The sequence below is a fragment of the Triticum aestivum genome, chromosome 7D (genome assembly GCF_018294505.1).
Source record: "Triticum aestivum cultivar Chinese Spring chromosome 7D, IWGSC CS RefSeq v2.1, whole genome shotgun sequence".
Lineage (NCBI taxonomy): Eukaryota > Viridiplantae > Streptophyta > Magnoliopsida > Poales > Poaceae > Triticum > Triticum aestivum.
The window spans coordinates 148,979,939-149,052,027 of NC_057814.1; the positions used below are offsets into that span (position 1 = coordinate 148,979,939).

General features: G+C 47.6%; 1 protein-coding gene across 2 annotated transcripts; it reads right to left on the bottom strand.

Moving 5' to 3' along the window:
- Positions 1-39,902: 39,902 nt before the first annotated feature.
- LOC123164852 (probable glutathione S-transferase DHAR2, chloroplastic) lies at positions 39,903-53,539 on the bottom strand. 2 transcript variants are annotated; one of them, XM_044582460.1, is made up of 7 exons: positions 53,151-53,539; positions 51,842-51,932; positions 51,592-51,735; positions 50,592-50,709; positions 49,306-49,446; positions 48,505-48,625; positions 39,903-40,149 (listed from the first exon to the last, which is right to left on the bottom strand). In XM_044582460.1, exons 1-6 carry the CDS (start codon positions 53,359-53,361, stop codon positions 48,539-48,541), a joined length of 792 nt encoding a protein of 263 aa, XP_044438395.1. In that variant the 5' UTR covers positions 53,362-53,539; the 3' UTR covers positions 39,903-40,149; positions 48,505-48,538. The 2 variants fall into 2 exon arrangements, with proteins under 2 accessions (XP_044438395.1, XP_044438394.1); XM_044582459.1 differs by having other exon boundaries at positions 48,525-48,625; positions 53,151-53,538.
- Positions 53,540-72,089: the final 18,550 nt, after the last annotated feature.

The following is a 72,089-nucleotide window of genomic DNA, read 5'->3' on the forward strand; positions in this document are numbered from 1 at the left end:
AAGGAGAGTCCAATCCGGACACGGGTATAGTCTTCGGCCTTCATATCTTCACAGCCCATCAGTCCGGCCCAATGAATAACAGGCCGGACGCCCAAGGACCCCTTAGTCAAGGACTCCCTCAGTAGCCCCTGAACCTGGCTTCAATGACGAGGAGTCCGGTGCGCAGATTGTCTTCGGCGTTGCAAGGCGGGTTCCCCTTTTTCCGAGCTCCAAGATAGACTTCGGACGCGATGATAGTATCCGGACCTGTCACACACCATACACAACCGCAGAGAGAATATATATATTTTTACATGAGTTCCATCTGCCGACATTTTTTGTAACACGACATTACATCTGACCGGTCATAATTCCCAACCGTTATTGTGTTCGACGCCCCACGCCTTGAGACGCGGTTGCCATTGGCATGTCTTGTCAAAGCAGAGATCGTGTCCCCTTATCGTGGGATTCCCATCAATGCGGGCATGGGTAACCCAACCGTGTCGTTTATACAGCCCTTGGGAATAGGCGAATATTAGGGCGAGTGAGGAGGCGTTTAATATTTGCTGCCTTTATAAGGGGATAAGGTTTCCCTCTTCCTCTTCCCACACTCTCTCTCTGTCTCCGCCTTTCCAATCTCGAGCTCCAGCGCCCAAGTTCTCATCTCCTTTCCACTCAAGCAACCATGTCGGGATCCGGTGGTCAGGGCAAGTGGATGGTCTCCTCCATCAAGGAGGAGGACATTACTGAGCTTCGGGCGGCCAGATATTTGGCGAAGGAGATCGCCCACCGTCTGCCGGCCGAGGGACAAATCGTCCCCACGCCGAAGCCCACCGAGAGGGTAGTATTCATCCCCCATTTCTTCCGCTGGCTAGGGTTTCCACTCCACCCTTTCGTCCGCGGGCTGATGTATTATTACGGGATAGATTTCCATGATCTGTCCCCGAATTCCTTCCTCAACATCTTGGCATTTATCGTCATGTGTGAGGCCTTCCTCCACATCCAACCCCACTTTGGGCTGTGGCTCAAAGTCTTCAACGTGAAGCCGAAGGTGGTGGATGGCCAGCATGCGGAATGCGGAGGAGCCATGGTGAGTAAGTTGTCCAACGTCTCCTGGCCCAAGGGCACTTTTGTGGACACAGTAAAGGAGTGGCAGAAGCAATGGTTCTATATCACTGAACCTCGCGGCACCACCTGGGCCGTAGCTGCCGAATTCCGCTCCGGCGCTCCCATGCAACTCACCTCCTGGGTCGAGAAGAGTCCGGACTGGTGTTCACCTGACGAGCTGATAGCGCTGCAGACGCGCATTCAAAGCATGGTGACCAAGAATGTCAAGCTCGTCGGTGTAATCCAGGTGATGCTAGTTCACCGGATTCTTCCGTGCCAGCGCCGAAGCTGCCCTCTGTGGGAGTTCAATTCGAAGAAGCACCAGACCTTGGTAAGGCTCTTCGAGACTACTCACGAAGGCGCCTGGAAGTTGCTTTTTAAGGGCAACAAGAAGCCACCAGCCACGGATTCAGACCGTGGTCACGATCGTAAACACCCCGCCAGCGAGGTATGTTATTTTTGATGTACCCCCAACCTAATTGTTTCGAGGATGATGTGTGAGATTTTATCATTGCTTTTTCAGGACTGGATGGAGAGGGCAAAGCGGAGCCAGTGTCCGGCTCCGCTGCCTGAAGAACCAGTCATCCCGCGTCTAGCGAAGATGCTGGTGCCGACGCCATATAAGGCGTCGGAGAAGAAGGCAAAGGGGGCCAAGAGTGGCCCCCGTCGCAAGGGCACTTCGGACGTGACGTCCGAAGATGACGAAGCTCGTTCCTCTGTCCCTGAGGACAATGACGAGGAAGAGGAGGAGGAGGAAGAAAACAACCCTGCCCCTAAGGAGAGGAAGAAGAAGAGGGCGGCTTCGGCGCATCCGGAGGCGGAAACGCCCAAGAAGGGGAAGGGCGTCCCAGCGGTCAACACCGCGTGGGACGTTGACAGCAGTCCGGAACGACACCCCCGCACTAAGACCCAGGCCGCATCGTAAGTGACGTGGCTCGCTCGTGCGCACATCCGGCCCTTTCTCTCCATTATCTTGACATAGTTAACTGTACTATTGCAGTCCGGCCCACGACCTAATCCAACGATCCTCGTCTGGAGGTTCGTTGGCTCCGTCGGAGATGGCGAGCATGTCGCCACTGCCTGCTTATTCCCCCGGGGCCAGGGATGACACCGAAGTGTTGTCCCGGAGGGCCGCTCCGAACAGGGGAGGAGCCCAGGACGCTGCCTGGGAGGCGCTACGAGGCAAAGCCTCCACTGCTGGACACATGGGGGAACCGAGCCCCATGGAGACTGGCGAAGAGGGCCGCATCCAGTTCGGCTCTCAACCGAATATGATTTTGGAGGCTCATATAGCTCCGGAGTCAGGCGAGCAGCCCCCTTTGAAGGAGGGGGTGCGCCGCTTCCACCGGTGGCCCCCGTCTATCCAGGGGCGCCGGATAACCTGATGGAGGTGCTACGAGGCGCCTCCGTCATGGACGAGCACCGTGTCCTTATGGGTGCGGTGATCGAGAAGGTTCAGTCTGCCAAGAGCGGACTGAATGAAGCCTGCAGCAGCCTGTTGACAGATTTTGAGGTAAGAAAGAGAAAAACCCCGTGTAGACCGTAGGCCCTGAGACACTATCCGGTGTTCGGAAAGAAGAACCGGGCAGAGGATCAATCCTTAGTTATAGGAGACTAACTGAATATGTATCGATAAGCAGGCGTCACTGCTGGCCGCAACCTCGCATGCTGCTGACGTCTCTGAACTGAAGCAGAGGCTGGAGCGGACCGAGAATGAGCTCGGCGAGGTTAAAATTCGGCTCCAGGAGAAGCAAGGTGAATGACAACTTACTATGTGTTCGGAAACGACTAAGCGCTGTATATAGACCGCGGTGTCATGATATGTGCAGGAGCCACGACCGAAGTCGAGGCCCTGAGGAAGGCCCTGGGCGAGGCCGAGGGGAAGGCTGTCTAGCAGCAAGCCGCCCGTAAGAAGCTCAAGGCTCGGGTCAAAGAAATCCAGCAGGAGCTCCAAGATGCGGTGAAAAAATGTGAGACCTTGGAGCATGATGCGTCGGCTCAAGGGGCCGAACTCACCAAGGCTCGTCAGAGCGCAGAGACCGCACGGAATGAGGCCCAGGCCGCCCTCGAGGAGATCCAGGAGACCAAGAAGATCACGGCGGGTAAGGCTTTTAAGATGCAAAGCAAGTATGCGGAGAAGCAGTACCTTTTACTAACCCGGGTTCGGAGTTCCCCAGGGGCTTTTGCTGATTTACCACGCAGTGTATCGGACGCCGTGGAGTTCTATCGAGCCAAAGGAGGGGGTTCTACAGAGAAGCTATTCTGGTTGCAATATGCGGTGTCAGAGCCTCCCGTGTCCTTCACCGATCAGCTGAAACAGCTGGTGGAGCTGCATAGGGTGGCCGAATTAGCCATGAAGGATTTGATAATCCGGCTATGGCCGGCCGAAGCTATGCCTGGAAGCTACTTCGGACTCGTTAGGCGGATGGTGAACGCCTGTCCTCGGCTGGACGTCGTCAAGCGCTCTGCCTGTATTGAAGGTGCCCGTATGGCCTTCGCTCGTTGCAAGATGTGGTGGGCGAAGATGAACGTCGTTGAAGTTGCCAGCGGGCCGCCGGAGGGCAAGGAGCACCGCACACCCGAGCAATATTTTGCTGATGTCATAGAAGGTTCTCGACTTGCAGCAGCTCAATGTTCGCAGGACATTGTATTTGAATAAATGTATTCATGGTGCCTTTGCCTTGTATTTGTGAAAACAAAGCCTGTTTTTGTAATGTAATTTTATTATGCTTTTAATTGTTTCCTCCTGTGCGGCCGTGTTGCATGTAATCTGAGGGTTGGCCAGTCGTCGGCTTCTGCCCTCACGTAGGTAGTACGGAGGTGTTCGGGATGGAATCTAAACAATCTTGATCCAATTATATGGTCCTTGACGGAGTTGTTTAGCGCAACGAACAAGGCAATCAGACTATACGGCTTAAACGCCCTCACTTAGCCATAGGAGTTTTATAATAAAGCATGGGTGCAGCCCCTGGTTTAAACCAGAGTGTTGTCGGCATCTGATCGGGAAGTGCCGATCTCTCGCATAACGCGGAAAAAATCTCCAACGATTTGTAACCCTCGAACAAGTGACCGGCTCTCGCCGTATCATGACAATCAGTTTTTGGCTTTCTCTACTGAGGTGCTCATCTGGTCAAGGCCAGGGCACAATCGCAGTAGTTCTCCCTTTACTACCCTAGCCGATATAGCGGAACGTAGGGTAGCAAGCACAGGAGCCGGGCAACCCAACTATTGACCAAAGACATGATTCGGAGCCGATGCATATAATGCTAAATTCAGGGTGCCGAACTTATATATATATATATATATATATATATATATATATATATATATATATATATAAAGTGTTCGGACTTTGTTGCCATATTATTGGGCGATGGGGAGCCCCTGGCGAATATGAAACGTACCAAAGTGTACGGATGTAGTCGATAAGAAGATCGAAATAAAATGAAGTAAGAAGCGAAAACCACAGAAACTAGGCCGCAAACCATTTTCATTATAACTGGATGGATATGTCAAGGCATATCTTGTACAAATAGTGCGATAAGCATCCGGGCTATTTAACATGTCGGAATCAACAGGGCGCAGCGTGCTGGTCCTGAGAAATAAGTATAAATACCGTCAAGAAGAACGTGTAAAGGTTACCCTACACACATGTGTTGCTTGCCTCCGTTGTATGCCAATCCTTTGAAAGGACTGGTGATCAGGCCCGCGGGAAAAGGAACCTGAAACAAAAAGAAAAAGTGAAAGTATGAGTGTCCGGGATCAGTCTGGCCGAACTGTAGATCCCGGATTGGCTTGTGCCTCCGTCGATGTCCATGGAATTTTGAGTGCGTAATTATGTACGCGTGGTACGAATGCCACTACCTCATTGGGACTGGGACGGAGGCCGAATTGCTAATCGAGCTCTTGACGAGCCGCGCCGTCCTGTTACAGTGTAGTCCGGAACCTCTTAATGATGTCCGAGGGCTCGACAGCCGTACTATGGTGCTGCTTGAGAAGGCCGCTCTGTACCTCTGCTGCTAGGGCGGCGGTGTGCTCCTCTGTTCGGAGGGAGCGTTCCGTATTACCATTGACTATTATGACGCCGCATGGACCAGGCATTTTGAGCTTGAGATAAGCATAGTGTGGCACTGCATTGAATCTAACAAACGTTGTTCGTCCGAGCAGTGCGTGGTAGCCGCTGCGGAAGGGGACGATATCGAAGATTAACTCCTCGCTTCGGAAGTTGTCCGGAGAATCGAAGACCACCTCCAGCATGATTGAGCCCGTACAGCGGGCCACTATGCCTGGTATGACTCCTTTAAAGGTAGTCTTTGTTGGTTTGATTCATGAGGGGTTAATTCCCATCTTCCGCACTGTGTCCTGATAGAGCAAGTTGAGGCTACTACCACCGTCCATCAGGACTCGTGTTAGGTGAAACCCGTCAATGATTGGGTCAAGGACTAGTGCAGCTGAACTGCCGTGGCGGATACTAGTTGGGTGATCTCGACGATCGAAGGTGATCGGGAACGACGACCACGGATTGAATTTTGGGGCGACTGGCTCTACCGCGTAGACGTCCCTAAGTGCTCGATTACGTTCCCTTTTGGGGATGTGTGTAGCGTATATCATGTTCACCGTTTTGACTTGGGGGGGATTTCTTCTGCCCCCCAGTGTTCGGCTGCCGGGGCTCTTCGTCCTCGTCCTCACTTTGTGATCCCTTTTCTTTGTTTTCGGCATTTAACTTGCCAACCTGCTTGAAAACCCAACAATCCATGTTGGTATGATTGGCTTGCTTATCCAGGGTGCCGTGTATCTGGCACGGACGGTCGAGTATGCGGTCCAGGCTGGAAGGTCCTTCGTTGTTTCTTTTGTAGGGCTTCTTCCGTTGGCCAGACTTGGAGCCACTGAATCCGGCGTTGATTGTGGTGTCATCGGTGTTGTCGCCATTGCTTCGGCGTTTGTGTCTATTGCGCCGGAGCTTGTCGGTGTTGTTCTTGGCCTCAGTGGGGCCTGCCTCCCTGGCTGTGTTTTTGCTACGAGCCAGCCAGCTATCCTCACCCGCTGTCGGTGTCAAAACCGGCGGATCTCGGGTAGGGGGTCCCGAACTGTGCGTCTAGGATCGATGGTAACAGGAGACAGGGGACACGATGTTTACCCAGGTTCGGGCCCTCTCTATGGAGGTAATACCCTACTTCTTGCTTGATTGATCTTGATGAATATGAGTATTACAAGAGTTGATCTACCACGAGATCGTAATGGCTAAACCCTAGAAGTCTAGCCTATGAGTATATGGTAATGAATCTCCCTATCCGGACTATGCTCTCCGGTTTATATAGACACCGGAGAGATCTAGGGTTACATGGGGTCGGTTACATAAGAGGGAATCTTCATAGTCGGTCGCCAAGCTTGCCTTCCACGCCAAGTAGAGTCCAATCCGGACACGGGTATAGTCTTCGGCCTTCATGTCTTCACAACCCATCAGTCCGGCCCAATGAATAACAGGCCGCATGCTCGAGGACCCCTTAGTCCAGGACTCCCTCAGTAACCCCTGAACCTGGCTTCAATGACGAGGAGTTCGGCGCGCAGATTGTCTTCTGCATTGCAAGGCGGGTTCCCCTTCTTCCGAACTCCAAGATAGTCTTCGGATGTAGTAATGTGTCCGGACCTGTGTATGTAATTGCAGAAAACACAATACTCCACGAGCCCAATCTGCTGAAAACTGTTTATGACATTGTATCACGCCTGCCCGGTTATTATTTCCAACCGTTGGCTAGCCCGTCGCCCCACATCTCGGGGCGCGGTTTTATTGGCACGTCTTGTCAAAGCAGAGATCGTGTCCCCTTATTCACGGGATTTTCAATAATTTAAGTGTGGGTAACCCAACCGTCCCCTAGGTACAACTCTTTGAGGATAGGTAAGTTTTGAGACCCAGGAGGGGACGCTCGATATTCTGGGCCTTTATATAGGGACCCAGACTCGTCTTTCTCTTCTGCGCTTGCTTCTTCCTCAACCCCAGCCACCTCGAGTTCTAGGCCTTGGGTTTCCATCATCACCGGTCCCAATCATGTCCGGGTCCAACCGTTCAGGCCGGTGGGTCGCCTCTTCTGTCACGGAGGAGGATATCGCGAAGCTTCGCGTGGCGAGGTATCTGACCCCAGAAATCCTTCATCGGCTCCCTGCCAAGGGGCAGGTTATTCCCACCCCCAAATCCGGCGAGAGGGTAGTATTTGTGTCCCACTTCCTCCATGGGTTAGGGTTCACGCTTAACCCCTTCGTCCAGGGGCTCATGTTCTACTATGGGCTAGATTTTCACGATCTGGCCCTGGACTCTGTTCTTCTCATCTCGACATTCATCGTCACATGTGAGGCCTTCCTCCGGACTCCCCGCACTTTGGTTTGTGGCACAAGACCTTCGGCGTGAGGCCGCGGGTGACAGAGGAGGAGCAAGCAGAGTGCGGCAGCGTTATAATAAGCAAGCTTGCCAGCGCCGTTTGGTTTGAAGGGTCTTTCACCGAGTCTTCCGACCTATGGCAGCAGGGGTGGTTTTATGTCAATGAGCCGCGGGGCTCCAAGTGGGTGGCTATGCCTGCGTTCTGACCCGGCCCTCCAATTCATCTCGCTTCATGGATCAACAGGGATTGGACTGGGGATCCGTCAATGAGGTGCAGACTCTGCAAAGTCGCATCCGAAGCCTCACCGAGGAGGGCATCGATCTTGTGAACATTGTTCACGTAATGTTAGTCCGCCGGACCCTACCATGTCAGCGGCGGCCTCTCTGTATGTGGGAGTTCCATCCAGAAGGGCGGCGGACTCTTCAGCACTTCTTCGGCGCTACGCACGAAGGGATGTGGAGATTATATTTCGGGGAGCGAGAGCAATGGCCGGACACCACCGAAGACGTTGGCCTTGACTGCAACCATCCGGACACTTCGGTAAGTATTCAATCTTCGAACACCTTTCATTCAAGCATCTCTTGACAAGATACTGAACAACCCATCCTTATACAGGACTGGGTAAAGAAAGTGGTGTTAATCTGGTGTCCGGCGCCCCTTCCTGAAGACCTTGCGTCCGCCCTGCTGACGTGGATGTTGACTCCGAGACCGTACCAGGCGCCTGCAGAGGGGGGCGAGAGCGGGGAGCCCAGAGGAGATGTCCGTCCTGAGGGCAATTTAGACGCTGTGTTTGGGGAAACCGAAGCCCTTTTGCCCAGGGGCGAAGGTGTAGAGGGGGCCTTCCATAGCAAGAAGAGGGCCGCTTCCGGAGGTCAGGAGGGAAAACCTTCCAAGAAAGGGAAAACGCATCGTCGGGCGGCTTGGGCCGGGCAAGCGATGTCGATGTAGAGCTTGATGATGAGGATGAACCTCCGGCCAGACCGTAAGTGAAGCAGGGTACTTTAACCATACCTCATTATTTTCTTATTACTGAAGTATTCCTCCGACATATGTACGTCCTCGCAGGTTAACGCCTCGTGTTTCTCAATCGTCCTCCTCCTCGGGAGACCTTCTTCCGAAGATGATGGAGAGTGACACGCCTTCTCCGGCCTCCTCGCCCAATAGGGCAGATGATCTTGAGGTGTTGTCCCGGAGGGCTCCTCCCGACTGGCAAGTAGCGCAGGAAACGAGGAAGGAGTTACCCGAAGGTGGTGCTTCTGCCACTCAGGGTTCGGGGATCAAGAATGACGGCCCCGAACTGTCCGGTTTACAGCCGAAGACGATTTTGGAGGCGGTTAAGTGGATTCCTTCAAAGGAATGTCGTGCTCCGGTGGCGGTGCCTGAAGACCGAGTGTGCCGGAGACGCTGACGGACATGCTGCAACAAGCGTCCGTTTCAGAGGAGCACCGTGCCTTAATGGTTACAGTGGTCGAAAAGGTTCTCTCTGCAAAGAGCGGTTTGAACAAGGCCTTTACGAGCCTTCTAAGAGGTTTTGAGGTTTGTGATGTAATGTTGTCAATTAAATAATATTGACAGAATGCACCTGTTGTGTATGCAGTAGCCCCTGAGACTTGGATTGCTTTCCGAAGGAAGCAATCGGAGGATCAAAAAGACATGCTCAGGTACTAACCTTGAATTAATTTGGAATACAGGCTACCGCCCCTCCTGCCGCTATCCGAAATACGGAAGTGACCGAACTGCAGCGAAAGTTGGATATTGCGGAGGATGACATTGCTTTGATCAACAGGTGTCTTGACGACTCACAAGGTATATATTTCGAGCATTCCTTACACCAATGTGCTCGTAATTTAAGCCTGACTCTGAAAAGAGTTTTATATGAAATGTGCATAAATGCAGATGGTGCTGCCGCCGTGGAAGCCCTTCGGGCGGAGCTAGCCCGGACCAAGGAGCAGGCCCGGTATAGTAATGCGGCTGCCGAAAAGGCGTCAGCTGAGTTGAAAGTCGAACAAGCTGCGCGGCGCCAAGACAAGGAGACGATGTCCACCATGGCGCGCGAGTTAGAGAATGCGTCTAGCCGCTGTAAACTTCTTGAGAAGGAAAATGAAGCCAAAACGGATGAACTTGACAAGGCCTTACAAGAGGCGAGAGAAGCGCGGTCTGAATGCAGAGCAGCCTTTGAGGAGATTCGCCAAGCTGGGGAGATTGTGGCTGGCAAGCCCTTTTTGCTACAGGCCAAGTTCGGCGATCCGAACTATGCTCAGCTTAACCAAGTATGGAGTTCTCCGGACAATTTTTTAGACTTGCCGAAGAGTTCTTCCGATGTGGCGCAGTTTTATCATGCGCAAGAGGGGTATGCAACAAAGAAGCTTTTCTGGTCGCAATTTGGCGCGTCGAAGCGCCCTCTGTTGCTGAATGAATAGATGTCCCAGTGGGCCGAGCTGCATAGGATATCCGGCGCTGCCATGAAGAACGTCATAGCCCGGTTGTGGCCGACTGAACCTATTCCGAGTAGTTACTTCAGCCTGGTGCAGCGGCTTGTTGACGCGGTGTCGCGTATCAACGCTGTGAAGCGGTCGGCGTGCATTGAGGGTGCACGAATGACCTTTGCCCGAGTCAAGACATTCTGGGGGAAGATGAAGGCCATCGATGTTGCGGCGAAGAGTCCACCCAAAGGCAAGGACCGTCCGGAACCGGAGCATTATTTTGAAGACGTCCTAGAGGCCGCCCGCTTGATAGAGGGTCAGTGCTCGAAAAACATGATGTTCGAGTGATGTGTATAAGGGTTGCAACAGACAACTTTATAGTTAATCTATTTTCATGTTTTGCTCGAAAGCTTGTATTCCTCCTGTGCGGCCGTTTTAATGTAATCTGAAAGTTTTCCACTCGTCGGCTTCAGCCCCCTCGTAGGAAACACAGGGGTGTTCGGAAAAGCATTGAATCACTCTTTATCCAACGTCTTGGTCCATAAAGGAGGTGATAATGCGGCGAACCAGGCAATCGGACTATAGGGCGTTAACACTTTCACTTAGCCATAGGAGTTTTATGGCGGGGCTACGACATAGCCCCTGGTATGTATGCGGCGTATTATAATTTTTGTGCCTTACATGTTCTAATCTAAGAAAGATCCTCCGTGTGACACGGAGAATCGCTAAGGATTCAAATAAGTCGTCAAGTGGTTGACCAGCTCTCGCCGCATCATGACAGTCAGTTTTCGGCTTTCTCTACTGAGGTGCTCATCCGGTCAAAGCCAGGGCACAATCGCAGTAGTTCTCCCTTTACTACCCTAGCCGATAGAGCGGAACGTAGGGTAGCAAGCACAGGAGCCGGGCAACCCAACTATTGGCCAAAGACAATGATTCGGAGCTGATGCATATAAGGCCAAACTTGCGACGCTGAAGTACGCTATAGAGCTGTTTGGACTTTTATTGGTGACTCATTTGTTCCCATACCGAGCCCCTGGCAGGTTATGCCGAGGTGCGCCTTGCAACATAGCCGTTACGGCCGTACTCATTGCAGAAAGAGTATGGAAGATTAGTTCGGATAAAGTTTTACTGGGAGTGGAGCAATAAGCCAATGATAAATTCATATAAAAAAGAAAAACCACAACCCGGCTATTTGACATGCTCGGGGTCGGGAACGGAGGAAAAAGGCATAGTATACATGCTCGAAATAAAGAGTGCTGTCTACAAAAAAGCTGTTTTGGACCTCCTATCGCACGTCTGCGCCGCCCGTCCTCGGGGAGGGGAGTCCTTAACGGAAATAGCCCCTTAGGTGAGTGTACGGATCCGAACACTGATAGAGTCCGTTGTAGATGTTGTCCTGTTGGTCACCTGTTTTTAAGTTAATAAAGAAAAGTAAGGAAAACAGATAAAAAACGTTACGAGAATGCTTGCAGGGTTGTCCGTATTGTGCTTCCGCCGATGCCCATGGTATCTTGAGCGCGTAGTGATGTACACGTGGTGCAAATCTTGCCAGCATAGTGGGTGCGTGGCGGAAGCCGAAATGCTATTTCCATCCCGGGAGTGGTCGAACTTCGGAGGGAAACTGTTTCTGGCCCCTGGTGTTCGGCTGACGAGCCGCTCCGTCGTCTTTATCGCTTGGTGGCCTCCTCCCCTTGTGTTCGGCGTTGAGATTGCCTGCCTGCTTGAAGACCCAACAGTTTCGATTGGTATGATTAGCTGGCTTATCAGGGTGGCCGTGAATCTGACAAGGTCGGTCCAATATCCTATCAAGGGTGGATGGTCCGTCTTGGTTTGCCTTCATTGGCTTCTTCCGTTGACCGGGTTTTGGATTGCTGAATCCGGCGTTGACCGCAGTGTCGCACAATCTTTCATTATTGTTGCGACTGTTGTGTTCGATTCGTCGTGGCTTACCGTTGCCGTCTCGGATTTCGGAAGTACCCGGGTCGCTGGCGTTGTTGCTTTTACGAGCGAGCCAGTTGTCTTCTCCCGCACAAAAGCGAGTCATTAGAGCGGTAAGGGCTGTCATGGATTTGGGTCCTTCCTGGCCGAGGTGACGTGCTAGCCATTCATCCCGGACGCTATGTTTGAAGGCCGCAAGGGCTTTCACGTCCGGACAGTCGACGATTTGGTTCTTTTTGACTAAGAACCTAGTCCAGAGCTCCCTGGCTGACTCGCCGGGCTGCTGGACAATATGACTTAAGTCGTCGGCATCTGGTGGCCGGACGTATGTTCCTTGGAAGTAGTCACAAAAGGCGTCTTCCTAATCTTCCCAGCTGCCAATAGAGTTTTCTGGCAAACTGTTTAGCCAGTACCGTGCTAGCCCCTTAAGCTTGAGAGGCAGGTATTTAATGGCATGAAGGTCATCTCCGCGAGCCAAGTGGATATGGAGGAGGAAATCCTCAATCCATACTGCGGGGTCTGTTGTGCCATCGTATGATTCGATGTTGATGGGTTTAAACTTGTCTGGAAATTCATGCTCCATTACCTCGACCGTGAAGCAAATAGGGTGTGCGGCTCCTCTATGTTGGGCCACACTGTGAAGCACCTCCATTGGATGCCGTTTCCGGCTTTGGGACCGGGCGTGGTCGTCTCTGTTATGTCCGGCTAAGTGACCATCATCGCCGGTCGGGGCGTATCCCCGCGATCTGTACATTGATCTTGTGTGTCCTCCTCTACCCACTAAGTTGTGGATATCGCGAGTGCTTTCCCGAACTGTCTTTTTCTTGTTTTTACGGCCGGGTTGGTTGGTATGGTTTTTTGCTCCGGCTGCTGCTTTATCCGGACCGAACTGTGGTCGACCTACCGCATTATTCGATGGTGGTATGGGCTCCAGCGCCGCGCCATCATGTGGAGGGAGCCACCTGCACTTGGGGTGGCTTTTGTCCAGGCCACTAAGGCCGTACTCTTCGGCGGCTAGGACCTCGGCCCATTTATCATTGAGTAGATCTTGGCTTGCTTGAAGCTGCAGCTGGTTTATCCTTAGATTCCTTGCCGTGGCAATTAGCCGACGTTTAAAGCGCTCCTGCTCGAGAGGTTCCTCAGGCACGATGAATTCTTTGTTGCCGAGGCTCTCCTCTTTCTCAGAGAGTGGGAGATAATTGTTATCCTCCGAGTCTCCGTATATGACCTATTCATCAGGGCTATCTTGCCCGCCTTCCTGGTCCTCCTGTTCGGATCCTGTCTCAACAGGATCTTCGTTGTCCGGAGTACTATCACCTCCAGTGCTAGTATTGTTTTCCCTTGAGTGACGTGACTGAGAGTGGCGCCGGGGGCGCCGGTGTTCGGACTGTGTACCAGGAGGTTTATCCTCAACTGGGTCTACCTTGTCGTCGTCGAGATCGTCGTTGGGTGTGTCTACCATACACACATCATACCAGGAAGTGGTCGTCCCGCGTCTAGCGTATAGCGGGCTCTGACCTTGCCCCTCATCGTCGTCCATACCATCGATGTCTTCGAAGCAGGGGTCAGGCGTGTTGGTCGGGTCTTCTACAGTGGCTATGAAGTGGGCGGCGGGTGGGAAGCAAAATTCTCCATCGTCCGCCGTAAGGTCGAATCGAACATAGTTCGGCGACGAGCCATCTGCCAGGGATAGGTTTGTCAGTGAGTTCAGTAGGTCGCCCATGGGCGAGTGTTGGAAGACATCTGCGGCGCTGACTTAAAGATCGATAGCCGATCGAGTTCAGTATCTGCGGGCTCGCAGGGTTCGGAACTCGATACCGGAGACGAGTCCGGGGTTCCATTGATACAAGTATCGTACGAGGTGGAATCTGCGTGCGGCTCCAACGCCGCAGAATCGGTAGCCCCCATAATGGGGTTGAGTTTCCCATCTTCGGACGACTTGATCTGCTCTGGATCTAAGGCCAGAGTTGCTGCAGGAGCTATCTCCTGGATGCGGCCCGATGACAGGTTTAAGCCATGTTCATCGAGGCGAAGGGGAGCGGTTGCCGTGGTCTCGAATCCGTCGAAGATCAAGTCTCCACGGATGTCCGTGACGTAGTTCAGGCTTTCGAATCTGACCTGGTGGCCAGGGGCGTAGCTATCGATCTGCTCCAGATGGCCGAGCGAGTTGGCCCGCAGTACGAAGCCGCCGAATACGAAGATCTGTCCGGGGAGGAAGGTTTCTCCCTGGACCACGCCATTACTGACGATCGAAGGGGCCATCAAGCCCTTTGCCGACGGCACAGTGGAACTCTCAATGAAAGCACCAATGTCGGTGTCAAAACCGGCGGATCTCGGGTAGGGGGTCCCGAACTGTGCGTCTAGGATCGATGGTAACATGAGACAGGGGACACGATGTTTACCCAGGTTCGGGCCCTCTCTATGGAGGTAATACCCTACTTCCTGCTTGATTGATCTTGATGAATATGAGTATTACAGGAGTTGATCTACCACGAGATCGTGATGGCTAAACCCTAGAAGTCTAGCCTATGTGAATATGGTAATGAATCTCCCCTATCTGGACTATGCTCTCCGGTTTATATAGGCACCGGAGAGATCTAGGGTTACATGGGGTCGGTTACATAAGAGGGAATCTTCATAGTCGGTCGCCAAGCTTGCCTTCCACGCCAAGTAGAGTCCAATCCGGACACGGGTATAGTCTTCGGCCTTCATGTCTTCACAGCCAATTAGTCCGGCCCAATGAATAACAGGCCGGACGCCCGAGGACCCCTTAGTCTAGGACTCCCTCACCCGCGCAAAAGCGGGTCATGAGTGCCGTAAGGGCTGCCATAGACTTCGGCTTTTCTTGGCCGAGGTGGCGTGCTAGCCATTCGTCACGGATGCTGTGTTTGAAGGCTGCTAGATCCTCGGCATCCGGACAGTCAACGATCTGGTTCTTTTTGGTTAGGAACCTAGTCCAGAATTTTCTGGCTGATTCTCCAGGTTGTTGAACTATGTGGCTTAAGTCATCGGCGTCTGGTGGCCAGACATAAGTTCCTTGGAAGTTGTCCAGGAAGGCTTCTTCCAAGTCCTCCCAGCTGCCGATAGAATTTTCAGGCAGGCTGTTAAGCCAGTGCCGAGCTGGCCCTTTGAGTTTTAGCGGGAGGTATTTAATGGCATGGACGTTATCTCCTCGAGCCATATGGATATGGAGAATAAAATCCTCGATCCATACTACAGGATCGGTTGTGCCGTCGTATGATTCGATATTGACGGGCTTGAACCCCTCGGGGAATTCGTGATCCAGTACTTCATCTGTGAAGTAGAGAGGGTGTGCGGCACCTCTGTATCGGGCCGCATCGCGGCGTAGGTCTGATGGAGTCCGTCTGCGGCATTCGGCCCGAGCGTGGTTAGGTTTGTCACGTCCGAATAGGTAGCCGTCATCGTGCCTCGAGGCACGTCCACGTGATCCGTAGATCGATCTTGTATGTCCTGCTCTACTGTCGAGGGTCTGCCGGAGGTCGTACGTGTGACCCCGAACTCTTCCATCTCTATTTTTACAAGGCGGTGGGGCAGGCTGCTGTTCGGCCTAAGTTGCCGCTTTATCCCGACCGCGGGGTGGCTGGTCGGCCGCCCTGTCTCAACCACGTGGTGGTCGTTCCGTATTAGGCGAGGGAGATATGTGCTCCGGTGCCTCCTCATCGAATTGAGGTAGCAGTCTGCATTTTGGGTAGCTTTTGGCTGGGTGCTTGAGGCCGTATTCTTTGGCTGTCAGGACATCAGTCCATCTGTCGATGAGCAGATCTTGTTTAGCTTGAAGCTGCTGATGTTTCTTTTTCAGGCTCCTTGCAGTGGATATGAGCTGAAGCTTAAAACGCTCCTGCTCCAGAGGATCCTCAGGCACGATGAAGTCTTCGTTGCCGAGGCTTGTCTCCTCCTCGGAGGGTGGACGGTAACTATCGTCCTCCGAGTTACCTTCTATGGCCTGTTCATCAGGGTTGCCTTGCATGTTGTCATGTTCCTCCTGTTCGGATGCAGCTCCGACAGGGTCTTCATTGTTTTCGGCGTCGCCCGGAGTACTATTTTCTCTGGTGCCAGTGTTGCCATCTTTTGAGCGACGAGGTTTAGAACGACGTTTAGGGCGGCAGCGCTTGGACTGTGTCTCAGAGCGTTTATTCGCATCTGGCTCTTCTTTGTCGTCGCTAGATCCTTTAGGTGTATCAACCATGTACACGTCGTACGAAGAGGTGGCCGTCCAACGTCCAGTGAATGGCGGGTTTTGGCCTTGCTCCTTGTCGGCATCGTCGTCCATACCGTCGATGTCTTCGGAGCCATAGTCAAGCACGTCGGTTAAGTCATCGACAGTGGCTATGAAGTGGGTGGCGGGTGGGAAGCAAAATTCCTCGTCGTCCGCCTCTAGCTTGAACCGAACATAGTTCGGCTGTGAATCCTCCTCCAAGGACAAGTTCTTTAAAGAGTTTAGCACGTCACCCAAAGGTGAATGCTGGAAGATGTCTGCGGCGCTAAATTCGAAAATCGATAACCGATCCAGCTCGGTGTCCGCAGGCGTACCTGGTCCGGAACGTATAGCCGAAGACGAGTCCGGAGTTCCATTGACGCAAACATTGCAGGATGTCGAGTCCGTGTGTGGCTCCAACGCCGCGGACCTTGTGGCCTCGGAGGGCACAATTTACTTCGGTTCTACGGCCGTTGCAGCAACATGATCCATCTCCTGGATGTGATCCGATGACCGATTTAAGTCATGTTCATCGGGGCAAGGGGGAGCGATCGCTGCGGTCTCAAACCCATTGAAGATCGAGTCTCCACGGGTATCCGCGACGTAGTTCAAGCTTCCAAATTTGACCTGGTGGCCAGGGGCGTAGCTGTTGATCTGCTCCAGACGGCCAAGGGAGTTGGCCCGCAGTACGAAGCCGCCGAACACAAAAATCTGTCCGGGGAGGAAGGTTCTTCCTTGGACAGCGTCACTATCGGCGATTGAAGGGGCCACCGAACCTCTTGTCGACGGCACAGTGGAACTCTCAATGAAAGCACCAATGTCGCTGTCAAAACCGGCGGATATCGGGTAGGGGGTCCCGAACTGTGTGTCTAGGATCGATGGTAACAGGAGACAGGGGACACGATGTTTAGCCAGGTCCGGGCCCTCTCTATGGAGGTAATACCCTACTTCCTGCTTGATTGATCTTGAAGAATATGAGTGTTACAAGAGTTGATCTACCACGAGATCGTAATGGCTAAACCCTAGAGGTCTAGCCTGTATGACTATGGTAATGTCTATCCGTCTACCCGGACTACGCTCTCCTGTTTATATAGACACCGGAGAGATCTAGGGTTACATGGGGTCGGTTACATAAGAAGGAATCTTCATAGTTGGTCGCCTAGCTTGCCTTCCACGCCAAGGAGAGTCCAATCCGAACACGGGTATAGTCTTCGGCCTTCATATCTTCACAGCCCATCAGTCCAGCCCAATGAATAACAGGTCGGACGCCCGAGGACCCCTTAGTCCAGGACTCCCTCAATGCGCGCACATGTTTATATTGTATAGTACCTCCATACCAAAATATAAGACGTTTTGGTGAGTCATTTTGGCCTACCAAAACGTTGTATATTTTGATAAGGAGGGAGTATATACTCGGTGTTTCAAAAAGACATTAGTGAGTTGTCATTTCATTAAAAAAACAGCTACTTCACTTTTTTAATGTAGTTCTGAAGTCATAAAAAACAATGAGATGCCTATGCCTTCACTCACATTAATGAGTTAGTATCAGTACCGATTATGCAAACCTTGGTCCAAATTATTAGGTTAACAATCAAATCATTGAGCTGCATACCATAAGTTTCCTTTTTGACATTCCATAGGCTCCTTCCATTTCTACGACAAACTAAAAATTAAAAAAAAGCCCCTTCCATTAAGTGCAAACCGTTCACACAAGCCTAAAGTACACATTTGCAGACATGATTAAATTTGTGAATCCAAAGAATGTACGTAACCCCAAGTCAAATACGAATACGTCTTGGCAACCAGTCGTACGACTACTAAGTTTTGTGATCCAGGCGAGATGCGGCAAAATTTCGTGTTTTGACCCTTTTGACAAACAAAATCAAGATCTGACCCCGGTATGAAAGATTTTCGGGATTTGACCTTTTTCCTACCGCCAGGGGATCTGGCGGTAGGGTTAGACAGCCTACCACCAGTGCCCCTGGCGGTAGGGCACTTATCCACGTCAGCACGCGGAAACGGCCGCCGTCCCCCTCCGTTGCACCCTACCGCCAGGGCACCTGGCGGTAGGCTGTCTAACCCTACCGCCAGTTCCTGGCGGTAGGCTGTCTAACCCTACCGCCAGATCCCCTGGCGGTAGGGTCCGCGCAGTTATTTCCGCCGAAACCCCCTCGCCCATGCCCATCTCCCCACCCCTCCCCCTCCCCCCCCCCGTCGGCAGTTCTTCTTTTTCTCCCCCAAGTCGCCCCTCTCTCCCTCTCTCATCTCCTCCACTCCCCCCCTCGGATCTTCACCGTTTGTTGATCTTTTTTGCGGATCGAGATGGCCCCAAAGAGAGAACCGTAAGCTCCTCCAATCCCTCCAATTAGTTTTTGCAAACTTGCTTCTGATTCGACGCATTATTTGCTTGAAATCCCTCATATTTTTGAACTTAGATTGGATTTTTTTCACCTAAGATTGATTGTAGTTGTAGTTCTTAGTTCTTTAGTAACTAGTGGTATTGGATATGAACTCTAATCAATAGTTCATATGTTAGTGTGAAGATGAACCCTAGTTCATAATTTTTTTTGTTAAAAAAATTATGATGTAATGTTGATATGAGGATGAACCCTAGTTTGATGATGCATGTTGATATGATGATATGATCTAGTGTGAAGATGAACCCTAGTTTGATGATGCATGTTGATATGATGATATGAAGATGTTTTTTGGAAAAATTATTTAAAAATATGATGATATGATGTATGTTGGAGGTTTTTTTATATGATGCATGTTGATATGATTTGATCCATCATGTGTAGTAGATGTTGTTGGAGGAATATGCTTAAGATTTTTTGTTCATATGATGCATGTTGATATGATTTGATTTCATTGTTTGTTCATGTATGCTTATGCTTATGCTGCTTTTGTTTATGAAATTCTATTAAGGCGGCCACCTCTTGCGGACAACATCAGCCAACGGTACTCCATGCTGGACTGGGCATTCGACAAGGGTCATCGTGCCCGTTTCATAGAGAACGGAGAGGTAAGTGATATGAATGAAATTTTGATCAAAGTTTTCGGATTGATGAAAATGATTGCCTAACTTTTGGCGTTCACTTTTTGACAGATGCTCCAGCCACTGCGCATGAGGGGTCACGGGGTTCATGGGCATATGGACTACGACGAGCGCTACGCGCTGTTCTTCAAGAAAGCCCGGCTGTTGGGTTTCGTGTTGCAGTTCAAGCGTCAGCCGCCGACGCTTGTCCACGCAGCTCTCACAGCTCTGATTGACCGGTGGCAACCGGAGACCCATTCTTTCCATCTGTCATGCGGGGAGATGACGGTGACCCTCAAGGACTGGGGGATGATTAATGCCATGCCGATCGAGGGTCATGCACTCACCGGTCGAGTGGAGAGGACCAACTGGCAGCAGAGGGTTACCACCCTCATCGGCGACTGCCCCGGTGCCAAGAGTAACCGTACATCCGGTGTGCCGTTGAGCTGGCTCTCGGAGCACCGGAAGACATGCCCCCAAGGTGCAGATGAGGCGACTATGGAGTTGTACGCGAGGGCCTATCTGTGGTATATTCTCTCGGAGGTCGTGTTTCCAGACAGCTCCGGGAACTCTGCCAACTGGGCGTATCTGTTCTTCCTAGCGGACTGGGATGCAGGGTATAGTTGGGGGACCGCATCTCTCGCCTGCCTATACCGTTCGGTAAGAGAGTGTCTAATTGCCTACCTACCTACGAAAGTGTGTCCATGACATTTTCTTATATCTGATCCTCATTTGATGTTTTGCAGCTTGACGACGCAACGCAGAGGACGGGAGACAAGTCCAATATGGGTGGCTTTGTCTGGGCCTTCTCCATTTGGATGTGGGAGCGGCTGCCGGTGGGGCGTCCGGAGAAGTTGCGAAGACGCCCATGGGAAGACTATAGCGAAGACGGCGACGAGACTCGAAACCCCACCATAGCTTACCTGGGCCGACACATGAGGTGGTACGATGATGGCCAGAAGCACCGTCTTCGTCTCAAGCCTCGGTGGACGGCGGAAGACATCACGGAGCTGGAGAGGGATGACCCCGAGGAACAGGCCTACCAGACCGGCATCAGAGACATGCACAGTGGATTTAGGGAGTTTGCACCCCTCATCAACAGAGTGGTAAGTTTGAACCGACGGTTGTATTTAAACTATTTTATTCGTCATCGTGACTGACTTATGCCGTTGCAGTCCGGTGAGCTGAACAGATGCATCTTTGAAGCCTCAGATGCACTAGGTGATCTCCCTGGGAGCGTACAATCTGAGAACAAAGTGAGGGGGATGATGAAGGTAGAATTTCAGCCTCCTCGGAACAGATGCATTTTGTTCACTTGCAATCTGTCGATCTAATACTTATTATGACCTCGTTTCATTGTGAGTGCAGAAGTTCGTGCAGCGTTGTCGCAAGCTGGTAGGGCTGCTTGGGTGTGCTGGAGCTGGGTCAGTTGAAGCTTATCAGCCTGTAGCCACACAGGGTCTCATCGGCTCATCGAGCCATGCTCCCTCGTCGTCTAGGTTGGTTGGGGAGGAGGAGGAGGAGTAGGAAGAGGATGAGGAGGAGGAGGCCCCACATGAAGAAGGGGAGGAGGAGGAGGATGAGAGCAACGGGGAGGAGGAGTACGATGAAGATTATGGACCTCCACCAACTCAAACATCTCAAGCATCTCAGCTGCCGAAGAGGAATCCGAAGAAGAAGGATTGCTGAGTCCGGACCCTTTCCAGAGACCGGTTCCTCGACGGCCCAAGAAGAAGACTGAAGAGACTCGTTCAAAGAGTAACGAGGACCGTACCTCCAAGTGGGGAAGGAGCAACTGATTATGTTCTTTGCTACTTGCCTCTTTTAGTTTGGTTGAACTTGTCTAGTGGTTGTGAAACTACGTGCAACTATGTGTTTGGTATTTGTGGATCTATGTGTTGTTATTATGTGGAACTCCGTTTACTGATTAGTTGAAGTTCGTTTGAAGTGTTATATGCATTTCAAGTTATCTAATATGGATCTATGTGATGCCCAGGTTTATTTGTTTAAAATATGTGATATTGCTGTCATATTTGTGAAATTTGCTGTGATATTGTTGTCATATAGAATTTGAAAACAAGCAACCAAATGAACTAGAAACAACAAAACAGATGACCCTACCGCCAGGGTGCCTGGCGGTAGGGTCAGACAGCTTACCGCCAGCCCCAGTGGCGGTAGGGTGAACCTATCGCCAAGGCCCTTACATATTTCGTTACAGAACCTTCATGCAGCAGAACACAGGACCCTACCGCCAGGGGCCCTGGCGGTAGGGTCAGACAGTCTACCGCCATGGGGCCTGGCGCCAGGGCCATTGCATCTTTCGTTACAGAATGTGTGTACCGCAAAACCCTGCCACATCCTACCGCCAGGGACCCTGGCGGTAGGGTTAGACAGCCTACCGCCAGGGTCCCTGGCGGTAAGGTACTTATCCACGTCAGCACGCGGTGATGGCCGACGTCCCCCTCCGTCACACCCTACCGTCAGGGGCGCTGGCGGTAGGCTGTCTAACCCTACCGCCGGAGCCCCAGGCGGTAGCAAAAAGATCAAATTCCAAAAATCTTTTAAACCGAGGTCAGATCTTGATTTTGTTTGTCAAAACGGTCAAAACACGAAATTTAGCCGCGAGATGCACAGCAGAAGATCGAAGTATATTCATCACCCCGAAAAAATGGTCTATTCACCAGCTGTGTGTGCGCGCGCGCGCGCCTACGAGGACTCTTCGGCCGAAATCGTAGTGGATGCGTGCGGGGCCCCACATTCGGTCCCGGGCCCCTAGGCTGTAATGTGGGATTTGATGTGGACCTGTCGGGCATATCCGGCGACAAGCCGGGCCCTCCAAAGCGTCTCCTTCACAACCTCCTTGTTGGGCTTCCCTCATGCGCAGCCGCCCTCTCTCCAGTCGCCTACTCCTCCCCCTAATTCATTTCCGGCAGGATTCCCCCTCCTAATCCTGCTCCTAAACAACTCATATTACCATAAGCCTCGATTGTTTAACGCCAGAAATGCAACGTGTCTCTTAGGGTTGGTATGTTGTCACACGGACATGAGTCAAACAATCCCCAAGTATAACAATGCTCCCTGTCCGGCCCTACGGTCACCTGTACATGCATGTATAGTACTCCAAATATGATAATATATCAGGGCATGCAGCGCCAATAATTCTCAAAATAATTCTTCTTGGTACCCTTTTTTCTTTTCTTTTTTTGCGAAATTGGTACCGTTGGTACTATAACAGACCGTTGTACCAACCAATAGTGTATGTCTTTGTCGGATTCAAAATGCATATTTTTCACGTATCATAGCCGTCGCATTTGGTGTTTATTAAGCGCAACTTCAATGGGGCGATCCATTTCGTCCGCGGCCGTCCGTTTGGATCGGTGCGGATAAAAAAGCCGGCCCAACGCACCGACTCAAACGGACGTGCGTCCGTTTTCGTCCGCCTGCCGACCCATTTCCGGTCCATTTTTTAGACTGATTTGCGTCAGCACGGACACAAGACGGGCGCGCGCGCTCGCCCTCTTTCCTCACCGGGCCCGCTAGTCGGTGGCACAGTGGATTCACCCCCTCGCCCGCCTGCTACGTCGCCGACGCCGCCGGCCATTTTTTCAGTACATAGATAGTTCTAGCGTACACAGATAAAAGAAAAGGACCACTAGTCGTCGCTTTCTGACTCCGACTCGGTAATGTCCTCCTCCGACGTTTGAAGGTAGGCGTCAGCAAGCTGCTCGTCTTCAAAGTCCCAACCGGACGTTTCTCGTAGCTTCAGTTTCAATTGAGCTGCCTGCTTCCGCGAACGCTTGTCCTTCCGATAGGCGGCTCGCTCCCTCCTCCTCGCATCCCTCTCCGATCTCAATTGCTTGTAGAACTGGCGCTCGTCGACGATGTCCTGCGGGTAGCCTCCGCGCCACACCACCAAGGCTTCCACGTCCTTCTCTGCGATGGCGAGGCGACGCTGCCGCCTCCGGTGGACACGACGATCCTCGTCGGTGAAAAGCCGCGGGAGAGGCGCCAGATCCTGCGCCCGCTGGCTCGACGCGTTGGGAAAATTCATATCCCGACGAGGCCTCAGGAGGCGCCACGCCGCCGTCGTGTGCGCGGGCCGCCTCCTCTGCGGTGTCGAAGGTGCCGAGGACGAGACGTTTCTCGCGAAACTAGATCTCGGCGGAGAAGGCGCCAAAGCGGCGCTCGCGGACTCCGCGAAAATCCGAAGCGCCCAGGTGGCGGATCGACATGGTGAAGCAGAGGCGGCGAGAGTGGGCGGGCGACAGAGTGTGGAGGGAGCGCCTTCTTTATAGCGAGCGCCGGCCGCGGCGCGCGCGCGAACCTTTCCCGCGCGCTGGAGCACCAAAACCAGCGCGCGCTAAGCCGCTTTCCCCGCGCGCTGGAGCGCCAAAACCAGGGAACGGCATGATGTTAAACGCGCGGGGTCATGAAATGGGTCGGCCCGTTGGGTGCACTGCCGACCCAAAATTAAAAGAGGACGAACGGCTGCCGGGCGGCCGACCCAAACAGACGGCTCTAAGGTCGATGCACCAATTAGCATAACTGGATCGCAGCAACTCTGCCGGCACGAGGAGACATGTATAATGCCTGAATGCCGCACCAACGGACCGGCCTAATCATGCTCACGAATACTCCATCCATTCAAAGGAGAGAAGGGAAAGCACGCGGACGCAATGATTTATCATGAGAAGGGCAAAAGTTCAGCACTCGCAAAGTCGTCAGTAGCGAAAGCGCGCGCGGTCAGCAGAAACGCCGGTTTTTTCCACGGAGATGTCAAAAGGTTTCGTTGATCGATCCGTGTACGCAAAAAGGTCTCGGTTTGGCGCGGGCGACGCGACATGGGAGATATCTATCTGCCTGCCTCTCCTTGCGCTCGCTAGCCGGGAATGTTTGGTAGTGTAGTGGTAGTGATAGTATCTATATCTTCTACTAGTATACCACGCGCGTGGAGGGAGCGAGATTTCCAGAAAGTCGAGGCGTGTAATTCAACTGACACAGTAGTAGAGCACACAAAGAGAGACACTGGCATTTTTTCGGTCAGAGGTGTGATTGTGAACAGTAGCAAATCAAGCTGGCAACCCGTGTAACGTGAAGCTGCTTGCTTGCACAAGGACTACGATGGTTAGCCAGCCCGGTGCAGATTAAACAAACCCGGCTGGCTGCTTTGGACTTTGCATGGCGGTGCAAGGGAGGGAGGGAAAGGCGAGGGGCGGGCATGATGGTGCGCCCGCGCGGAGGGACACGCCGAGATGGGCGCGCCCGCTCGCCCACGCCCATCCATCATCACGGCCACGGGGAGGCCGCCCCAAGACCCAGAGCGGCAGCGAGCGAGAGCCCGGAGGTCGCTCTGGCTCCTTCTTCTTTTGCCCACGCGCGGCCGCGCGGTCCCCGTTTCCCGCCTCGCGATCGCGCGACGTGCACTTACTCACGTTTGGGGTGCACCGCCTTGGGTCTTTCAGTTGGCACCGGCTTTTGCCCCCTCGCTTTGCCCGGCGCGGTGGTGCTGCGGTGGCTGCTCCTGCTCTGCCGGGGTGTCCCTGGCCCTGGCCGGCAGGAGGGAAGCGTGCGGTCGCGCGGCCCCGGATGGTTCCAAAGGCGGCGTACAGGCCGGGCCGGGGCCCAAGCTGGCGCCACCGCTGCCACACTGTGCGTACGGAGCTCCTGGGATGTGCTCCTGCTTTGGACGGACGGACGGGCCTTTTTCTTTCCGGTCGAGTCGGTCGACGAATCCATCTATGGCGTCTCAGGACTATAACCACGCCGGCGTACGTGTACTCCACTGCGTAGTACGTGCACGTACCTGTCGCTCGCTCGTCGTACCTCGACAGCATGAGAGCAACTTTGATCGACCGGGCGAGACGGACCCGAGCCCGACACTTCGGTGTGGCTGCTGACACATCGAAACCGGGCCTTTGTTGGATATGTATGCACACTCGCTGGTTTATCTGTAGCCTGTAGGACAGGACCGCGGTTATAGGGACTAGCTTGGGGTCGGAATGCATCGCCATCATGCGTCCTGCACCACCATCTGTTTCGTGTTGTAGCTAGACTGCTACTAGAGGATAGGTCGACACTCCACAGGGCCGATGGTGAAGGGAGAAGTGTCCAGTCGCCCATGTCTTCGGAGGCTGGACGGCTCATCGCCAAGCAGATTCTAACAAAACCAGTGAGCCGAGAGGGAAGTGCCTAGTGGCGTCCCTAATAGTACACGTTTTAGTCGCCTAATAACTAACGCTGCTTCTCGTCAGTTCAGAGGGTAGAAATGGCAATGGATGCCGAAGTGAAGATCCTCCCATGAAGCCGCGGAAGGCTCTCTAAACCAAAGAGAGTGGTTGTTTTACACTACACATTAGGGCATCTCCAACGTTAACCTGTCAACCGGACACCGCATCCGTTCACAGACAAAGGCAGTCCCATCCAAAGCTACTCGCAAACATTTTTTAAATGGTTTAAATAAATTGGACGAAATTTAAACAAACACGACCGATTTCATTTAAGTTTGAACATAATTTACATAAAAAGATCAATATTTTGACTATTTAACTAAAAACTTTTTAAAAATTAAACCCTGTACCGGACGACCACCTCATGGGTGTGGCGGCCCTGCCCTGCCACACCACCGTCGTCGTCGTCGCTCCTCCTCGTTGACGCGGTATCCGATCTGGACGCCGCCATAGTTGCGGGGGGAGGGGGCTCCTCCTTGAGCCATCGGAATGGGGACGGTGGCTCCCACTTGACACGGTAATGGCGGCTCCTCCTTGACAGCACGCGTCGGCGATGGTAGCGCCGGGCCCATCTGATGGAGCGAACACTCCGTCATGATCTCCATCTGACGAGCGAATTCTTCGTCTGTCAGATCGGCCTCCGTGAGGAGGCAGGGCTGCTGCTACGGCTCCTGGTCCTCCTCGTCACCGGACGAGATGACGATCTCCTCCTTGCCAGAGGAGCCGGCCGCCGTGTATGTTGATGGGCCCGGAGAGCGAGGGCGGCGACGCCATGAGCGACGATCTACCACCGCCTCCGCCTGCCGGCGCGGAGAACCAAGATTTCAACCTCGTCGCCGGAGTTGGAGGGGGGATCTGGGAGGAGGAGGAGGGGCTCGGAGAGGACTAAGTGCAGTTGTGCATCGCCGCCTAACGGCTTAAATACCCACGGTCAGACCATGCGAAGGGCCGGTCAGGCGCCTCAATGCGGCGCAGCGGCCGCAGTTAGTTCCTCGAGAAGCTACGTATGCATTGAAGCGGCAGCTCCCGAGAGGTCGCGTCGGTCAGCGTCGCCCTCCCGTCCGGTCACGTCGCTCGGCATCAATGTTGGACGTTGCATGCTCTGGGCCTGCATGAATGCGGCGTGGGAAGCGAGGCGTGCATCTGACAGAATGTGCGGGAGAGTCAGGAAAGGGTTTTTTGGTGGGCCAGGTTAGTCAGACGCGGGCATGGCAGCGGTCCTACGCTCGCAAAGCCCCCTCCCAATTTGTCTCCGGATTGTGGGAAAAACACGTGCGGCCGGCCTACGGACCGATACAGACCCGCGTTGGATGGCAAAATATGTTCAGATTGCGTGGTCTTGACGGTTGCCGGTGGTTTGAGGGTCGGCGTTGGAGATGCCCTTATATCCACAACGAATAGTAAAATCTGAAGAAAAAAATTGGTTTAGATTATGAACAAATGTTGTAGGTGCTTACATTGACATTCGAGGAGCTCCATACCAAAAATAACAATATTGATGTTCAATTTATTTTGCATTGTTGAGCAGATTTTTTTTCGTTTGCATGGAGCTCATCGGATGTTATCTGGCCACCATATCTTGCAAGCACGTACAACATTTGGTCATAATTGAACCCAGAAAGTTTCAGATTACTTTTTACTATGGTGAAGTGTGCTGGAGGTGGAAGAAATGCTGCAACCATTGGATTCCTATCCAACGGTCCGGCGCAAACAAGACTGATTCTGGATTTAGGCGGTCCCTTCTTCCCTCCCATGAACGCACCTATGTTTTCAAGGCCGTTCTCGAGAGCATGAACAAGTTGGACGCAACGAGCCAACTGTATCAATCAAACCAATGGCGACGACGCTACATGCACGATCTGCGCTTTCGACCACTTGGCAAAGGGGTTCCACTTTCCCACCACCACCGCCGCATCTCTTCCACGAACTCGTGCAGGCCACCAGCAAGCGGCAATCGAGCACCTGGCGGACTCGCTGAATCTCCCCCCACTTTGCCCGGAACACGAGAATATACACACGCGATGCGAATCGAATCACAGTCGATCGCGCTTTATTCTCTCGTGTGTGGCCAGACCACCGGGCAAAGCATGCATGCACGCCATGGCCATGCACGTACGGTAGAAAAAAAAGCTACCCGGCCGGCATGGCCGGCCGTCGATACGAAGCGATTATTCCTCCGGGACTCCCTCCGGGCACCGACCCGTCCATGTCGTACCGTAGAAATCTCTGAAACCTTGTCACCTGTCGGCTTTTCATGCCGTTTGGAGAGATTTGACGCGACGACGGCGGGCCTGGCTCCGGGCACCTTGGGAGATGCTGTTCTGCTGGGTGTGCCATGGCCGTTGGTTTGTCCACTCACCTAGACTTTCGGCCTCGGATATGCAAGACTTTGATTTCCCGCCGTCGACATTATAGGAAGGCCGGCATTGCATTTTTACGTGTCCACGGGTGTGTGAGATCCGTGGCATGGTTTGGGTCTCCCTTTTTTCTTTGGGAATCTCATCTCTGATATTCCTTGAGCAAAAAGTAGTCAGTATATATATGCAATTGAGGCATTCGTGGGTGTCTTCTTCGTTCGATTGTTCAGTGTCCGCTGGAATTTGGAACTTGCACTACACAGACGGTAAGGAAAAGAGACACCTATGAACGCTTTTGTCATGCTAGGCTTTGACGAAGACCGTAATAATCACACACACCGTAACAACTGAAGGAACATCAGCGGAGGATTCACCCATAGCAATGCTTGTTTGCAATCCTTCACCATCAATTAAGAGAGCTGAAGAAACCGGAGTTTGCCACGGAACGAACCAAAGAAAGATATCCAAGTTGCCGCACCAAAAGCCATTCAACTGCTTTCCCTGATTGACACATCAATTGTCATGATCCAAAGAGAGCCAATAGATCTGGCAGTACTTAGGGTATGTTTGGCTGGCAGCCGAGAGCTACCATGCCAATATTTTGGCGTTGACCATCAGCTTGGGAAGGCGTTTGGATTGGTGCCAGCCTCTTCTTACCTTGCCAAATTTTTGGTCGCTAGTACACATCCCTTTCACTTTTTACGCCCATGCGTTGGCATGGCAGAGGCGGCAGAATTCTCCACCAAAAAATTGGCAAGCCCTCAATTGGCAGGGCAGCCCTGGGCACTAACCAAACAGCCCCTTATCCCCGCATGCGCCTGATCAGACGTCGCCGAAGTAGGGGTAAACTTGAAAGACATTTTTTCAATGCAGGAGTGTCACCGTACCTCGCCAATACCACTAGGAACCAGAATATAAGGGAAACAAGGACCTAGTAGAACTAAGATTAATGAAATGAGTGGGTACCCACTCCTCTAGATACCGATGAGGCCGCAGGATGGGAAGGAGGAGAAGTAAAGAGGCTGCGACCTAGAAGAGACCCTGGGTGGCAGCTAGGGTTGATGAATGATGCGTCCTCGTTTCCTTGGTTTACCATTTGTAACTTTGATAGTTTGGATCATTAATAGAGGTGGTTCCACTCTGTATTCACCTGTAATCCAAAGGTAAAAAACTCCATAATATAATGTAACGAAAAAAAATCAAAGAGGCACAGAGTAGAATGTACTATTCTTGAGGATGTAGGGGCACCATGCAGCTGTTACACCTTTTTATAGCCCCTCGAATATCAAATCTTAAATATAGCATCAATGATTTATGAATTTAAAGGAAGCTACATTTATACGAGTTTGAATATTGTTCTAATTCCACCAAGCCCCTCTAACATTATATATTTACCTCCCAACATAGACAGTCATGTAATACGGAATGAAGTCAATCTTTCATAGCTAAAAAATTCGCTCTGTGATTGTAGTTGAGATGGGGAGAGTGATGACCAACTGCAACCATCCAATGCATATAAACTTTAGCTACTTTGACTGGACAAATAACAAGCGATGGCAAATATTTTAGGCATGGATGGTCGAAAATATCCAATTAGAAAAATGGGAAGTTCACACTTTGTGCTCTTTCTTGACTAGAAAAATCACTAGGATAGAATTACCACCCGAGTGATTATAATCAAGATGTCAAATGGATTATGTGTTGGATGTAATGATGCATAGAATATCAAAAGCTATGTACAATAACACATCTACCTTATGGTGGTGAATTGTGGTGTTATCATACTTGTTTGGAGACTTAGTCACGTCAACATACCTATATTCAAGCCCTTTGATTTAAGTCTTCTAGGAGCATTAGGGCATGGTTAATAATGTAGCCAGCTACTTGCTGTAAGATGGAAAAAAATCCTATACGACCCGGGTCGCACGCCCCGATGGTGAGACCTTCTCCAGTGATCGCCGCGTGGCAAAAACAAATCTAAAAGCAATAAATCCCCTCTTCCTTCTTCTCCAGCGCCCCACTCTTCTAATCACGACTGCTCCGTCCATCCATCGGCGACGCCGTCGCAACTCCTCTTCTTGTCGAACCACTGGGTGCACCCTCCTTGCAGTGTTCCTCGGAGGCCCGGCAGCTCGCCCCTAGCAGCACAACACCTCTACCTGCTCTTCCTCACGCAAGGGCCACACAAACACAACCACACTCGTACAGATTCTTGGCTGAAATTTTTCTCCCAGATTGTTTGGTTGATTGATTCACAACCAAAAGATTGACTTCAAATCCATGCAATACTTTCTTTGTGAATGAACTCCATGCAACTTACCCTCCAAAGAGTTGAAGCAGATATTGTCGCCGTCATTGCCGCTCCTCCCCTCGTGGAGACCGTCGTGCCGTGGTTAGAGACGATAGAAAGAGACGGGGAAGGAGGGTGGAGCGCCGGCGGTTCCACCACATAGCCAGCGGAAGAGCTGCGGCGGCGGCTCGGACCTACAGCGGCATCTCCGTCGGAAGCAGGCGATGCTGGAGAAGGAAATACTAGTAGAACGGGAGATTGGGGATAAGGTCAGATGCTTTTAGATTTGTTTTTGCCACGCGTCAATCACTGGAGATGGTCTCACGATCTGGGCGTGCGACCCGGGTCGTATAAGATTTTTTTCCCTGTAAGATGTTGTCATGTCATCTATAGCCATTGTAATAGCCAACAAGTATAGTAGTTGGCTATAAGAAATTACTATTTTATTAACATATGGCACATCTTACACTCTCACAAAGTTTCTAGGAGCACATGCTAAAGCTGGCTGTTAATCTACACCCGCTTCTCCTCTCCCTCTTCTATTTCTTCCAGCTAGGTAAGAATATGTTATTTAAATCCTTATAGCCCGCTTACATCACCTTATTATACTTACTCTTATTAGGCATAGCTTAAAATAGGCCAAGAGACTGATATAGTAGGCTAACTAAGAGGACCATAGATGATTAGAGAGCCCAATGTATATTTTTCACCCCTCACGCACAAGCATTTGCTCTAGGCACCGTGCATCGAGAGGGGCCTGGCGGTGACTCCGCACACGATCTCAAGAGATAGACTTAATTAAAACATCACATGCATCATGCAACTGGGCATCCGTCGTCCATGATCGCTCACTGATAACGTCCCGGGGCAATGCGCGCACGCTTCCATGTCGAGCAACTGCCAGTTTTCTCTTGTCAGCTTCCACCCTGCCAGCGCCACCGCACTGTAGCCGCCAAGCAGCTGCAGTGAGAACACAGGCGGTCTGTCTGCGCATGGCGGCTTCCCGGCCATGCATGGGCCGGGACGGAGCGACCAGGCATGGACACGCGCTGGCATCTGACACCGGCGCTAGCAGGCAAGCAAGTACGCGCCCGATCGCCCATCCTGCCCAGAAACCTGCTCGGCACAAAGAAACGAAGCACGAGCTATAGAGCTAGTGATCAGTCGTCCGGCTAGCCGGTCGCGCCACCCGAGTCGCTGTCTCCTCCTCTACATATAGGCGGGTCGTAGCGACTAGCGCCCATGCATGCATGCACAGATGCACGCACTGCACCGCGGCATCTCGATCGGAGAAGCTTCTCTTGGTGGTTGGTTGGTGTTGGTTCCACGTACCCGCGGCCGGCCGTCGGCGGCGCGGAAAGCCACGGGGATCGACCGGTCGCCATGTTGCGCGGCAGTGGCCTGACGCGGTGTGCCGTCACGACGCGCTCGGCGTCTCCCGTGACGCTGACGGGGGCTCTAGACGCGCGCTAGCTGGTTGATGATGTGATCTCCTCCCGGCTGTGATCGCGCGGGGTCGTACGGGGTGGGCGTCCATTGCGCGCGGCCGGGTCGAGGGAGCCGGTGGCGGTTTCTTCCCGGACGACACGGCGGTACGGGCCGCCGGGAGCCCGACAGGCGCACGGCGACAACGTCGCGGTGGCGCGGACACGACGCGGCCGGCTAGCTTGTGGGCAGGGCGGCGGGCCCGATTCGGCGATATCATGCATGCACTATCACTGCACGCATTGCGTCCCCACGTCTCTTTTATCCATTTCTTCCACCAGTAAGTACGTACGATGCTATAACATCTTGCTATATGTCTTTCACGGAACAGCGGCGCCACCACGGACGAGAGGCAAGCGTCCGTGAAGCAGGCCACAGCCGATGCCGATGGATGCGCCGCTGTGCATGCCGTCGACGTACGTGACGAGGCGCACGCACGCATGGGCGCCAGGCGACCTAGCTAGCTCGGGACGGCCCCGATGGGGACGTTTACACGCGCCCGCGCGGCGATCGTGTCGAGAGGCAGCCACCAGCCGATCGAGAGCAGTCGTTGCCCGGCTCTCGGCCGGCAGCGCAGTAGACGACGAGGGGCAAACGGTCCACGGGCTTTACTGGTGCTAGGACTCGAGGCTTCAGCACCTTCTCTTTGCATTCTTATTGGACAGGGACCCTAGTTTATTATTCTCATTGTACTACTATTAGGTGGACAGATGTAGCGATCAGACCTCAAACAGTCTAGTTTCTGTGCATCAGTGTCATTTCTGGATCGGTAATGCTGACACGCACAGTACTTGAAGGATTTACAACAGAGTAGCAATCACACACTTATTACATCGAATAATTCAACAGAGAACTCATTATCATAAATATGGCTTAAGGCCATCTAAATACGATAACAGCGGAAGGCTTGGAAGATAAAGTGAGTCAATCAACTCCAACGGCATCACTGAGTATAAGACCACGACCTAAGGCTCCTTACTCGTCGTCTGAAAAGTCTGCAACATGATACGTTGCAGCCCGAAAACGGGTTAGCACATGGAACATGTAAACTCCTAGCTTCTGTGTCAGGTCGCCATTCTTCTCCACTAGTGCGACGATTTCCTCCATATAATCCTCGCGTGTAGCCTTGAGTTCTTCCTCCAGTTCCATGATCCTAGTCTTTGCCTTCTTCAGATCTATCATGTCTGCGCACATCTGGTCCTCCTGGCGACGAATGTGCTGGTTTAACTCCTGAATGAAAGCTGCAATAGATCTATCCTTCCTGGTGTTGATCATCTCCCATTGCTCGTCTCGGCGCCCACAAATCTCATAGATAGTATCCTTGAGATCATTGTGGTACACTTCTCCAATGCGTCCCATGGTGATGTGGGCTGCCATGCTCTTTCCTAGACTCCAGGTTGGTGCATCAAAGGAAAACTCTATGGGCTCAGTGACTGGCATGAACGTCCTTCCTGGAACTTGAACTTGAATCATCCAGCGCTCCTCTTCTGGTAGTGTGGCGTTGTAGGTTCCGGTGAAGCTTGGTATTCCGATGTTCAGGTACTTAGTGACTTCCTTCAAGTGTCGTCCAAAAGGTGTATCCTCATCCGGTTGCGCGAACTTGTTCCTTGCATCCGCCATCCTAAAAGAGTGGAAGAGAAGGAGAGGAGTCAGAAATGAGAAGAGAGTAGTGATCTAGTGCTTTAGCTTAGTGGTCGTGTCCTACAGTCAGCGTGTGCTCTGATACCATCTTTGTAGCGACCAGACCTCAAACAGTCTAGTCTCTGTGCATCAGTGTCATCCCTGGATCGGTAATGCTGACACGCATAGTACTTGAAGGATTTATAACAGAGTAGCAATCAAACACTTATTACATCGAATAGTTCAAGAGAGAACTCATTACCATAAATATGGCTTAAGGCCATCTAAATACGATAACAGCGGAAGGCTTGGAAGATAAAGTGAGTCCATCAACTCCAACGGCATCACTGAGTATAAGACCACGACCTAAGGCTCCTTACTCGTCGTCTAAAAAGTCTGTAACATGATACGTTGCAGCCCGAAAACGGGTTAGCACATGGAATATGCTGGCAATGTAACACATAGAGAGTAATGAACAAAATAATGCTATCACTACATGCATATTTGGCTGCTGGAAAGCTCTATGGTTACAGTTTTGCGAAAAGCCAATTTTTCCCTACCACAAAGGAATAAATTTTATTTAATTATCATGGTGGTTGTTAAACATTGAGAAGGTACCTCCAACTCAATCCCAATTAAGAATGTGATTAACCCAATCAAATTAAATTAAGTAGCATGATGATGAGATTCACATGATAATCCAAGAAACTAGATACTCAAGACGTCCATAATCGGGACACGCCTAACCATGATTAGTTTGTACACTCTGCAGAGGTTTGTGCACTTTTCCCCACAAGACTCGATCGCCTCCGCTTGATTTCTCGCACTACATGGTGTTTGAGAAACGGATGACCGAGACACAGTCTTTCAGAAACAATACTCTTTACTCTGGGTGGACAGTTACACCTACTTTCCCCTACATCTGCTAGCCCACCTCTTCAAGAGATCATGTAACCTACTCAACTATGCTAGAGCCCATAATAGCTTGTGGCTGCACACGGAAGTTTCTAGCATGAATAATCTCATGATCCCTTTGAGCCTGGGTGGCGGTCCATAGGATGATCACACGGGTACTCCGGGATATCCAAAAATACAGGCAACACTGGGTTCTCCAGGTGCCTCAATCCACCCAGATGTAAATTAAAGTAGCCACCTTAAGTTGATCCATTAATTAACAATCTCACATCTGTCATGAAATACACTCAAACTCAATCCACGTCTATCAGCATAGCATAGCAATATAAGTAAACGTAGAAGTAACTCCCAAAGGTTTGATAGTAAACAGGGCAATAGGTACTACCTCATCTACTTCCCAAAACCCACATATTAATCAGATCCTAATCATGCAATAGTTTGAGGATTGATCTAATGCAATAAAACTGGGTGGTAAAGAGGTATGATCAAAGTGTTACTTGCCTTGCTGATGATCCGTGAAACCTAGAGACTCGTAGTAGCACGCTTCGCACTCCAGGTACTCTATCACAAACAAACAATACATACATAAGCAATCAAGCAAGGGTGCATGAATAAAACTCAAAATAAGAGATCAAACCAGAAAGTTCAACTTAAGAACTCCGGTTTGCAAAAAGAATCAAATCGAACGAAGCAACGAAACTCAAACGGCGAAAGAAACAAGCTTCGTTTACTAATCTGGACCTAAGTCAAATTTAAAGTAGCAAAAACTTGTTTGAGTTGGTTAAACAGAAAGAGGGTTTCGAGATGACACTCTAAGCGCTTGAATCGCCTGATTCCGATAAACGAGCGAAAAGTTAAACTGAAACGAAAATCGGATCAGAAATCGCGATCGAAAATAATCGCGGAAAATCCGAGAAAAAGAAAAACTGACGAACAGGCTAACGAACGAACGTTCGTTGTTTGCGGTTAAACGACGAAAACTGTTCGTTAAACGAACGTACGAACGGGCGTTCGCTATTTAGTTAAACCGGAAAAAGAAAATAAACCGATCTAATAAAAAAAGCATCTCGGTTTCGAAATAAAACCGAACGGTTTTCGAGAAAACCGGCGGCTACCTCGGTTCGCGTGATGGCGGCGGCGGCGAGCAACTCCGGCGGGGCGGCGTCGGGCGAGGGACGGGCAGCGGTGGCGGCGGCGTCGGGCGGCGGGATCGGCGACGGGCGACGGCGGGGGCGACGGGCGACGGCGTCGGGCGTCGGCGGCGGGGTCTGCGACGGCGGCGGCGGATCCGGCGGCGGCGGCGCGGATCGGTTAGGGTTAGGGTTAGGGTTAGGGTTAGGGTTAGGTGGCGGCGGCGACTTGGGCTGGCGGCGGGGTCGGGCCGCGGCTTATAAGGCCGGTCGGGCTGAGGTGTCCGGGTCGGACACGGCCCGTAAGGCGGTTCACGATTTTTTTTTAATAATTCGGACGTGCAGAAAAAGTAAGAAAGAAATACTAAACGGACTCCAAAAATCCCGAAATAAATTTTCCCGTCCTCTAAAAATAAGCCGAACATGATGAACATTTATTTGAGCCTAAAATGAAAGTTTGAAAAACGCGTATTTTTCCTAATTCAAATAAAATCAAATAAAATCAAATATTTATTTTTAATATTTTTCCTCCAATATTTCATTATTTGTGGGGAAGTCATTTTATCCCCTCTCATATATTTTGATATGAAATATTTTTGAAGAGAAAAATAATTAAAACAAATGATCCTATTTTCAAAATTTGAGAAAACCCAAATATGAAAATAACGAAATCCCCAACTCTCTCCGTGGGTCCTTGAGTTGCGTAGAATTTCTAGGATCGCAAAACAAAATGCAATAAAAGTATGATATGCAAGAATGATCTATGTATAACATTTCAAATTGAAAATTTGGGATGTTACAACAGATAAATGAACTCCAAGTAGAAAAGAGAATATAAGGTGTGATCGCCCTCTTTGGTTTCTAAAAACATGGAAATAGTGTTTCATCATACCACATTAAAAATAGGGAAAAGTCTGGAAAAAAACCTTGAATTCATGGAAGCGGCCTGAATTTAACCAATCTCTGAAATTGGCACCATAAACTTACTGATCCCAGTCAATTCTAACCTTATCCCAATCAAAGGTTATGGTGCCAATTTCAGGGATTGGGACTTTATGGTGCCAAGTGCAGAAACAATGTCATTTTCGAAAACAAGTCTTATACTGACCCATTGATACTAATCAGGCTAGTTTGCTATTCGATCATGGGCTGGTCCATTCTGCAAATCAAGGAGGAAAGAAGAGAGGCGCCGATGGTGGGAGCAAGACTGCTAGAGCGTGTAGCAAGTGAGATCTACAAAGCTTCGCATGGATGGTGCAATGGAGTCTATCGGTTGGAGTGACCGTTGAAGGTGAAGATCATGTGGAAGCTCTGGAGCTCTATTTGCTGCTGCGTTTTTCCTTTTGTGTGGTATATGCTGGCTGTAATGTGGTTTAAAAACCCCTGGATGTTGCGCCGTCGTCTTTCCTTCCTCTTTTCTTTCTCCTGGGAAGTCGTTCCCTGGAGAATTGATAGTTGTGTTGGCCGAGGGCCTATTGGTTTAGTCTTTCGGGAGAACTCTAACCGCTTGGTTCTTTAATGCAAATCAAAGGGGGAGGCCCTTCTTATGATAGAAGAAATCATGGATTGGGAGTACTAAGTTAGATTCATATTCGCTCTACGAATTCAAGGTTTATTTCAGATTTTTCTCTTAAAAATATATCTTTCTTACAACTTGCGTTCCAATGAATAAAGTGTGTGTGCATTCCAAAATTCAAGTTCAACTGTGAATTAGACCAATGATATACAAGTTATGCGACTTAAAATCAAACCATTGAAAACTTCTTTCGTATAGGAATCCAAGATATAATCTTTGTCACGGATAATCCACACTTAGCTTGTCAAATTGATGGTCAAGGTTGAATTTTGAAATGTGTGCATAACTTATTCATTGGAATGGAGAGAGTATGAGGTTGGACTCAATGGAAAATTTCTTTTGAAATTGTATCCTACAAAGCAAATCGTAGGAGTGAAAAAAGATTCTACAACTATGGAGTAAATAAAGAAGACTGTCTACGACTTCCCGCTGATAGGGTTTTACAGCACCAATATCGTGCAAGAGATTACCAGGTTTATTCTGATCTCAATCCTCTACTACTAAGGCGGACAACATGATGATCTCCTTTGAAGGAATCGTCGCCAGCACCCTCTTGGTACTGCTTCCCTGCCTGAAGTGCATGCAAGTTTTCGGAATAACAAGTTTGATCGCCATAAGCATGCCAACAACCCCACAAGTATGTATCAACAATTCATGGGATGCAACCAACCTGCTTAAGGGCAAGGATAAAACATCTCCAAACTCCCACTAAGGAAAATGGGGAGATTTTTTCACAATCGTTCTACATGATACAATAATTGTTGGATCGGGGTGTGCCATCCTTGGGTACTAGACAAAAAAACTAGGAACTCTTTATTGTATCCCAACTCAACTCGTACCATACTCAACTATAGATATACCATAAGAATAGTGTCCATATTGAAACCCATGACGACAACAAAGAGAAGTATCCCCTCTTTAACAAATATGTGAGCAAATATTTGATAAAATTCTCTCTTTATCGCGAGGATTGTACTAACATACTCCCTCCGTCCCAAATTAAGTGACTCGACTTTGCACTAACTTTAGTACAATGTTAGTACAAAGTTGAGTCACTTATTTTGAGACGGAGGGAGTACAATTAAACCGTATAGCACATGTTGCGAATAATAATTTTTCAGAATGTCAATGCATTCCAAACTTGGCTCGATCGCCTTGGTCATCCCAGCATTGAGATGATGCAGAATATTATCATCTATTATGCTTATCCTGATTTAAATGATGCTAAGTTCCACAATCTTCGGTTTTCATGCGCTCTGCCTATGCTACATGAAATGCTACATGAAAGCTTATTTTGAGGTCCTCGTACGTACCACCACTCCAATTCCATGAATGAATGCAAGGCGATATTTCTTATGTCATCTAACTATTGACTAAACCTCATGTACTTCATGGTTCTAATAGACGGCCTCTTATCCACACATGTAACAATGCATTTGCCAAAGTAATGATATAAATCAAGCTCCAATTAGGCGCTATTGTATAATACGTGTGGTGCGGTGTTCCTCTGTGATGTGCATTAATGGTGGAATGCTTGCCCTTGTTTCTTCTCCATCGATACTAGTTTTGAAAAGATGGATTCTGCGTTATCCTTTCTTTGTACTCTGTTATGAATGTATTCTTTCTTTCTTTTTTGCGGGAATGTATTCTGTTGCATATTGGCTACATGCGTGCAAAGTTCCTTTGTGATTTATATTTGCTATTATTTTTGTTACAAATAAAAAGGAAATGCTGTTGAAAATTCTAATTTTATGTTGCCATTCCTATGGGAGGTAGTCTCACCATTCCTATGGAATAAGTGAGCTGAATCAAATTACTCGTATTAGATCTTCAACCAAACTTAAGAACGGAACCATTCTATTCTACTTTTTTTATTCCAACCAAACAAGGACAGAACCAACGCATTTCACTTTAAATGGAGCCATGACATTCCATTTCATTCGGTTCCTCAACCATACAAACCTACCCTCCTATAAGTTTAAAACGCTAGAAAAACACAGTATCCGAGCAACTCTTCAAGCATATAACACTGCAATGCTTGCAATAACCTATGTGTGTGTGACAACCCAGTACCATACATAGAATAGTTAGTAGCAAGATACAGTCATGAAAAGACAGAATAATGCGGAGACAGTTGGAACATTTTTGAAACACGGTTAAGTGTGACAGTGGGTGCCGGTGTTCTCGACAATGGGGACATATCCACTAACATCCTTGAACAAAACATATATGACTTAATAATGTCACATGAAATAAAACTAGCAAGGCTAAAGTGAAGTGTTGTGTGTATTCAACAAAGATATTGATATTAAATCATGGGATCCAACGAAAGAAGCATCCCAGTGTGGTTGAAACTGACCCAAGTTATGCTTCATGTCTCTCAGGACTGCAAAACGGCTAGTGGACACTATCTCAATGATGGCTGCCACTACCCTGTGCAGAACTGTGACAGCTGACGACTAATTCAGCCTACGAGAAAGAACAAACTGACCAATCTTCTCGAGATTTTATCTTACCTACTATGAGTACTCCTTTTGTCGGCAGATTTGAAGGTTGGAGTTGAAAGAAAATAAAAGTGCTTACATGTAATCCATAACTGGTCCCTTTGATGTCAGTTCAGTGTAAATGTAAGCCATAAGAGAAGTTAAATATCTCGCTTTTAGAAAAAGGAAAAGTAAAATCAGATCACAGAGATTTGACAATCCATGGCAGCATGACCTTGTGCTGATGCACTTTCAGACTGGCGTATTATAAGACACGTTACCTACCACAGGCATAAGATAAGAGCGATTTGAATAGGATTTCCAAGTTAAGCAATAGTGCTTGGTGCAACTTCCTTATCAATCAGTGGGTTTAGCGTCAAAGTGTTACAGGACACATGGGGAAAAAGAACAGTAACGAAAATGTGGCCTCTCAGCTTCATGCCATAGTGATCGTTCATCAAAACCAAAGCTTGGATAGATATAACTGGAAGTTAATAACTTGAACCCGGGAGGAGGTATCTCACAATTGTGGGACCTAGCCTAGGATAACGATGGATAATTATTACATGATTGGCTCATATAATCAGTGATTCTGCATCGGACTCAAATCACAAGGAAGAATACTTACTATTTACAATTTACAATTTACAACAAAATGGGCCAGCTAATCTGTTGATCTTTCATCAACTTGTCAAAAGCTTTGTCCGTATCACAGCTTGTATATTTTGGCGAGTAACGTTTGAAATAAACAATGCAACAATGGAGACAGCCATGCCTCTTTATTTATACATTTAACAAAACGAGGTTCCATGACAAATTATAATTCCATACCGTTTATATTGACACCTTCCATTTGATACTGAGCAAAAGAAAAAAGATCTGACAGAATTACCTTCAAAGCTTTACACTGAAATTCTTCAGTAAATGTCTGCAGCTCATACACGTAACTTGGAAACATCTTCACCCTTTATCATCCGATAGCCTTGTCTCTCCTATAACAAGAAATGTAGCACCACATGATAAGTCGTTAAGTACAAGCAATTTAGAACAGTGTGTTGATTTTAAGCAAAGAGCCAAAGAGTGAAAGCACATATCTCAAATGCAAATAGTTGGAATGGAAGATTCGCACTCCCCTTACAAACATACACAACCAGCTAAAATGGGGTATCAACTGGTCAGGTCAGTTGAGGAAGACACAGAAGATTGTAATGTGGCAGCAGGTGCAGAAAAAATATTAGCCATTGAGCTGCAGACATTTACTGAATATAGATCAAATCCTATCAATATATACTTGCATGTTTTAACCAGCACCTAACCACTTTAACAGCATGTAGGTAGTGCATCTGTAAATGAAAGCAGCTAATGATCATGTATAGTCTGGCTGCACCATTGTTCAGGGTAAAATCCAACAAACTTCTATAAATATTAAGTTCCATAGAATTATAGATTTACTGATCAACTGTATCACAAACTACAGATTAGTGTGCTGTGCACCAAAGTCTCCACCCAGATCACGTCATACTCACAAAATCCTCAAATGGCTTCACGGCAAGCCAAATCACCAGTTACGTAATTCATCAATTATCAACATGAAACATGTCTAGGATTTTGCAAGTATGGTACATGGGCCCAGGTCTACAGTCAAAGTGGAGACCCTGGTAACCCAAAAATCAATAGTTTTGGGTCAGTTTGTCATCAAACCTATAGGCCTGCAAAATTTACTCGTAATACTGTTATGCAGTACTATCAAAGTAGCTAAATATTGTAACACTATTGTCTTCTATTTCCCTTTTAGATAGAACTCCCATTGTTTAAAAAAAGTAAGGAGGTATACTGGCCTCTGGACTTTAACAAACAATTTCACATAGCTTCCTGCCTACACATTCCAGACTTACCATACCAAAGAGTAAGACTGCATTTGGCAATGTGGTTGATTATCATAATCATGTTTGTCCCACCCAATTTTGCCAATTTTGGTGTTTGTTTGACCTGTTTGTGCCTATTTTTGTGGCTAATTTCAACATCAGATTATAAAATAAGCACCAAAGCAATTTTCTTCAAAGCAGTAATACCTACTACCTCTGTTCATAAATGTAAGACGTCTTACATTTAGGAACAGAGGATGTATTTTATTATGTTCAATTTCCTGAGATGTGATACTTGTTATGGAGGTTGGCAGAAACCAGAAGTCTTCACAAACAAGTCTTTATTTCTTCTTACGGGTAGGGGGTGATATACAGAAACAGAACTTTCATGTGGATCATCAAATGCAGCAGGTAGAGAAAAGGATGATGTACTGGCAGTAAAAGGTACACATTCAGTATCTGTTGGAATGGTACGTCAGGTCGCACGCCCCAAAGATCAGCTCGGCTTCCTGGAACGGGCCAGGTGCAGCCCACGCCTTCGTCTGCCGCCTCTTATGCGCGATGACCATGTCTGCCACAGCTGCACACATGGCTCCCTGAATCCCCGCCTGAATATGATCTCATTTGAAAAAAGGATTGATCCAATTTATAAGGAAAACTGGGTCGAAAACCTTAACAGCCTAAGGGGCAATACATCTTGCTGAGGCAAGAAACACAGAAAACACAACAAACACGAAGTGCATCGATACAAGTACAACATAGGTCAAAGAGAAACTGCCTAAAGATCCAATGAATCTAGGTGGTTGTTGTGGTGCAGCACAGGATATGACATAAGCACATACAGGTTAGCATTAGCAGCAGAGAGGAGGCTATCAAGGCAGCACATCATGCCAGTCTGACAGCAGAGAGGCAAACTTCAAAGAACACCCGTGAGAGCTCCACCAAGGCAACACCGTAGCTAACGAAAGGGGAAGACCGCGGGTAGTTACGTCAAGGAGTTGTGCCATTACCAACCCCATGCCATCCAGCACTCAAAGGAAGAGTGGTCATTGCCACATGGCGGACTGAGAGTGAAGACAGGGAAGCTCTGGCTCGACGAGCATGCACAAGGGAGAAGCACCATTTTGCCGCCGGAAAGGGTGGGAGGTGGTGAGAAAAGGCGCTGATGAAGAAGTGATATGTTCGTAGAGAATGCCGCTAGTGAAAATGTCTCCGGCGGAGGGTGTTCGTTGCCCAGAGTGAAGTGTAAATGAAGAGCACAGACAACAACGAGAGCGACGACAACAATGGTCACCCAATGGCGGCTTGGTGGAGAAAATTGGAGGGAGCTCGCAGAAAATGCACAGAAATTCACCGGCGTATGGGAAGATGATGAAAACAGCACCACCTACGTGGGACACGGCGTGGATGCGCTGCCACTGTCGTGTCGGGCGAGCTGGCAAGGGATTTCTCCTCACCCCCACACACACCGCAAAGAGGGGGGGTGAGGAGGCCTGACATGCCACCAGGGTGGGATGCAGCGCCCGCGGGCATCGCCGTAGTCAACCGGCGGCCGCCGGGTAGATTTCTCTGGCCTACTCGCACACTCCAACCACCTCCACACCCCAGGCCCGACAGAACCGGTGGGCAGCAGATGGACGCAGACCCGGGCACTGAGGGGCGAAGCAAGATCGACAAAGGTGAAGTAGTTGTCACTAGCAAAGGTTCAAGCACCTCGTCAAGGCCTAGGTATGGACCATGTGTCGCAGTTGCGTGGCCGCCACTGGGGAACCAGCAAGCGTCGTCTGGCACGAGGCTGATGTATCCGGGCAGAGAATGATTTAGTCCTCTGCGAGTTCAGGGCTCATTCGGTTTACAGGATTTTCAAATCAAAGGAATATGAAAAGTAAAGGATTGGGATGCCCTCCCCACTCCAATCCATCGGAATTTTCCATGAGGTCTCACCTAATGCTAATAATCCTCAGGAATTAGGCCAATATGGACACAATCCTAAGGAGTCTAGTATCTCCATTCCTATGAAACGAATAACATATACATGAAAAAAAAACGAGGGTCAAAATCCTATGGGAATCCCCCAAAAATCCTGCAAACCGAATGAGCCCTCAACATCCCTCAACATGCAGGATCATGTGGAGGAGGCCTTCAAACCCCTTCCCGAGAGAGCCGAATGAAGGAAGAACGACATCAACATCGCTCTACAGATGTATGCCACGATCACCGACGAGCTTTACGACTTCATGCGGTTGACGATTAACACCGCCTACACCTTGTGGACTTGGCTCCACACCTTCTTCTGCGACAACCAGCTAGGTTGCACCATTAACATCGGTTTGAAGTTCTACGCCGCCATCCAAGGCGACCTGACGACCGCTGCTTACTACCGCAAGCTCAAGAGCCTGACGTCGGTAACCGTCTCCAACAGATCGCTCACGCTCCATACGATTTGCGGTCTCAACCGCCGCTTCTAGATCATGGCCAGTTGGCCACTAGTTTGCCCATGCAGGTCCCATTCCCTACGTTTGTCCAGCCAGGATCCCGGTCCTTCTCTAAGAGGTCGCCCTGGCCGAGAGTGAGTGCGCCTTTGGCAATGGATCTTCTCCAAACACTGATCATGGCAACAAGTGTCAGCCACCGTTCGAAGGTGGCTGCAGGGGTGGCCAACACAACACCGGACACATACAACAAGCATCAGCACCTGGATGGGGTACTTTGCACCATGGGGGGCAACTATCCACACCAGGTGCGGGCACCATGGGTACCACCCAATGTCTCAGGCATTCTCAGCCCACGCCCAACACCAGACCTACCCCATCGTCTCGCCTAGCAGTCTCTGCAAGCATGGGACCATACACCATGTTGAGTGTCGCCCTCAATGACATCGCGTTACAAACTCCGGCACAGACTGGTTCATGGACACCGGCGCTTCCTCCCACATCGTAGGTAGTATGGCTAAGCTCTCCAAGTTCTCTTCCTCTTTAATAGATTCTCCTCATTAAATCATCATAGGTACTTGTACTAAGATACCCATCGTAGCTATCGGTTTGGCTTTCCTCATCTCTCGACCATTTTCACTTCAAAATGTCCCCATTTCTCTTTTGAGAACCTAATTTCTATTTTTGTTTCACTCGTTATAACTTATGCAGCGTTGAATTTGATCCTCTCGGTTTCTCTATGAAGGACCTAGCCACCAGGAGAATGCTGATGAGATAGCAGCAGTTGGCTGTACCCGATCTTCCCGAGGAATAACGCCGCCTATGCCGCTCTGTCACTAGCGTCCATGATTTATGGCACTGCCACCTCGCTCACCCAGTCCAACCAATTTTTTAATTCATGTGATAGGCCACTTAAAAATTCAATAGTTTGGGTGGCCAAGGCGATGATGCCATAAATTTCTGACGCTGGTAACAAATACAGCAACATGGGTCGCGTGATTCCTCAGGAAGAATGGGTACAAATCACCGTCCCCATTGGGTCTTATCAGCATTTTCTTGGTGGCTCAGTCCTTCATAGAGAAACCGAGGAGGGTCAAATTCAATAGTGCATAGGTTATCTTGAGTGAAACGAGGAACAAGTATTAGGTTCTTAACGATCGAAGGTGAAACAAGAACATTATGAAAAAAATGGTCGAGAGGTGAGGAAAGCCAGACTAGTAGCTACTATGGGGATCTTAGTGTAGCTACGATGGGGATCTTAGTGTCGTTACATAGGACAATGTAATGAGGAGAATGCACTTAAGAGATAGAGAACCTGGAGAGGTCATCCGCATTACCCGCGAAATGGGAAGAAGCATTGGTATCCATGAACTGGTCATGTCGAAGTTCCATTGAGGGTGACACTCAGCATAGAGTATTGGTCCCATGCTTAAAGAGACTGCATGGTAGGTGAGACAATCGGGAAGGCCAGGTGTTAGGCGCCAAGGCACGAGTCAAGAATGCCCACAGTACCGGGTGGTACCTATGGTGCACTCACCTGTGGCGGGAGAGCAATCCAGGGTTGATTGCCAGTGACAAGCACCAACTAGCCCTCGGTGCACTCACGCTCGGCAAAGGCTACTCTTCAAGGAGCCAAATCGCGCCTGAACAAACGTCAGGAGGTGGACCTGCATGGCAAGAGAGTGGTCATGATCTAGAAGTGGTGGTTGAGACCACAAAACATCCGGAGCGTGAGCTATCTGTCGGAGACGGGCTTGGCAACATCGACGAGGCTCTTGAGCTTGCGGCAGTAATGTCACCTTGGACATTGGAGCAAAAATGCGCACTAGCGTGAATGGCGCAACTCGGCTGGTTGTCATGGAAGGTGCTTAGCCGAGTCCACGGGGTGTAGGCAGTGTTGTCCGTCGACCACACAACGTCATAGAGCTCATCGATGATCGTGGCATAGATCCACATAACAATGGTGATCTCATCGTTCCTCCATTCAGCACTACCGTGATGGGGTCTGAAGATCTCCATGTTATCTTGCATGTTGAACTTGCAATGGACAAAGTGGAAGTGTCACGCCACTTGGAGTAGTTGCCCACCACTTGATCAAGCTTGAAGTTGATGTAGTGCGTGATGATGATGTGGTGCATCGATGGCACCCTCGACACGGCTGGAGGTGTAGCATGATTGCTGCTCGCGATGACCGTAGTGTTGGGCCCCCGTAACCACCGCTGCGAGAGTAGCAGGTAGAGAAGTAGGCACAGGGGTGAGAATGTTAGTCATGGCTTCAACGATGTCACCAAGGGAGCGGCTACAAGAGCTCCGATCCCAAGAACGGTGGAAACACTTTGTACCTTGTATCGGTTGAGTAGGGCGTGTGTGTATATACACGTACATGATACAAGGGGAGAAATCTAGTTTGCACAAACCAGGTGCACGTGGCCGAGGAAGCAGCGTGTATAGTCGCAGGGTACACGGTCATCGCACACAAGAGGCGACAGACGTGGGCGTGTGCTATGCCTAACCCATTCCAAGAAGCTGAGCTAGACATTGCGGCGTGTGTCCTAAAGTTCCATTCCAACATATGGTAAGGTCTCCTTCATATTTTCAAAATCCCGCAAATAGCTTTTGGAATAAAGTTAGGGGTAAGTGGTAGACTGGTTTCAAGGTTTCGAGTTTCGACATCAAGAAAATTTTGCTGACCCTCGTAACCGTCAAAAATTCCAGAATTACGTAAATATCCAAATTTGTTTCGAACAAATCAACAAAAAATGTGTTTAAATTTGAATTTAAACAATTGGATATATTTCTGTTGTAGCAGCTCTATCACAAAAGCTGATATATCCCGCTGTTCCTAACATGCACCTAAGTAGAACCAGGATCGATTCTCCGCAACCCTAAGTTTTTTGACAAACTTTCCTACAGCACGCATAAATTGAAATAAAATTAAAAAATATGGACTCCTGGGTTCCGAAAACCACAGACATGTGGATGAGGGCAGAAAAGAATTCCACCGTTCTTTATAAGAACAATTTTACACCCGCAAAAAAAACAATTTTAAAATAACGAAATATTTTAAACAAAACACAAATATTTCACTCACCGTTGAAACGATCAAAATTTCATGAAATTTCAGAAATTTCGTCGATTTTTTTTTCTTTGTTGGTTTGTTAGGGGCAAGTCCCGACTATAATTGACAGCCACAACGATTTTATCCCAACTGTGTTGCCCTCTTGACCTCACAGTTGATCACCTACATGGGCCACATATACGTAAGCAGGCTACCTCTCATGGCCATCCCCTATACTCTAATCCACCCTAGAACTACCTACCACAACATTATCGCACCAAACACTACTAGAATACTCAGTTCAAGTGAAGTGACAAGCATACTCAGTCTAGAATCACCTAAAATTGCCATGCAAGGCACAAATAAATACATAGATTGTGGAATTAGACATGAAAGTAACTAAAATGGTGAAATTAACTATTCATTAAGAATAGTTCTCATGCACATTTAATCATGCTCTAATGTTCTTTTACATCACTAACTCAGTATAACTATGGAATTTGCTCACAATTGGGTTTTTTTTTAGAAAATTCTTGTTCTGTCACAGATTTTTTTGTCTAGTTCTGGATATGGCATTGGAATTCCTCCCTCTAGACATGCCACTAAAAATTTGTTGCGGTTATGGATTTACCAATTCAATTACTCACACTAATCAGAGACAATTAATCGGAGGGAGTAGTTGACTATGTAATGACCCTTAAGTTTGATAGCTGAAAAGACCATTTTGCCCCTTGTTTTTTGTGCTAGTTAACTAGAAGAGGCATGTTTCAGCAATTACTATTGATTGTCCCTAGTGTTTGTTTTGAAGCTTCCAAGGCCAGGGGAAGCATATCCATTTTTCTCATTAACAGGTTCAAAATGGTCAATATCGTATTTGACTTAACGGTCTGATAGGAAGTAGCAAATCAAAATTCCATTCTGGATTAGTCTCAGTAAAGGCAACCTGTTGTTGGGAGAAAATTGGCGCTGACCAGGGAACAACCAATCTGCAAAATGCATTAGCCAGGATACCAGAGGAAGAACACAAGCGCACAAAAAAAAGGGCCATGATGAAGTCAAAGGGGATCCAACAAGCAAAGAAACCCCCTAAAGAAGAGCACCAAGCCCATGGTCAACCACGAGCATATAACAAATTAGACTAAAAATACTCCCACCTTAACCTTCCACCTTAGTTCATCGCCCATTTGACAAAGAGTTCTCCCTTTCCTAGGCATGGCCTAAGTTTTTTTTTAGGTGATCCTTCTTGTACCAAGGGCTCTCCATCGGCTAAAGAGGAAGCACCCCTAATGAAAAGTTTACGCTGTTGCCCACAGACCCTCCATTAGCACGGAGCCGAGCATCCTGATGGTGCTCAAAGTCACCCCCCCCCCCCCCCCCCGCTCCCCTTCTTCTCGTAGGGCGCGCAAACCCAGTTAATATCATTGTGCCATTTGCAGTCGTGTTCAATGCCAAACATCACGGTCGTCGAGCAGACCCTTCTACTTAATCGATGATCCTAACCGGAGCTTGATAGGCAATCCTTCTCTATTGTCAGTTTTTAGTTTTTTACTGCGACAACACATCCCAAATCGGTTCCACCTTAATTAGTTCACCAACATATGGCGTGACCAACTAGCATAATAAAGACAGTATTCCTCAAAATGGATTCTGCAGACTGTCCTTCCCTTATACAAGTGTATCTCCAACCCCATTTTCTTAGACCTATCTTTTGTAGCTTACAGACCCTAATTTCGTTGAATGGTTGATGTGAAAAGCAAGCACTACAGCTTGTGATCTCTCGGCTTAATTTAAGTGAGGCACTTTCTTCCACTAGATCTCATATTAGTATTTTGTCACCTCCGACAAAAATGCACCAAGTTCACATATTATTTTCACATGAGTAGTATTGCCAGTTCATTAACCATGTACCCTATCATAATCATCACCATTCAAACAAAGGCCAGGTAACAGCAAAGGGTAGTCTCTTATTGCTTCTAAAAGGAGTGCACATACAGCTTATCTGGATGTCTTACTTTACTATGGTGATTTAACCCATGACTTTTGAGCGCCATCCAGCAATGACATCCTCTGGCAGGCCCCGAGTATTGACAAATGAATCCATTGAGAAAATAGTCTGCAACAAAAAATTCAAATGTTACAGTTAAGATAGGATGTTCAAGATCCACACTCCTGAATAGTATGCCCAAAAATCATAACATATTAACAGTCAGATAGCTGACATAATACAATAATAATCTATGTTAAAAATGCTGATACAGTTTCTCTAAGCGAAACTTGCACCATGTAGTCAGCATAAAAATAGGCCATCGTGACTTCTAAATAAGTAGGCCACATGTATTATATTCAACTCATAATTAACCATGTTCAGTCATTCATATAAATGCCAGAATGATCTAAATAACATTCGGACATTCAGTTTCCGTCTGCTTAGTCATGATTTGTACTAAATAGTAAAGGGCAGAGCACACATGCCATAAAAAATACTCAAGAACTAGTATTTTCTGCTTATGCAACAGATAGAAAGACAAGCCTGTTGCACCTTTGATACTTGCACTAGGTGAAAAACAGCATGAAAATCCATTCAGCCAAAAAAGCAAATGTGAATTTCTTGTACAAGATAAAAACATACCGAAGCCGGCTACACCTTTGATAACTAGTTAACTACCCTAGACACATGTACCTTTGATTGTTACACTAGGTGAAAGATGGCATGAAACCCCACTCATTCATATCATTAAGTACCAACTACCAAAAGAACAAATGTAAATTCTTGTACAAGAAGAAAAAACATACCTTCATGTATGTTTTCACATGTGCAAGTGCATCTGGGACAGACCAATTCTTATAGTGACCAAGAGCAATCTCCATGTGATATAATTTCGGAGCAAGAGAGAGATCAGCGGCAGAAATTGTTCCACCATTGATAAATGGACCCTGCATTAAACAGCATCCGAGATCAATATCTAGTAATTTTAATCTATACAGGCAAAGGCAAGTAAATATCAACAACAAAACTAATGATTATAAAAACTACTACCATGACTATATATCGTTACTGCAATAGGTCAGCATAAGGTATCTGAAGAACTATGAATATCAAACTCGGGTATGCCTCCATGAATGTGCAAACTGGCAATAATTTCTAGTACGAGAAGAAACAGTAGAAATAACCTTAGGTATATACGGAATTAAGGCCTGGGGGTATCTTTAACAAGAAAGCAAAAAGAATCTAGTAATGGGCACATTAGAGCCACAAACCTGCTAGTGGTAACAAAAATGCCTAACATGAAGTACTCATACACGCTCGCACTGTTGACCTAGAACCATGTGTACTCCCATTTTACATGATTCGGCTACAAACCGAAAGACAAAAAGGTATGCAAGCAGATATCAAAGTGAGAGAAAGAACCAAGCTTATTCCTTGTTTTTTTGTTCAATTAGCTCAATAAGTTTAATTCACATTCGTGTGTACTACACATATGATATATAAACCTAAGTAAAATTTTAATGTGAGTTCGCAGTTCCCCTATTCATTCCTATAAATGCAATAATATACAGCTTTCCAGGGGAGACGTTTGCTCGGGCTCATATGCTCAGTATTAACAGCAAATAGGAAAAAAATAGTAAAAAAAACTCTGAAATCATATGCTTCTGATTTTTATTTATATTTTATTTTGCCGAGACCACCACAAATGTCTTTTCTTCACAAAAAAAATGCATGCAGTTAGAAGACACGTCCATGTTCATTGTAAAAAAAAAGATTTTCTCTTTTTTTTTACTTTTTTCGATTTTAGTGTTCACTCGGGAGCATATGAGCCTGAGCCCGTTTTGATTTTCCATACTTTTTCCCAACTATTGTAGGAAGTACTTATTTTGCATTTGTTTCTGTGTTTGCAAAAACCGATGGCATGTAAGGCATACAGATGGATAAGATTGTGACACTCCACATTTTATTTAAATCATTGTACGGATATGGAAAGCAGATAGGGCTACAACATTGCAGAAGTAGCTATTCTCGTCAAACCAATACTGGTTAGACCATCTCCTGAGACATTGATATTACCACTAAGCACACTTACATTGTCTTTTAGATAACTATCGAATGAAGTCAGCTCACTAAGTAGTGTCTGTTCTGTTCCATCGTTGGTATCTTTGCTCTTGACAAAGCCAATGAATGTGGAGAATATTTTTGACCCTCTGCAAAAAAAATGTGCAAAATTGTTAGGATGGCAGTAGCAACTATGAAATCCCGGCTTAATAGGAATGATAGACTACTCATATCAACAAGGTGCACCTTCTTTTCTAGGAGCCCATGTGAAAGTAACCTCAAAGTTAAGCACGCTTGGCTTGGAGCAATTTGAGGATGGTGTGACCTACCAGGAAGTTGATCCCAAGCTAGTGTTTGTATGTGGGGCTAGTATAGATCCCAGGCGCAACGACCAGGAACCGGTGGGTTTGGGGCGTTACAATTGGTATCAGAGCCGACCCTCGCGGTTACATGGGCGTGTGCGGGTCAGTGATGCATACATGGGGCACATGTGGATGACACTGGCGTGCACAGATGTGTCACGTGTGCCAAGAGGGAACGTTCCTGCTGGGCCGACGGGGACATCGGTTCCTTTGAGGGGGGTGTATGTGACATCTCGGTTAATAGGAATGATAGACTACTCATATCAACAAGGTGCACCTTCTTCTCCGGGAGCCCAACCGAAAGGAACCTCAAAGTTAAGCTTGCTCGGCTTGTAGCAATTTGAGGATGGGTGACCGACCCGGAAGTTGATCCCAGGTGCGCACGAGTGAGGACAGGAAAGACTGTTGTTGGTATGTGGGGCCAGTCTAGATCCCAGTCGCAAGGGCCAGGAATCGGTGGGTGAACCAGTGGGTTTGCTCAGGGCGTTACACCAACACAAACGCCTTATAGTTAAAAAAAAAACAGAACCAAAAGTAACAAAAAACGGCCATAAGCTATAACTGTGGACAGCATAGAGATGTAATCATGTAAGAGATGTACATGTTACAAACTTACAATTACTAATTTCATGTAATACTGTTGATAAAGGCACCGGAAATACGACTTACATTGAAGCCTTTTCTGGTGGAGTTGCCAAGGATGGTTGAGGATACTTTTCTTCTAACACTTGTGTTATAACATCAGAATCAGCAACCCATTTGTCCTCGAGCTTTACAATAGGTACCTTACCTTCTGGGTTAATTGTAAACAACCTGATGACGTGCCAAAAAAAGATGATGGCAATGGAACTATCAACAAAGGTAACAGCCACTAATAATATGAAATTCAAGAGGTTAGTTTTCTCATCCAGATGCATACCAATCTGGTTTGTTAGCAAGATCAACTAGTTTTAATTCGTAAGGCAGGTTTTTCTCCTCTATCGTCAGCAAAACTCTCTGCGTGAAAGGACCTGCGAGCAACATGTAAATTTAACACAGAATAAAGATGTTTACACAATAGATTATTAAAGTGATAAAATATGCAATGCAGTCAAATTTATCAGTTGGGGCATTGCACTCCTAATATCACAGAAGACGGTAGTTCATGCTCTTGGATTCTAGGAATACACTGCTGCCCGCATGCTGTTCTTTTGTAAAAATTCAGACGCCAATATAGATGGCCATCACTGACTTGCAGAATGAATACTTTTATTTTATTTTAAATGATTACTGACAAAAAAATAACAGTGTGGTATGTCTTATTACTCTAATCAAGTGAAATGTGTAGTTATTACACCCGCCCACAATAAAGCAGTTATGTAGTGATGTAGACAGAGTTTGCTTGGTCTCTAGTCCATTATGAAACCCGACCATTTCAAATGACATAGACTGACAAATTACTTCAAAAGATGCTAAGATTACTCTGCATGATAGACTCTTATTAAATATCTATAACTTATTAGTATTCAGCCAGACCCCGGTAACTTTTGGTAAACCCAAAAAACAAATCATAGGAGTGTTAGCATATTTTGTAGACCAGCAAATACCTAATATGAAAGGGTGGCGGTTCCACTGAGAAAGAAACTGAAAGGACTCAACAAAATTCTTAGCCTGACAAACTAGCAATATAGTACCAGAGTCATCATCAACATTCTCGAAAAATTCAAGACAACTCGTGAAGATGAAGAATTACCAAGAAAAAACGAATCAATCTTCCATAGTGTATTGGGTTAACCAATTATGCTTACATGTAGATCTTATGGACAAGTAGTTGACACCCAAAAACACAGAGATGGTAACTCAAAGAATCACACAAACCCGAATGCTGATTTGTCAAATCTGGTTCAGCCCCAACTATGAGCTGTAACAACTAGAGTACAACCACTTCGCTGACTCTGATATCTCCTTTGCTCCATGCGTTCCATCACATCATTCACATGGACATGGGAACCAACATGCTAACCATTGTGCCACTAAACTTCAAACCATCGAATATCCGATACTCAATTGCAGTTTTGCCCACTTCTTTTGCACAGCTGAGTATACTTCTGCCCAAACCAAAAGCAGAGCAAAAATAGCGGAGATGCCATATACAATCCTACATTACTAATACGTCCAGTCCCTTGCAGTTCCAATGTATATGACAGAAACAAATCGCGCGAGCGGGCAAGCAGATAGAGAGAGCTCACAGTCGCCGAGGCGGTCGGGGACGGTGATGGAGGCCTTGGCGCAAACCTCCAGCGGCTCGGCCGAGGCGCGGGCAGTGAAGGCGCGGCGCGGCGGCGAAGCGCGGGCCGGGAGGAGGCGGCGGACGCGGCGGAAGGTTGTGGCGAGGAGGGTCGAGGAGGAGCCGGCGGTGGTGGCGGTGGCGCAGGTGGTGGTGCGGAGGAGGACAGCCATGACTACTTGACTAGAGGCTGGTCCCCGGTGTCAGGCGGCGGCGAGCTGTGGGAGGAGAGGTGGAGGCTGAAGGAGGGCTTATCTCGGCGGACGTGATACGTGCGCTTCCTTGGATTCCGGTGCGTCTCCGTCCCAGAGGCTTCTCGTCGCTGGTTTTCCGTGTGAGGCGTGAAGCATTTGGAGCCCCATTAGGCCTTCTTGGGTCCATTTAAGTTTTTTTCATTCACCGTTTAAGCCTTCTTACCTTCTTGGTTTATCCGAAATCACAGGTTAAGGGTACCTTTTGCAAAAGTCACTCTCACCTTCTCTTGTGGTAACAATTAACTCATTTGCAGGTGATACTTGTCGTAATTTTGGAGTTTTGTGTTTTTTCGTTCGGTTTTTCTCTTGTCATGTGTCCAAATCACGAGTTGCTTTCGCCGTTGTGTTTATCACGTCGAGCTATTCGAATCTAGACCTCATGTTAATAGTTTGGACAAATTCTTTTCTTTCGAAAAGCCAAAAATCGGAAGAAGAAGAAAAAAGGGGAAACCAAACCAACAACAAATCAGAAGAAAAAAAACGCCAGAAAAACAAAAAGGAACCGGAAAAACTAGAAATAGAAAGCACAATTGTGCTTTTCACCTTTTCTTTAAGCACGATTGTGCTCCCCTTTCATTTTTCAAGAAACAAAGCTTTCTTTTTGTGGAAGCACAACTGACCTTTTCACTTTTGAAAAGGACAATTGTACTTCTCGATAAAGCACGATTGTGTTTTTCGCTTTTCGAAAACGAAAAGCACATATGTGATTCACGCCAAAGCACAGTTGTGCTTTTCCGTGAAGCACAACTTGTTGAAAAACTAATATGGGATTTGAAATATTATTAAAATTCAAAAGAAATATATTATTTTGAAAAATGTTCGTCTTTTTAAAAAATGTTCACAAATTCGAAAAATTGAAATAAAAAATGTTTTTAAAAAGTTCATGATATAGAAACCATGCTCGAGTTTCGTAAAAATGTTTCTAATTGTAAAAATTATTTTTGTTTTCCATTAAAAGTTCCAGTTGTTTAAAATGTTTGGAGTTTCAAAAAGTCATGTTTTTAGAAAAAAATTTCACTTTTACAAAATATTTAAAATTTCACAATTTGTTCTCAAATTTTCTTTTTAGAAATATCTGCTACAGTAACATAGGCCGATTCCCTCCAATGCGAGAGCAACTAGTTAACGAGCGGTTCGGGAGCACTCCGCGCGTGACAAGTGTCGCGCGCGGAGCGCTCTCGCAAGGAAAAACCAGCTGGTGCAGTTGGTTCCCGGTTTTCCCTTTCCGGTTTGTGGTTTTGTGCGTTTTACAGTTTGACCCTCGAACTACCAAAATTTTCCGTTTTTCCTTTCCGCGCGATAACACAAAGAAAATACCAGTTCACGCGCTTGGTTCCTTGTTTTCCTTTCTCGTTTCCCTTTTTGTTGCCATTATATTTCTGGATAATGGAGATTTATGGGATAGTTACGGGCGGGGACTACCAACACTATCAAATGTGACCTTTCAAGTAAGGAAAAAGCAGCAACTTTTTAATGTAAAACGGCAATCTTCATAATCGTTCAATTGTGTCAATTCTGTATAGGCACAGGTGTACACTAGCAGAGGCACGGATGTATAACTTTACTAAATTGAAGAACAGCGCCTGCGGCGCGTGGGAACCTCCTGCTCGCCTTCGGCTCGTTTAATTTTCATAAACATCTTGAAGGGGGGCATAGGTCGAAGTGTGTGTTGGTCGTGCGGCGTGTTGGTTCATGCGGCGCGTTGTCCGTCGTGGTGTGACACGGCGCCTGCGGCGCATGGAAACCTCCTGCTCACCTTCGGCTCGTTTAGTTTCATAAACATCTTGAAGGGGGGCATAGATCGAAGTGTGTGTTGGTCGTGCGGCGTGTTGGTTCATGCGGCGCATTGTCCGGCGTGGTGTGACGTAGCGCCTGCGGCGCATGGGAACCTCCTGCTCGCCTTCGGCTCGTTTAATTTTCATAAACATCTTGAAGGGGGGCATAGGTCGAAGTGTGTGTTGGTCGTGCGGCGTGTTGGTTCGTGCGGTGCGTTGTCCGTCGTGGTGTGACACGGCGCCTGCGGCGCGTGGGAACCTCCTGCTCGCCTTCGGCTCGTTTAATTTTCATAAACATCTTGAAGGGAGGCATAGGTCAAAGTGTGTGTTAGTCGTGCGACATGCTGGTTCGTGCAGCGCGTTGTCCGTCGTGGTGTGACACGGCGCCTGCGGCGCGTGGGAACCTCCTGCTCGCCTTCGGCTCGTTTAATTTTCATAAACATCTTGAGGGGGGGCATAGGTCGAAGTGTGTGTTGGTCGTGCGGCGTGCTGGTTCGTGCGGCGCGTTGTCCGTCGTGGTGTGACACGGCGCCTGCGGCGCGTGGGAACCTCCTGCTCGCCTTCGGCTCGTTTAATTTTCATAAACATCTTGAAGGGGGGCATAGGTCAAAGTGTGTGTTTGTCGTGCGGCGTGCTGGTTCGTGCGGCGCGTTGTCCGTCGTGGTGTGACACGGCGCCAGCGGCGCGTGGGAACCTCCTGCGCGCCTTCGGCTCGTTTAATTTTCATAAACATCTTGAAGGGGGGCATAGGTCGAAGTGTGTGTTAGTCGTGCGGCGTGCTGGTTCGTGCGGCGCGTTGTCCGTCGTGGTGTGACACGGCGCCTGCGGCGCGTGGAAACCTCCTGCTCGCCTTCGGCTCGTTTAATTTTCATAAACATCTTGAAGGGGGGCATAGGTCGAAGTGTGTGTTGGTCGTGCGGCGTGCTGGTTCGTGCGGCGCGTTGTCCGTCGTGGTGTGACACGGCGCCTGCGGCGCGTGGAAACCTCCTGCTCGCCTTCGGCTCGTTTAATTTTTATACAGCAGATCGTGCAAAAGGCAAGCTGCTTTGTTTCGAAAGGCACGGGTTTGAAGCATGTGCAGTCACGTCTGCTTAAGATCTAGGCTTTGTCGAGGATCTATAGGTTTGTGCATGCATGCACATGTGTGCATCCTATGAAGGCGTTGGTATGTTGCCTCCGGAGGCACGGGTTTGAAGCATGTAAAGTCACGTGTGCTAGGAGCTAGCCACGGTTGAGGCGCTTTTGGTATGTGTGTGTGTGTGGATATTGCTAGGAGGCATGGTGACCCAGGCTTTGATGGCACAGGGCCATGTCTCCTTTGGAGGCACGGGAGGGTGGTCTCCAGAGTCACGCGTAAGGGTTCGTTTTGGGAGTCACTGCTGTCGTACAAATAAGAAGAGGCATTGTTGTTTATTGTTTACTGGCACTCTCTGATGATGTAAGAGGCACTGTTGTCGAAATAGTTCTCTTTTCAACATGAACACGTAATTTCTAAATACATTACATACAAATGTGAGTTGCTGATAAACTGTTTTGTCACGTCTAGATAGAATTAGCCTCGCGGGCTAAATCAAAAGTTTTAGTCTTCATTCTTGCTGAAGATCTTGCTAATCTCGTCACCCATTTCACTAGCTTTGACTTGATTCATCTCGCTACTTAAGAGAATGTACATTGCCTCTACCCTCCAGTCTTCGACCTCATCCTGTGAAATTTTGCCGAGAAGAGAAGTATATTATTAGAGTTGGTGCATAAAAGTTGTTTATAAGTAAATATATATATACTTACTGTCAAATCTTCCAGGTCTTCGACGAACTTTTCACCATTGTAGAGGAATGCAAGCTTTAAAACAGCAAATGGTGATTCGCCTTTTCTACCACTGGAACATCTTGCACGGTATGAATCTGCCATCTTGTTTTCTTTGGATTCATTGTTTGTTCAAGTATGGTGTTGAAGACTTCTTTAATCCTAGGTACCTGGGAATTGCATTTTGTAATTGTTTTAATACTGCAACTTGTAAAACTGAAAAAAAATGTTATGTATAAATGCTTACGATTGCCGACTTATGAGCGTGATATTCCTGAAACTGTGTTTCTCTTTTTTTTGAGCATCTTCATGTTCCTGAAGAACTTGACATGCTTCATCTGGATGCAATTTATCCACATCTATCTTTTCTTTCTCAAATTCCTCTGGAGTCGCTTCTCGAGGATCAATAATGTGAACTTTGTATTTGTATTTGTCCAGCACATATAGTACGTAGCGGTCATGCTTCTCCATTGGAATGAATATCTGCGTACAAAATACTTGTTGGTTTCCTGACAGTTTAATATAAAGTAATTTGATAGAACGCATATTTTGTGATTTTGTCGCGGAGGAAAGGGATGTTACCATGTTTGCTGTTGAGAGCTTTTTCCATTGATTTTCTTTGAGATACATGGGAACCAGCTGATTCTTTGTTTTCTGCAACTCACTTTTAAATTTTGCAACAGTAGTTTTGTCTTTATTTAATTTCAGTATATGTTGCAAACAATAATTTCGATGAAAAAAATTGTTAGAAAAAAGAGTTGTGTAACAATATAAAAAGAGTAGGTGTTGCAATATAGACAAGATTTTGCTTTTTAAAAGTTTACCTATGCAAAGTTTGGGCCTAATATTACTCTGTCACTCTCTTTTGAATCTTGTCTGCTTTCCAGATTTCTGCTATGTCATCGAGCACCCTCTTTTCCATATGATGTGGTCTGTTCGTCTGTGCTGGTCTTGGACCAAATACTGCCTTCAGTTGGGCTCCAGTAAGTTGCGTGCTTTCACTGTCCCTACGGATGCGCCTAAATATAGTTTTGCTGCGACAGGGAGATAAAACAATTTAGGAGGTCACGGTCAGTGAGAAACAGATTTTTACATTATTTTTCGCCTCTGTCCAGCTATTTTGAGGTGCAATAGAAAACAACTCACTTTTTGTATTCCTCCTGCCAGCTGTCGCTCATGACTAGTTGGAAGAGGTCGGACGCCTCCTTTGTGTGTTGGAAGCAATGAGAATGTTTTGGGTATGGACTGGTGGTTCATCTTTTTTTCCTTTTTGTTTCATCTGTTTCTGTCAGCGGAAGCAGATATGTAATATGTAAGCTCTCGTGATATGAAAGACATTGGTCAACCGTGGGATGGGTAGGTCATTACAAAAAAAAAGATAACCAGAAATGATTTTCTTACCTTTGTTGGTGGAAAAGAAGTTTGAAGTTTCTGGTCTGAATTCTTTGATTCTTCCAGGTAGTTGCTCGCACTTTACTTGGTTTGTTTCACCAAATATGGCTGTAAAAAGAAACTCTGGTTTCCACTCGGCACCTACGTTGTTTTGCTGCATGGAGGTCATCGGATATTCTTTTATTTTTCTTTCATGAGATAATTGAAGTATTCAAGTAGTGCTGCTTCTAAAAAATAAAATTGTTGCTCTCATACTATTCACTTACATCGAAATCCTCATCATCTTTTATGAGATCAATGCCATTCTAGTATTTTGCAAATTGAACCATGAAGTGTCCGCATTGGGTACCCTGCTGTTTTGGCACGCAAACTCTGTTAGGTGTTTCTGCTATCCTCGACCAGTTCGGTTCACTGTTGGCTCGTAGTTCCGCTTCGCCGTAATGCTTCTTCATGAGTGCGTGCATCCTTTTAATTTGTGATTACGGTTTGGTTTTATTGTTGGGTTTTGCCATTAATAAAGGGAATGCAGGAATTGGAAAACCAAATAGAAAACCAAGGTTGAATTGACGTACCAGTTCTGGGTGATCCTTATGGTGTGTTTTCCATGTATTTTTTCCTCCTCCGTGTCTGTAATTCAGTGAGTCAAGTATGTCGGTGGAGCTCGTGTACTTGTTGAGCACGTACAGTGTGAAGTGTTTAGCTGTGTTGTGAGGTATCATAATCTGCGGTGTTCGGAGACAGAGTGGGTTAAAGTTCATTCTTGCCAGGAGAATTAAATGACATGTAAATGTGCAGTCTGTAGGAAGAATGGATTATGTTTGTATATTTCTATTAACTTACCAGCTTTTTCTTTAAAAGTTCCTTCCCTGTTACAAGGGGTGCAAACTGTTTCAATGATTCGTCCTCATTGAATTCTGCTAGTCCTTCTTCTTCTCCAGTTTTAACACCGAGCACAATCTGCGACCAAAAAGTTTTCTACTTTTTAGTTCAATCTTTGTAATCACTGAAATGATACAAGTGTTTTTTTCAAATTGGACTTCATACGTTTGCAAATTCTGCGGGAAGTATGGCTTTATCGGTTGTGTTGTATTGTTGCTGCACTGTCCATTCTTCGAACAATGCGTTTGCGATGGAGCCCTCCATCTGTCCATCATCTCCTTTCTGTAGCTGTTCCATTATTTGTTTTCCTGTAATCCAATCGGGTCGCTTTGAGCTAATATATACGTTTAGGCTGCAAGCAGAAAATTTTTATACATTAGTTAGGGTGGTTTAAAAAAGGGGCAACATTTCTTTGTTTTTTTGTTGTGACAAGAGAAAGTACTTACTCTCCGCATTCGTCCTGTCCTTCTTTGCTGAATAGGTATTCATGAAGTGCTCTGGCTTTGTTCATAAATTTGAAATCTCCTGGGACAAAAGTAGGAATCATGATTTTTCCATGGAGCCTTCTTGAAGGCTTTACCGGCCTCTTCTTGACCGAGATTTTCTTGTCTGAGCTGTTCTCAGATGATTGAGGCATTGAATGTTCTCCTGATTCTTGCTGCAAGATTGTCAGATACAGCGTGGCATCGTTGTTGAATTCATAGCTTTCATGGTCATTCAGCCATGTTTTGATTACATCGAATTTATAGCCCATCTTTATATACTCATTGTATTCGTCTAGTTGGAGCGGGTTAAGGCTTGAAAGAAATTCATCAACTTCTTCATGCTTTTCCATTGTTTTGGGTTTTATGAAGTCTAAAGATATGGTGATGGAGGTGCCTTGCTGATTGCTTGTCGAGCTTGTTTCTTCTTGAAGAAGAACAAGCTGTTTCTTCTGCTTGGAAACCTGTTGTTGTGTATTTGGTACGTCGTTGCTTATGTCATCCTCTTTTAAATCAGTGCCTGTTAGTTGCTCTGTGCTCGGGATATTGCTGTTAATATTTTGCTCGTCCGTTTCCTCTTCAGCATGGTGTGGTATCTTGTCATCTGGTGGTGGTTGATCTGGTTCTATTGATGGATCCTTTTCTTCGTGGTCTGTGCAAGATTCTTGGGCGATGGCGTGGCTGCTGACATCCATAATCTCTTTGCGTTTACTGGATATATCAATAACTTCATGCTCTTGTGTGGTTGTCGCATGCATAATATGTTCTTTTGGCTCGGGATTTGGTGGAAACTCTTCTAGTACGCAACATTCTGCCTGTTGCATTTCTTTGTCTCCCATATCGACTTCATACTTCAGCATGTCTGTTAGGATCAAAAAATAATAATTAAAAAAAATATTACTTCTTCTAGTGTGACAAAATTGTAAGGTTTAGTTTCTGAAAAGACTAACCTGTTGTACACTTGATTAATGACAGTTTGGTATTCCCTCTGTGTTGACTGATTAGTTGATATAGAATTTTTTCCTCAACTCTGGTACTTGTTCTGGCTCTAAGGTTGCTGCTGTTCCATCATTGGAGTAGTGCTTCAGGTTCATGTACATATAGAATGTGCAGTCCATTTTGCATGTAGAGGAATGGTACTAGTAAGATTGTTGCATTCAAGAAACGGAAAGAAGAGAAATGTTGGAGCAATGGTACTGGTAATTATTGCATTGAAAAGACGAAAGAACAGAATTATTTTAGTAATTGTAGTAGTGAATCTTGCATTGAAAAAAGAAAGAAGTGAAATGTTGGAAGTGCTTACTTTCTTATTCTTGAAGTGGCACCTGCAATTTGACCCTTTTGAAATGGTCGATGCTTTTTTGTGAAAGCTGTAGCTCTATGCTTACGTGCTTTCAGATTTTCATTAATTTGCTGGTTACATTGTTGAAGAATTCTATTGTGCCTGGATATGCAGTTGAAGAGTCAAGGAGTTCAAAGCGCTATTTTTGCATGTTAACTGTAATGGTGAAGTAATGACTTATAGTTTCGTCTTGCTCAAACCCGCGCAACGAACATGATAGAAGGAACTGCAAAACACAAAATAAAAGGAAACATTTGGAAATCTTCTTATATTTAGAAACGTAAAATAAAAAGAGAACTTTGCATAACATATACTGCTTACCATGTTATAATCTTGCAGTTTTTCTTCTTCTTGCATGTTGAAAAATGATCTAAGCCTGGCACGTAGTAATTTTTTTCTAATGTGTTTTTGATCATTATTTTTGTAGCACATTGGATCTTTGTCGCCGGCTTCCTTTATCGAGTGCTGCTTGTTTTGTCACAGATACAGAAAGGGAATTTGTCAGTTCAGTTATAGGGGAAGTTTATCTATTTATAAAGTCATATATATTGTTTTAAACGTGATTCTTTTGCCGTGATCTTTACTTACAGTGTTGCTTAACGACAGAATCTTTCTCCCTGTGCCATTGAGTTGTTTTCTCAAGATTGTTAGCATGGGCTCGATTGCTTCAGTGCGTACTGATTTACCGACCTTGAAGCTTTCGGCGACATGGCCTAGATTGACATCAAACTTGTCCGTTGTAATGAAAAGCTCATCCCTGCAAAGTATATTTAGAAAAATGTTTTAGTTTACACATGATATAGTCAAAATGATCGTGTGTAAGAATGTGTTTTGTGTTAGTTGCATGAACTTACATTTCTCTCTGTGTCCATGGCTTGCATACAGCGTTGTACAGGTCTTCGATGGCTTTGTTGACGGAATCACTATCTTTGCCCCCTTTCTCCATTGTGCCTGCGATGATTTTGAATTTAATGTAAATAATTCCAAGTCACAAGGTCACAAGATAGCAATTAAGTTTCTATTGTCTTGCCTGCTTCGATGCTAGAAGATATGTCATGTCCAGTGTTGTTCCTTTCTTGTTCTCCTTTTGCTTCTTGCGGCATGTTATGTTCTTCTTTTTGCATTGTACCCTTTTGTTCAGTTTCTGCTCCATCCTCATTTGAGTCGTCTGTGCTTTTCTTAGCATCATGTTTTTCCTTGTCAACCGTGATGTCTTGTTGGTGGTCTTTTTCGTCTTGTTTTTCAGTCTCGACCTGGTTGGCACTGACCTCTCTGTCAGGGGAATTTGCATCGTACGATGGTGTAGGGTTTTCTTCGATAGTTTCTGGTTCTTTCTCTGGAACAATTTGTGTGTTTGCTTCATTGTTTGTATCTCTGTGGTCGCCTTCTTCGTGTTTCTGCGTTATCATTGAAAAAGCATTGAAATAATTTAACTTGCTACTTTATTTTAATTATAGCAGCTGTTATGGGAAAATAGCGAAGCATTCGGTGCGTGCTTAGAGCTATTTTGATTGTGATTAAGTCATAATTTTGTGGAAACATTTTGTGCAACTTCACCTGTTGAGCTGTCGTTGGTGATGCTGACTGTTCCACCCGTTCTTCGTTGAGTGTAGTTTCTTGGGGATCCTCTTGTTCTTTCTTTTGGTTTTCATCGTCACTATCATGGTTTTTGTCTTGCAGCTGTTCAATCATAAAGGTGGCTAAGTTTGAGTGCATTCGAGTTCTCATGGAACTACTTTACATTTTTGTAGAATCAGCTTATGTAACTTTACCTCCTCGATCGTTGCTGCTTCTATTGTCTCTGCTACTGTTCTCGTTGCTGTTGCTGACTGTTGTGCTTGTTCTTCGTTGAGTGGAGGTTTTTGGGCATCTTCTTATTCTTTATTTTGTAGTTCATCGCCGTTGCCGTCGTTTTTGTCTTGTAGCTTTTGAAACACACAGGTGGCTAAGAGGTAGTGCATTTGAGGTTCCACATGGCTATTTTATACTTTCATAGGATCAGCTTATGTAACATTACCTTTTCAGTCATTGTCGCTGCTGCCGTCTCTGCTGCGTGTTTTTCTGTGAGTGAATATTTTGGGGCTTGGTCTTCTGTGACATTGATGTCTTCCGTTTGAAGAACATGTTGCCCTTCTTCAGTGCCCTCCTTTTGCTCGTTGGTCTCATCTCTCTGCGATGCAAGAAAGTAGTGAAATGTCAAATGCTTGTTTTTGAACTATAAGATCGTGAAGAGGTATTATGTGTTTTCACCTCTGTATTTGTTGTTGTTACTGCTGATTGTTCTACGTGTTCTTCGTTGAGTGGTGGTTTTGGTTCCTTCTCTTGCTCTTTATTTTGCTGCTCATCGTCACTGACCTTGTTTTTTTCTTGCAGCTGTTCAAACATAGAGGTGGCAAAGTGAGAGTGCATTGGAGTGAATACAGATGTGGTAGGTTGGAGTTTATTTTATTGTGCACGCAACAATTTTATAATTTCATAGTTGCAGGTTTCGTAACTTTACCTTTTCAATCGTTGACGCTGCCGCTGTCTCTGGTACCTGTTGTTTGGTGAGTGAATTGTTTGTGGCTTGGTCTTCAGTGGCATTATTGTCTACCGTTTGAAGAACATGTTTGGGTTGTTCATTGGGCTCCTCTGTTTGTGTTTGATGGTCTTGATTGTTGGTGCTCTCTTGAGCTTCTTGTGCCTGCACCAACACAAAAATATTTAAGAAATGGGTGCATCTCTGACAGTTCAGTTACATTTTTTTATAAGACCTCTTTCTCTGGAGTTGCAGGACTGTCTACTGCTGGAACTACGGCTTCTCCTTGTCTCGTGTTGTCCTCTTGTTTTTCTTGTTCAATGTCTATGCCAGTGCTTTCGCTTGCTTCCTCTTCCCGTTTAATAAAAATTGAAATTATAGATTGTACTTCATTTGTGTCTGAGCTTTGTAACCTCACCTCTTCAGATGTTGTTGTTTGAAGTTCTGTGTGTTTTCCAATTTCCTTTGGTTGTGCTGCTTCTTGATCTTCGAGATCAACGTACTCGTTTGTTTCCTGCATTTGTTCAAAGAAAAGGGTGAGACATCCCTTATAATCCTTGTATTGCGGTGGCGGGGTGTATTAGGTAGTTCATACATCATAAATGTTTTGAAAAGTGGTTGTTGTTGTTGAATTTTTACCTCTATGTTGATGACTGGGTTATTCGTGCCTGCATCGACTGTTTCTTTGTCAGGTATAACAGTCTCTAGTTTCTCATCGGCTGGGATTCTTGGGCTTTCTCCTTTGTACTCGTGATGGTGATCTGCTATTGGGTTCTACGGTAGGGTGCGTCGACTGCAAAATAAAACTTCCTACACGCAGAACAGCCAAGAACATGCTATGGGAGATGGATCACAGTTCGTTACCACTAGACGCGCAGTGCCGTGCAGCGGAAGAAGAGTTGGGGCAGCGCGTTCGCGTGGATCGTCTCCTTCTCGTCCGATCTCCCTCGAGCGGCCGGTCGTCGGTTCCCATGTACTAGTTCGCCAGAGCAGCGCAGGTGCACCGCCTCTAACGGTATCCGCGCGTGCATGAGGAATACCATGTGGCGGACTGCTAGGTCCGATCACACAGTCGGCGGCGAGTGGAGGTGTCTATTCGCAACACATGCAAACCCTAGTGACAGCGCCGAAGCGATCAATCGCATGAGTGTGCCGCACCTCCACTTTATATAGGCATCCGTCGCGGGCTCAACACTTGGGTCTCGCATGGACCCTAAAAGCCCATAAGTCTACTTGGCCACAATCCGGATATAGCTCGGATCACATCCGACCAGTGTCCCCGGATTTGACCTCGTAGGTTCCTTCCCTTAAGCGCGCGACCCCTTAGGTTCAAGTCGGCTTGGTCGCAATTCGGATCACCTCCGAACTGCACGGTTGGTAGCGGCCTCTAGCAAGGCATGCCGAACACCAAGCAGACTATGAAGCTGGTTAGGCGAACCTGTACATCATACTTCCATTCCTTTTGCCACACGATATATGTTGTCGGGCTCAAGGCGAGTCTGTCATCCTTGTGCTAGCCCGACCTCTTTCTCGTTCCAGTGATGCCGACCACAAACCAGATTATCTCATAATCCTTGCCGCATGGCCATGCTTATCCTGGTCGGATCACACGAGGGGCCCAGAGTATATCTCTCCTGATCGGAGGGGCAAATCCCATCTTGCTCGACCATGTCTCGCAGCATGGGTCTGGACAAGCCCGAAACCTACCTTTGTAACTACCCAGTCACGGAGTAGCGTTTGGTCGGCCCAAAGCAAGTCTGTCACCATCCCGAGTACATGCGTCAGCTCAGGTCTTAGGACATAGAACGTATGTTGTACTAGAGACTCACAGATGACATATCGCTGCGTCTCATAGTTGGGTCTGTCCGACTCGGACCTTATCTCGACTCGGATCCGACTACGTCGAATCCGACCAGATCCTTCCAAGTCCATATTATCCGGTTAGCATCCAATGCTCCATGGCTAGTGAGACCAAGCCATCAACCGTGTCATATGCTAGTCTAGTCGGCTGCGCGTCCACACAGCCCTTTCGACTAGGGACCTTTTAGGACAGTCATCATACAATGCATAGTCCCACAAACAAGTCACGTACTTGCTGATACACATCATTGATAATGTCCAAGGACTATCTTTATTCATAAACACATAGGAAATATCATCATACATGATTGCCTCTAGGGCATATCTCCAACAGTCTCCCACTTGCACTAGAGTCAATCAAATAGACATCGAATGCCCATAGCTCTAACGTGCCCCTCATGCTTGGGTTGTGGAAGCGGCTTAGTCAACGGATCTGCAACATTTGCATCCGTGTGAATTTTGCATAACTCTACATCACCATTCTTTACGATCTTTCGTATCAGGTGATATTTCCGATCTATGTGTCTGACCTTGTGGTGATTCCTCGGCTCCTTGGCTTGTGCGATGGCACCAGAATTATCACAATAAAGGTCCAACGGTTTTACCGAGGCTGGGAAAATACCAAGATCATCCAGAAAGTTCCGGATCCAAACACCTTCCTTTGCAGCTTCACAAGCCGCAATGTATTCGGCTTCTGTGGTAGAATCGGCCACCGTATCTTGCTTGGAACTCATCCAGCTCACTGCTCCTCCGTTCATGACGTACACGAATCCGGACTGTGATCGACAATCATCTCTGTCGGTTTGGAAACTAGCATCGGCGTAACCCCTTACGACGAGCTCTTCCTCACCTCCATAAACTAGGAACATCTCTTTAGTCCTTTTCAGGTACTTCAAAATAGTCTTTACCGCTGCCCAGTGACTCTCACCTGGGTTGGCCTGGTATCTGCTTGTTAGGCTTATTGCAAAAGCAACATCTGGCCTTGTACATATCATGGCATACATGATGGATCCGATTGCCGAGGCATACGGAATCCTACTCATCCTGCTTCGCTCATCAGATGTCGAAGGACTCTGAGTCTCGCTTAGCCTTATACCATGTGAGAGTGGCAAGAACCCTTTCTTCGCCTCACTCATGTTGAACCGCTTCAACACTTTATCTATGTACGTGCTCTAGCTTAAGCCGAGCAGCCTCCTCGATCTATCTCTATAGATCTTAATGCCTAAAATGTACATTGCCTCACCAAGGTCCTTCATCGAAATCTTGCCATTCAATGACTCCTTGACCGAGTTTAGCATCAAAACATCATTTCCGATCAGTAGTATGTCATCCACATACAAGATCAACAACACTATTGAGCTCCCACTTAAATTCTTGTATAAACAAGAGTCCTCTTCGCTTTTGATGAAGCCGAAACCAGTGACGACCTCATCAAAATGAATGTTCCAGCTTCGAGATGCTTGCCTCAACCCATAAATGGATCTCTTGAGCTTGCATACCTTACTAGTGCTAGTCGGATCGACAAAACCCTCGGGTTGTATCATATACACGTCATCGGTTAAATTTCCGTGAAGGAAAGCCGTCTTGACATCCATCTGCCATATCTCGTAATCGAAATATGCAGCTATAGCTAGTACGATCCTCACCAACATCAACATCGCTACCAGCGAGTAAGTCTCGTCGTAGTCAATTCCTTGAACTTGTCCATAACCCTTAGCGACAAGCCGAGATTTGTGGATCTGAACATTTCCATCCACATCGGTTTTCTTCTTAAAGACACATTTGCAACCAATGGCTGTTACGCCAGGCGGCGGATCAACCAAGTCCCAGACTTGATTCTCATCCATGGACTTTAAGTCGGATCTCATGGCCTCCAGCCATGCCTCGGAATCTGGGCTCACCATCGCTTCCGCATACGTGGCCGGCTCGTCGCTTTATAGCAACAATACATCACGCACTCTGCGCAATCTTTCCGACCTTCGTGGTTCCGGTGCCGCTTCCACTACGGGTTCCCTGACTGACTCCGGTATGATCTCATCACCAGCCGAGCCGTCCCCGAGTGGTCCTCGAATTTCTTCGAGTCGGACCGTCCTCCCACTGGCCTCCCGACTGAGAAACTCTTTCTCAAGGAAAACCCCGTTCCGAGCAACAAACACTTTGTTCTCTTCCCGGTTGTAGAAGCTATATCCCAAGGTTTCCCTCGGATATCCCACGAATATGCATTTATCCGACTTGGGTGTAAGCTTGTCTGACATAAGTCGCTTGACAAATGCTTCACAACCCCAAATCTTTAGAAAACACAAACTGGGACTCTTCCCGGTCCACATCTCATGTGGTGTCTTGTCTACGGATTTTGATGGTACCCTGTTAAGTGTGAAAGTTGCAGTTTCTAGAGCGTATCCCCAAAATGACAAGGGTAAATCCGATTTGCTCATCATAGACCGGACCATGTCCAACAAGGTCCTATTCCTCCGTTCCGACATGCCGTTTCTCTGTGGCGTACCCGGAGGTGTGAGCTGAGGTACTATACCTCGGCTTTTTAGACGATCATCAAACTCCTGGCTCATGTACTCACCTCCACGACCTGATCGTAGAAGTTTTATAGTCTTGCCGAGCTGATTCTCAACCTCGTTCTGAAACTCTTTGAACTTTTCAAAAAAATTCGACCTGTGCCTCATCAAATAGATATATCCATATCTACTCAAGTCATCGGTAAAAGTCACGAAGTACTGATAGCCACCTCTGGCAGTTGTGCTCATTGGTCCACACACATCACTGTGTATCAGTTCCAGCAGCTCGGACGCCCTCTCGCAACTCTTTGCGAAAGGAGACTTAGTCATCTTGGCGAGCAAGCACGATTCGCATGTCTCGAACGACCCGAAGTCGGACGAAGTTAGGAGCCCATCATCATGGAGCTTCTTCATACGTTTCAGACTAATGTGTCCAAGCCGGCAATGCCAGAAGTATGTCGGATTTATCTCATTAGGCTTATGCCTCTTGACATTCACGTTATAGACCGGTTCCTGTTCCAGATTCAATATAAATAGCCCATCAACAATGGGTGCATAGCCGTGGAACATACCATTCAAATAAAACGAACAACCATTGTCCTTTAAATTGAATTCATAACCCTGACTCATCAAACATGAGGCAGAAATAATGTTCCGACTAAGTGCAGGAATGTAATAACAATTATTCAATTCCAAAATAAATCCAGAAGGAAGCTGGAGCTGCATCGTGCCGACCTCCAACGCAGCAACTCTTGCTTTGTTGCCGACCCTGATGTCAATCTCCCCTTGTGCCACACGCCTAGTTCTTACCAGCCCCTGCATCGAGTTGCAAATATGAACAACCGATCCGGTATCAAATACCCAAGAGCTACTAGGTATGTCAGCAAGGTAAATGTCTATAACATATGCAACAAGTGTACCTTTGCCTGAAGAAGCATTTCCGGCCTTCTTGCCATGCTCTGCAAGCCACTTGCTACAGTTCCTCTTCCAGTGACCGGTCTCCTTGCAAAGATAGCAAATGGTCTTCGAGTCCGGTCCAGACTTCGGCGCAGCGGCGGAGGTTACCGTCTCCGTGCCCTTTGCCTTAGCCTTCTTCTTGGACCAACTCTTCTTGAACTTAGCCGATTTCTGCACCATCAACACTTGATGCGTGCCTTTCTTAATATCCTGCTCTGCCACTTTGAGCATCCCATGCAATTCAGTGAGCTTCTTATCCATGCCATGCATATGATAGTTCGAGATGAACGTCCCATAGCTGGGCGGAAGAGAACCCAGAACTGCATCAGTAGCCAGCTCATCCAAGAGCGGGAAGCCCAACCGATCCAAAGCTTGCACATATCCGATCATCTTGATCACATGTGGGCTCAGTGGATCACCTTCCTTCAGCTTGCAATCCATCAAGGATCGCCAGACGTTGAACCTTTCGGTCCTAGCCTGTGTCTGAAACATGCTCTTGAGACTCTCGATCATATCGTAAGCCTCAACATTTTCGAAATGCTGTTGCAAATCGGGCTCCATACAAGCCAGCATCAGACAGCTGATCTCCGTTGATTCATCAACGAGTTTCTGGTAGGCATTCTTAGTTGTGGCACTAGCATTATCGGCAGGTTCCTCTGGAAGTGGATCCTCTAGAACATGTTCCTTTTTATCATGCTTGAGAACAATTCTCAGATTTCTATACCAGGTGGTAAAGTTTGTTCCATTCAGTTTATCCTTTTCCAGAATTGATTTCAATGCAAAGTTGGGTTGAGCAGGTGGTGCCATTGATCTACAACAGAAAATATGCAATCACTAAGCAATGTGTTTATGTAGAGTAATTCAAGCCTTAAACGAAAATACTCCCACGGAAGTTGGCATCCCTCCGCAAACTTTCAGTGATTCAGGATCCGACTAGCACATGCGACTAGTGAGCTTTAGCATCACTGCTAGACAACATGCCTATCCGGTAAGCAACTCCTTGCTAATCGTATCTCTATACGACTCCTGTCGGCCGGGAAGGTATCTCATACCCCGGCCCCCAACCTTCTTTGCCACAAGGCCCAAAACCGTTTTGATAGCCTTGTCAAGTTAACCGGATGCAGTGCATGTCCGTGTCCGACACGAACCCTTCAGTTCAAGGACACCCAAGAGTACCTCAATTTTATGAGCCCACTACTAGACGTACTTGACGTGCGAAGGTGCAACATCAGGGATGGCAATTCGCTTGATATTCATGAGGGATCTTGCTACCATTCTAACATGCATAGAAAACAAGAAGCATAACAATCACAAATAAACATATATTGTGAAATAGTATGGCTCCTTCGTGGACGTTCTTCCAGGTCGGCTCCAACTCCGATGACCATCTAGGAACTCCATCTTGTTTGTCACGCCCGGACGCCAAGCCACCAACCTGATCTCTATTATCCAACTACTACAACTAGTAATGAATTTTACATAGAGTCACAAGTCGACACGCAGGTCGTTATACAATATAATGACAACACTTTGGCTCCTGCCGGCTGACAAACATGACGCGCATGCCATGTATAAATTACACACATGCATCACATACACATGAGCCATACTATTCACATCAAACCTGCAAAACAAAGTTATGCATAGAATCACATTCTACCGGTTTGTGTGTCGAGTACGAAATACAAGGCGCTACGCACATGGCGGTCCCGCTAGCCGGTTAGCGGTCGGGGTTCGAAGGGGCAACGCCCCTCGCGGGTGCGGGTAGCGCCTGACGTTTTCGGAAATCACAGATCACATCTGAACTCCGATCACACCGAATTCTCTGATCTGACCGATCTCATCGATCATCGCGAATCTGATTCGGATTTACGTTTCACTATTAACCCCAATGGCGGATAACCGACCGGTAGGGGTAGATCGTGTCACGACCTCATCGATCCCGATTGACAGAAAACATAGCCTCATCGATCCCCATGTGCAGTTGATCTCATCAACCGTGCACACAACCGATCTCAACAACGACAACAGATCTCATCTACCGCCTGCACATATCTAATATGCATACGATCTGAATCCAAATCCTATAGCAGAGGCTCTGATACCACAGTTGGGTTCTACTGTAGGGTGCGTCGACTGCAAATTAAAATTTCCTACACGCAGAACAGCCAAGAACATTCTACAGGAGATGGATCAAAGTTCGTTACCACTAGACGCGCAGTGCCGTGCAGCTGAAGAAGAGTTGGGGCAGCGCGTTCACGTGGATCGTCTCCTCCTCGTCCGATCTCCCTCGAGTGGCCGGTCGTCGGTTCCCACGTACAGGTCCGCAGGAGCGGCGCAGGTGCACCGCCTCTAACGGTATCCGCGCATGCAGGAGGAACACCGTGTGGCGGACTGCTAGGTCCGATCACACAGTCGGCGGCGAGTGGAGGCGTCTATTCGCAACACATGCAAACCCTAGTGACAGCGCCGAAGCGATCAATCGCATGAGTGTGCCGCACCTCCACTTTATATAGGCATCCGTCGCGGGCTCAACACTTGGGTCTCGCACGGACCCTAAAAGCCCATAAGTCTACTCGACCACAATCCGGATACAGCTCGTATCACATCCAACCAGTGTCCCCGGATTCGACCTCGTAGGTTCCTTCCCTTAAGCGCGCGACCCCTTAGGTTCAAGTCGGCTTGGTCGCAGTTCGGATCACCTCCGAACTGCATGGTTGGTAGCGGCCTCTAGCAAGGCATGCCGAGCACCAAGCAGACTATGAAGCTGGTTAGCAAACCTGTACATCATACTTCCATTCCTTTTGCCACACGATATATGTTGTCGGGCTCAAGGCGAGTCTGTCATCCTTGTGCTAGCCCGACCTCTTTCTCGTTCCAGTGATGCCGACCACAAACCAGATTATCTCATAATCCTTGCCGCATGGCCATGCTTATCCTGGTCGGATCACACGAGGGGCCCAGAGTATATCTCTCCTGATCGGAGGGGCAAATCCCATCTTGCTCGACCATGTCTCGTAGCATGGGTCTAGACAAGCCCGAAACCTACCTTTGTAACTACCCAGTCATGGAGTAGCGTTTGGTCGGCCCAAAGCAAGTCTGTCACCATCCCGAGTACATGCGTTAGCT

Bases quoted from the DNA above. Each gene is read 5' to 3' on its own strand.
- LOC123164852 (XM_044582460.1), bottom strand. From the start codon at position 53,361: ATGGCTGTCCTCCTCCGCACCACCACCTGCGCCACCGCCACCACCGCC. The intron at 51,736-51,841 runs GTATGCATCTGG...GCACGTCATCAG, and splicing joins CTTGCTAACAAACCAGATTG to GTTGTTTACAATTAACCCAG. The intron at 48,626-49,305 runs GTATGTTTTTTC...TTTTTGTTGCAG, and splicing joins ATGTGAAAACATACATGAAG to ACTATTTTCTCAATGGATTC.